This window comes from Xiphias gladius, unplaced genomic scaffold, assembly GCF_016859285.1.
Source record: "Xiphias gladius isolate SHS-SW01 ecotype Sanya breed wild unplaced genomic scaffold, ASM1685928v1 HiC_scaffold_196, whole genome shotgun sequence".
Lineage (NCBI taxonomy): Eukaryota > Metazoa > Chordata > Actinopteri > Istiophoriformes > Xiphiidae > Xiphias > Xiphias gladius.
Window position 1 is genome coordinate 1 of NW_024401862.1, and position 69,635 is coordinate 69,635.

Here is a 69,635-nt window from a genome sequence, read left to right on the forward strand (position 1 = left end):
TACTTGTTAATACTTCAGTAGTGTTGCTACTATAACTTATTATTCTCATTGGATTGCACTTCCAACAGAGCAGAGCTGTCTGGCATGTTGCTGTATCACAGAGTCAACCAACAGTTTTTTTTTTCTTGTTGTGGCAGGTGGAGATGTGAAGGATGGAGCACTTCCCTTTTCTGCTGCATCCAGCAGAGGCAGCTGTTCTCTCCCAGGCTTCTCTGACGACAGAAGATGTTTGCTCTGGACCAGATGAGAAGGATGGATGACCACAGGACAAACTGGGCGCGGTGGTCGCCTGTGTTTTTCTCTAGGCTAAGTGAGTAATCCCTCACTAAGAGTACAGAAGTACCACTAGGCCGCTCATATTCCTGGCCTTCTCCCGTTTGTGGTCCTGCTGCTGCTCCTAAGTAGCTGATGGTGGGACACCTGCAGGTACCGTTCAGCCCAGAAGCTTCGAGCAGAAAGTGGAACGACCTGAGAAGTGTACTCCATTTTCTGAGAGGCTGGAAGAGTGTGCCCCCTCAACTTCAGGCCTCAGCTCCTCCACAAAGAGGACCAGGGAAGAGAACTACACAGGGCAGGTAAGTAGCAAGAGGCCGAGGGTGAATTACGAGGAAAACCCTGAAGATGCAGTTCCTTCTACGTCAGGCCTCAGCTCCTTTTCAAAGCGGAAGCACGGAGGAGAAATACAGGGACTCAGCTCCTTCAACCTCAGGCCTTGGATTCTTCACAGGCAGGAGACCATGGCCTTTTGTCCCTCTTGGAACCCCAAGATGGGCTGATGACAGCGACTCTTATTAGAGTTTTTGACAACCCTGTTTGCTGCAAGTTTGGAAAACTGTAAAACTTTTCATTTTGTAGAGCTGGTGAAGCCCCAAGTAGCCTTTGCATCTTGCAAGGTTGGTAGTGCCCTAGGTAGCGTCTTGCACCAGGGCCCACTTGTATCTGGTAGCTGGATCATTTCTTTGAAACCCTGAGGCTCTTATTCCTGATGCATGCTCCCGTTTGGTCGTGCTGCTGCTCACTCAGCAGCTGATGGTCGGACACCTGAGGGACCTATTCAGTCCAAGAAGCTTCCAGAGCAGCAAGTGGAACAACCTGTAGGAGGTCTACTCTCAGTTTCTCAAAGGTTGGAAGAGTGTGCCCCCTCAACTTCAGGCCTCAGCTCCTCAACAAAGAGGGGCAGGGAAGAGAGTTACACAGAGCAGGTAAGTAGCAAGAGGCCGAGGGGGAATTATGAGGAAAACCCTGAAGAGTCAGTTCCTTCTACGTCAGGCTCCAGCTCCTTTACAAACGGAAGCACGGAAGAGAACTACAGGGACTCAGCTCCTTCAACTTCAGGCCTTGGATTCTTCACAGGCAGGAGAAAGTGGCCTTTTGTCCCTTTTGGAACCTCAAGATGGGCTGATGACAGCGACTCTGATTAGAGTTTTGACAACCCTGTTTGCTGCATGTTTGGAAAACTGTAAAAACTTTCATTTGGCAGAGCTGGTGAAGCCCCAAGTAGCCTTGGCGTCTTGCAGGTTGGTAGTGCCCTAGGTAGCGTCTTGCACCAGGGCCCACTGGATCATCTCTTTGAAAACTTGAGAGGGCTGGCTTTTGCACTTGTTTGGGTAAAGCTTGGGTAGCCTTCGACTCTTTGGCAGGGCTGTCAAAGCCCTTGGTATTTAATCTTTCAACAACTGTTTTGTCCTGTTTCCTCTGTTCTTAGATTTTAACTAAGCTCTAGATGCCCATACAGAAGTAAGTTAATAATTAACATTAACCAAAGTGTTCTGCAAATTTTAATTTCACTTATTCAATGGGTCAGAGATAATTTTTCTTACTCAGTTATACTTTTATGTGTTTTTTCTTTAGAAAGTGTGGATGCTTTACCAGACAAAGCTAAGTCCATGCTAAATGGCAACAGTAACAAATGTCGCCTGCAAGTCCATATGAGTTTCATTTATCAACCTTGTATCAAGTTGGAAATACTGTTCCATTTAAAGATGTGCTGGCCATTTGTTGTCATGATTTTCCACATTGCTCCCATTGACTTATTAAGTATTTCAGCTGTTTCGTTTGTTTTTCGTTACACTAATGCTCCTGTAGTTTTTCCACCAATTACGCATTGGGTACTTTTGGAGCTGTGTCAGGGATCTCATGTTACTTTAAAAACTACCATCACATCTAATGTGACCCACTCTTGTAGCAGTGCCTGTAAATGTAATTCAGATACTTCCGAATTTCAATCCCTGTCCACAAAGTGACATTATGAAATCTTCTTTACTCATTTATTCCTTTGTTTAGAGCTCCAGCCAGACATTTTGGCCAATTTAGTTCTCCTGTGGAATAACTCGAAATAATTAATTCGTATTTTATTATCCAAATCTCATTACACAGTTGAGTGATGAATAGTGTCATATTTACATGATGATGCTGTTTTTCTTTACTAGACTCTAGTGAAAGTTCTGGGACCACCATGGGAAAGGTTGAGAGGTCCAGGGGCCAAAGCCTGGGGTAGTGGTCCGGGATCATGCCCAAGTGTGCATGGTGGTGTCATCAAGTGAGCCCTGTCCAGAAACTGGTTTTATGATTTCAGAAACCAGTCGACTCAACCTCCAGCATTTTGTCCTGATCAGAGGCATTCCAGAAAAATGGCATTTACATGTATGATTATTCTGTTCAACAGCTGTTTTGTTTCCTTTTCCTGTCTTTCTGGCTTTGTGCACGTGGTGGAGGAGGCTGGGTGTATGAGTGACAATGTGGATGTACTTGAATAAGTGTGTGTGTGTGTGTGTGTTTAAGGGACTATGAGAACTTGTGAGGTGTAGAAGTAGCTGGGAAGCCATCCTGATAAATGGCTGGCATGTGTCTCTCTGTACTGACAAACGAGAGAGAACTGCCTCCCCAGTGAGTCTTGGCCAAATTAGCCCTATTTATTTTAAATATATATAAAATGTGTGCCTGTACAGTTCTTCGCAACTAGAGAGGAGCTCTGAGGAGTCTGTTTTTTGAAGTTTATTCAGGTAGTGACGTTCTTTTTAGTCTGAGTTTCTCATCCACCACGTACATGGTTGGTAAACTGTACAGAAAAAAACACCAGAAAGTCGGCCAATCAATTTCTGATCACTTTGTAGAGGAGAAAGGCCACTCTGAGACATGAAGGTTGTTGGGGGAAAAAAACCCACAATGAATGGAACATTTAGCTTTTTCCTCGTTGTTGCATTGCAAGCCTATAGGATAATAATCCTATAATCTATAGGATGATTTATGTAGTTGCCCTCATTGCATGATCAGCTTGTCAATCAAAGCAGGCTGGGTAACACAAAGGTTAGTTGTCTCTGCCCTCACTAAGACTGGCCAAGGCCCATCTCTGCTCTATACAAAGCCAACCTTTCTGCTATCAAGCCTGCGTCATATCTTAAGATACTGTAAGCACTGCTAGATGAGTACTATTGGATATTTTTAATATAAGATTAAAATCAAATCAAATAAAAACGGTTGTATTTCACTCCTTTTGAGAAGAATTTCAATATACTGTAATATTGAGGTTAAATGTCAATGTGAACTTCTCCTTTTTTAGTAAAATAAAAGTTACCAAAACTCTCACTTTGTGTCTGACTGTACTTTAGGATTTAAGATCTCCTAGATCAATAATATTGTCTTCTTAGAAACAGTGGATCAGTAACATAAGAACCAATAGCGACAGAAATGCTACACCGTAACATTTCCTATCAACATTTTGTAAGATCTCTGAGCTGATTATATGGTGCATGTGACCTTAAATGCCACCCAGACTATCCACTCCATACAGCACTTTTTCAGTTTTCCACATTGGCAGCGTATCATTTTCAGTCTTGCAGAACCCGACTTGCATTCATAGAATACACATAATTAAAAATCAAATTAGGAGCTAGAATAGTTTGAGGACATTGCGCCCCCTGGTGGTCAGTTTTAGGAATTGTTGAAGGTTACCTCCAGTGAAAGTGTAACTCTCCTGACTGGAAATTTGCTAACTCTCTGATAAGTTGAAATATTTAAGGCAGACTTACAGACCTGCTGAAATCTGTAAATGCATATTCTTAGCTTACACCACCCACAAAAACACCTTTTAATCCTGGAAACATTAGCTCAGTGTTTCAATGAGGTCCACACTTTGGATCTAAGGCCTAATACAGAACCTGATGATCAGGTTTGAAGCACTTACAACAAAACCTGAAGCCTAAACTATTTATTTCTTAGATGAGTGTGAGATCTACAGTGGATGGATGATGAGACGGCCTGTTTTTCAAGAGCACTCTTGACTTTCTCTCTCCAACAATAAATATTAACAATGACCTCACACAGAGGCTCGGGCTCAGAGGCCCCATGACCTTTTAGGCCCCCAGGCCCATGTCTTGAAGGCCCGATTGGTAATTAACCCATAGTTATTACGGCCTTGTATCTCTGATGAGAGATACAAGGTCTGGCCCAGTTCCCTCATTATCTGTACGACATAAAAAAGTTCATAAATTGATGGATTTCGCATGAATACACATTTGTATTAACCACATCTTTATCATTCTTAAAAAGTTCAATAGTTATCGTATTAGCTGCGCTGTGTGTTGGTCAGTTTGAAAGCCAATGACATGGCCACAGCAGTAAACCTTTGTTGAAATGTTTCCCTTTTATTTTGACAACTAGGTTGTCTGTTTGGGAAATATAGAAAGAATTTAAATGTGTTTCACGAACATACAAACATTTTATAGGCTCTCCAGGTGAGTTTCAGTTAAAATGATAACTATATCCTCTGTGAACTCATTCAAGATTTATGTGAACAGTATTCCAAATAGCATATATCATAGGATATACAGTAGAGCACAAGTTGTTGTAGTCAACATAACAGTAAGGGAAGTTTATAAGACTTTCTCTTTTTTTTACAAAAACTGTTCTGACTCATCAGTCAGAATTTAGGACCATTCCTAAAGGTCTGGGAGAAGTCGGAGGTAGTCCGGCAAGGACAGCGTCATCACTGACCTGTTAACAGTCTTTCAGCTGCTGCGGGTAAATGTGTCTCGTTGTGTCAGTGTTTGGGACAAATACGACAATAAAGAGCTTTTAAAAACTTTATTTTGATGGTGCGAGAGTTACTATGGATCCAGTGAGCTCAGCAACAAAACTGATAACACTGGAGAGGATGGTTTTGCACAACTCTGCACTACATGGACACTGTAAAAACACAACGTGATTGAGAACAAAAACACACAAGAAGATGTAGGTGCATGTGCACCACAGTAAACCGCACAAGAACGGCGGAAGTGCTCTCAAATGTGTGGGTTTTATCATTATGGACATATTAGGTGCTGAGGGAGACAGTCTATGGAAGAAATGGAAAATCATAACTACATATGAACATGGAGACACAAAAAATGGACAGTTAATACAATCTGTTGGTCTGCTTAACTCCCTAACTCTCTCTCTCAAACTTGGTGTCAGTTTCAAATCCAGCTTTGTTGTAATGGCGTAAGTATAACGGAAACACCTTGTATAACGTTTACAAGTCAGTAATGACCCAGAAAATAAGAAAAAAAAAAAGAGACAATTAATGGATTTCACTTTGCCACATAACAACCTTATTATAATGTATTAAAAAACACAGAGGTATGAAGGAAATTGAAAAATAAATTGGAAAAAATCAGAAAAATAATGTCTCTCTGCGTCTTCTCCTCGTACACGCACACGCGTGCGTGCGTCACTAAAAAAAAAACGTCACGGTGGGTATATAAGGGTGCCCATCATTCGGATTCTCCCCTTTTGCACCTGGACTTGGAAACGAATAGACCTGTTGCAAACCAAAGCTGTGGAAAGCAAACTTTTGGAGAATTTCATTCCTGGAAAGAAACTACCGGAAAGCGGATCCTGCTGAAAAACCAAACCTTTGGATCACTGGACTATTGTGGAAAACCGAGGAGTCTGAACATGTCCTCCAGTAGACCACGGATCCCGGAGGAGCCCCTTACTGGAGGGAGTTTCCCCCCAGCAGGTGCTGGACAACGATGCAGGTAAGATAACTTTTCTATTGATTCTATATTATTGAAATCATTTTACTTCTGACTGATTCGTTGATTCATCGCTTTAATATCCTTAAAAACTTTATCAGTGTGTAGATCAATGTCACTATGAATTTAAAGATTACCAGTTCACACCATGTCATTAGGGCCTGTTGGGAAAACACAGATTTGGTGAAACTAGACACTTCTTCGACGATTATTCAGTGTGAAATGATTATTTGATGGACGGACTTTCTTAAATTATCCCGGGAAAGTTGTAGAATTCATGAACAGTTAGTGTCGTGATTTGAAAACAGTTATTTTAGTTTGAGGGCATCAAATTGTCCAAATCAAAATTAATGGAAAAAGATGGCGACTGGGCCAAATTTCATATAATGCCAAAGTTTCTTATTATATCCGGAGCTGATAGCGAGTTGTGTAGTAATGTCATGTTCACAGTCGATCACATTGAATGAAGTAATTAACAGATATTACCCAAAATGCACAAAGATATATGAACTGTAATAATTTAAATAAGATATATTGATTTTCAATCAATGACTCAAAGTCTTACACTGTGATTGTAATATACTTTTAAATTCTTATATTTAAAATTTCCATGTCTGTGAAAAGTTTCTTCTAAGCTCAACACATCGGTAGTTCAAAGTTTTTCCATGTGACTAAGTAAACAGTGGTTATCATGAAGTCTCAGATGTATGCAGCATAAAATTATTCTCATTCTCTACAAAGTAATAACAGCAGAACTGTACAATATTTGATATTAATGTTAAAATGGGATCACCTCTTTAACAGTCGTAGTTAGTGTATTTTTGCTGCTTATTTAGTCCTTACTATCTAATTATATGAGAATTACTACAATTTGAAATCAGGTTTTTCAGCTGCTTTAACCTTTACGTCTCAGGTGCTGTAGACGACATCATTGGACATCCTACAGAAGATGGGTTCCCTGAACTAATCTTGGTTGTGGATGATGACGAAGACAACAATCTCCCAGTCAACATCTCATCTGGTGAGGAAGAGGAGTTTGAGGAAGATGATAGTGAAGTCGACGAGACCGATTCAGAAAGTGAAATTGGTGAGGTCTGGTCTGGCGACTTCAGCAATGATTCAGGGTACAGCACCATGACTGACTCTGAAGAGTACCTTGAAGACGACCTTGAAGACGACTTTAGACCTCTGTCCCCTCTCGTCCAGCAGTTCCCACCAGAAAGCTTTTGGCAGGACTGGAAGGATGCATCCTTCTTTTATTGCTGGCGCCCTCTTCTTGTTGTTCCCGTCCGTATTCCTGATGCTGCTCCCTGCCTGTGGTCCTGCTGCTGCTCCTGTCATCAGCCCATCAGCTCCCAAGATGGGCTAATGAAAGCGACTCTGATTAGGGGTTTTGACAACGCTGTTTGCTGGATGTTTGGGAAAACTGTAAAATTCCTTTCATTTGGCGGAGCTGGTGGAGCCCAAGTAGCCTTCGATCTGGCAGGTTGGTAGTGCCCTAGGTAGCGTCTTGCACCAGGGCCCACTTGTATCTTGTGGCTGGATCATCTCTTGAAAACTATTTGTATATATGTGGTAGCTAGATGTTCCATTTGTAATCTGGAGGGCTGGCAATTTAGAGTCATCAGTCAACCTAATCTAACCTGTGAGTTTTGTGGACACCTTGACTCGGACCCTGCAAGAAAACCCACACAAGGAGAACATGCAAGACCAAAACCTTCTTGCTATGAGATGAAAGTGTTAAGCGATGCTGCGTGAAATACTTCAGTGCCTCCCTGCAGGAGTATTAAAAGGAGGACCTTGTCCTGGTTAGACTTGCCAGGATTTGCAGTATCCCATCTAGCCCAGGTATGCTATCCTGGGGTTTAGTGGGGATGTTGTGTGAAGAGGAGCCCAGGATTGAAAAAATAGCAATCCTGTAGGTAATGTAGGAAATGCTCCACCATAGGAGTCACTGCTCCTGACATGATGTGGGGGAAAAGGTAAGTATGAGTGTCTGACTTGCAAAGGAAATTACCCTCTATAGCCTGTTATATAGAGACATAGACACTGTGTAAACTACCTAATAATTACTAACAACATTTACAAAAGTGTCCTGCAAATTTTTGTTTCACTTATTCAATGGCTCAGAGATTATTTCTCTTACTCACTCTTTTATACTTTTATGCAGTTTTTCTTTAGAAGGTGTAGATGCTTTACCAGACAAAGGTAAGTCCATGCTAAATGACATCAGTAACAAATGTTTCCTGCTTGTCTGTATATTACTTGTTAATACTTCAGTAGTGTTGCTACTATAACTTATTATTCTCTCATTGGATTGCACTTCCAACAGAGCAGAGCTGTCTGGCATGTTGCTGTATCACAGAGTCAACCAACAGTTTTTTTTTTCCTTGTTGTGGCAGGTGGAGATGTGAAGGATGGAGCACTTCCCCTTATCTGCTGCATCCAGCAGAGGCAGCTGTTCTCTCCCAGGCTTCTCTGACGACAGAGAAGACGTTTGCTCTGGACCAGATGAGAAGGATGGATGACCACAGGACAAACTGGAGCGCGGTGGTCGCCTGTTTTTCTCTAGGCTAAGTGAGTAATCCCCTCACTAAGAGTACAGAAGTACCACTAGGCCGCTCATATTCCTGACGCTTCTCCCGTTTGTGGTCCTGCTGCTGCTCCTAAGTAGCTGATGGTCGGACACCTGCAGGTACCCGTTAAGCCCCAGAAGCTTCCCGAGCAGAAAGTGGAACGACCTGAGGGAAGTGTACTCCCATTTTCTGAGAGGCTGGAAGAGTGTGCCCCCTCAACTTCACGCCTCAGCTCCTCCACAAAGAGGACCAGGGAAGAGAACTACACAGGGCAGGTAAGTAGCAAGAGGCCGAGGGTGAATTACGAGGAAAACCCTGAAGATGCAGTTCCTTCTACGTCAGGCCTCAGCTCCTTTTCAAACGGAAGCACGGAGGAGAAATACAGGGACTCAGCTCCTTCAACCTCAGGCCTTGGATTCTTCACAGGCAGGAGACCATGGCCTTTTGTCCCTCTTGGAACCCCAAGATGGGCTGATGACAGCGACTCTTATTAGAGTTTTTGACAACCCTGTTTGCTGCAAGTTTGGAAAACTGTAAAAACTTTTCATTTTGTAGAGCTGGTGAAGCCCCAAGTAGCCTTTGCATCTTGCAAGGTTGGTAGTGCCCTAGGTAGCGTCTTGCACCAGGGCCCACTTGTATCTGGTAGCTGGATCATTTCTTTGAAACCCTGAGGCCGCTCTTATTCCTGATGCATGCTCCTGCTTAGGTCGTGCTGCTGCTCCTCAGCAGCTGATGGTCGGACACCGCAGGGACCTATTCAGTCCAAGAAGCTTCCAGAGCAGCAAGTGGAACAACCTGTAGGAGGTCTACTCTCAGTTTCTCAAAGGTTGGAAGAGTGTGCCCCCTCAACTTCAGGCCTCAGCTCCTCAACAAAGAGGGGCAGGGAAGAGAGTTACACAGAGCAGGTAAGTAGCAAGAGGCCGAGGGGGAATTATGAGGAAAACCCTGAAGAGTCAGTTCCTTCTACGTCAGGCTCCAGCTCCTTACAAACGGAAGCACGGAAGAGAACTACAGGGACTCAGCTCCTTCAACTTCAGGCCTTGGATTCTTCACAGGCAGGAGAAAGTGGCCTTTTGTCCCTTTTGGAACCTCAAGATGGGCTGATGACAGCGACTCTGATTAGAGTTTTTGACAACCCTGTTTGCTGCATGTTTGGAAAACTGTAAAAACTTTTCATTTGGCAGAGCTGGTGAAGCCCCAAGTAGCCTTGGCGTCTTGCAAGGTTGGTAGTGCCCTAGGTAGCGTCTTGCACCAGGGCCCACTGGATCATCTCTTTGAAAACTTGAGAGGGCTGGCTTTTGCACTTGTTTGGGTAAAGCTTCGGTAGCCTTCGACTTTTGGCAGGGCTGTCAAAGCCCTTGGTATTTAATCTTTCAACAACTGTTTTGTCCTGTTTCCTCTGTTCTTAGATTTTTAACTAAGCTCTAGATGCCCATACAGAAGTAAGTTAATAATTAACATTAACCAAAGTGTTCTGCAAATTTTAATTTCACTTATTCAATGGGTCAGAGATAATTTTTCTTACTCAGTTATACTTTTATGTGTTTTTTCTTTAGAAAGTGTGGATGCTTTACCAGACAAAGCTAAGTCCATGCTAAATGGCAACAGTAACAAATGTCGCCTGCAAGTCCATATGAGTTTCATTTATCAACCTTGTATCAAGTTGGAAATACTGTTCCATTTAAAGATGTGTTTGCCATTTGTTGTCATGATTTTCCACATTGCTCCCATTGACTTATTAAGTATTTCAGCTGTTTCGTTTGTTTTTCGTTACACTAATGCTCCTGTAGTTTTTCCACCAATTACGCATTGGGTACTTTTGGAGCTGTGTCAGGGATCTCATGTTACTTTAAAAACTACCATCACATCTAATGTGACCCACTCTTGTAGCAGTGCCTGTAAATGTAATTCAGATACTTCCGAATTTCAATCCCTGTCCACAAAGTGACATTATGAAATCTTCTTTACTCATTTATTCCTTTGTTTAGAGCTCCAGCCAGACATTTTGGCCAATTTAGTTCTCCTGTGGAATAACTCGAAATAATTAATTCGTATTTTATTATCCAAATCTCATTACACAGTTGAGTGATGAATAGTGTCATATTTACATGATGATGCTGTTTTTTCTTTACTAGACTCTAGTGAAAGTTCTGGGACCACCATGGGAAAGGTTGAGAGGTCCAGGGGCCAAAGCCTGGGGTAGTGGTCCGGGATCATGCCCAAGTGTGCATGGTGGTGTCATCAAGTGAGCCCTTTCCAGAAACTGGTTTTATGATTTCAGAAACCAGTCGACTCAACCTCCAGCATTTTGTCCTGATCAGAGGCATTCCAGAAAAATGGCATTTACATGTATGATTATTCTGTTCAACAGCTGTTTTTGTTTCCTTTTCCTGTCTTTCTGGCTTTGTGCACGTGGTGGAGGAGGCTGGGTGTATGAGTGACAATGTGGATGTACTTGAATAAGTGTGTGTGTGTGTGTGTGTGTGTGTGTGTGTGTGTGTGTGTGTGTGTGTGTGTGTTTAAGGGACTATGAGAACTTGTGAGGTGTAGAAGTAGCTGGGAAGCCATCCTGATAAATGGCTGGCATGTGTCTCTCTGTACTGACAAACGAGAGAGAACTGCCCTCCCCAGTGAGTCTTGGCCAAATTAGCCCTATTTATTTTAAATATATATAAAATGTGTGCCTGTACAGTTCTTTCTAACTAGAGAGGAGCTCTGAGGAGTCTGTTTTTGAAGTTTATTCAGGTAGTGACGTTCTTTTTAGTCTGAGTTTTCATCCACCACGTACATGGTTGGTAAGCTGTACAGAAAAAACACCAGAAAGTCGGCCAATCAATTTCTGATCACTTTGTAGAGGAGAAAGGCCACTCTGAGACATGAAGGTTGTTGGGGAAAAAACCCACAATGAATGGAACATTTAGCTTTTTCCTCGTTATTGCATTGCAAGCCTATAGGATAATAATCCTATAATATATAGGATGATTTATGTAGTTGCCCTCATTGCATGATCAGCTTGTCAATCAAAGCAGGCTGGGTAACACAAAGGTTAGTTGTCTCTGCCCTCACTAAGACTGGCCAAGGCCCATCTCTGCTCTATACAAAGCCAACCTTTCTGCTATCAAGCCTGCGTCATATCTTAAGATACTGTAAGCACTGCTAGATGAGTACTATTGATATTTTTAATATAAGATTAAAATCAAATAAAAATAAAAAGGTTGTATTTTACTCCTTTTGAGAAGAATTTCAATATACTGTAATATTGAGGCTAAATGTCAATGTGAACTTCTCCTTTTTTTAGTAAAATAAAAGTTACCAAAAACTCTCACTTTGTGTCTGACTGTACTTTAGGATTTAAGATCTCCTAGATCAATAATATTGTCTTCTTAGAAACAGTGGATCAGTAACATAAGAACCAATAGCGACAGAAATGCTACACCGTAACATTTCCTATCAACATTTTGTAAGATCTCTGAGCTGATTATATGGTGCATGTGACCTTAAATGCCACCCAGACTATCCACTCCATACAGCACTTTTTTCAGTTTTAGGAATTGTTAAAGGTTACCTCCAGTGAAAGTGTAACTCTCCTGACTGGAAATTTGCTAACTCTCTGATATGTTGAAATATTTAAGGCAGACGTAGAGACCTGCTGAAATCTGTAAATGCATATTCTTAGCTTACACCACCCACAAAAACACCTTTTAATCCTGGAAACATTAGCTCAGTGTTTCAATGAGGTCCACACTTTGGATCTAAGGCCTAATACAGAACCTGATGATCAGGTTTGAAGCACTTACAACAAAACCTGAAGCCTAAACTATTTATTTCTTAGATGAGTGTGAGATCTGCAGTGGATGGATGATGAGACGGCCTGTTTTTCAAGAGCACTCTTGACTTTGTACTTTCTCTCTCCAACAATAAGTATTAACAACGACCTCACACAGAGGCTCGGCTCAGAGGCCCCATGACCTTTAGGGCCCCCAGGCCCGTGTCTTGAAGGCCCGATTGGTAATTAACCCATAGAAATCACGGCCTTGTATCTCTGATGAGAGATCCAAGGTCTGGCCCAGTTCCTCATTATCTGTACAACATAAAAAGTTCATAAATTGATGGATTTCGCATGAATACACATTTGTATTAACCACATCTTTATCATTCTTAAAAAGTTCAATAGTTATCGATTAGCTGCGCTGTGTGTTGGTCAGTTTGAAAGCCAATGACATGGCCACAGCAGTAAACCTTTGTTGAAATGTTTCCGTTTTATTTTGACAACTAGGTTGTCTGTTTGGGAAATGTAGAAACAATTTAAATGTGTTTCACGAACATACAAACATTTTATAGGCTCTCCAGGTGAGTTTCAGTTAAAATGATAACTATATCCTCTGTGAACTCATTCAAGATTTATGTGAACAGTATTCCAAATAGCATATATCATAGGATATACAGTAGAGCACAAGTTGTTGTAGTCAACATAACAGTAAGGGAAGTTTATAAGACTTTCTCTTTTTTTTACAAAAACTGTTCTGACTCATCAGTCAGAATTTAGGACCATTCCTAAAGGTCTGGGAGAAGTCGGAGGTAGTCCGGCAAGGACAGCGTCATCACTGACCTGTTAACAGTCTTTCAGCTGCTGCAGGTAAATGTGTCTCGTTGTGTCAGTGTTTGGGACAAATACGACAATAAGGAGCTTTTAAAAACTTTATTTTGATGGTGCGAGAGTTACTATGGGTCCAGTGAGCTCAGCAACAAAACTGATAACACTGGAGAGGATGGTTTTGCACAACTCTGCACTACATGGACACTGTAAAAACACAACGTGATTGAGAACAAAAACACACAAGAAGATGTAGGTGCATGTGCACCACAGTAAACTGCACGAGAACGGCGGAAGTGCTCTCAAATGTGTGGGTTTTATCATTATGGACATATTAGGTGCTGAGGGAGACAGTCTATGGAAGAAATGGAAAATCATAACTACATATGAACATGGAGACACAAAAAATGGACAGTTAATACAATCTGTTGGTCTGCTTAACTCTCCCCGAACGCTCTCTCTCAAACTTGGTGTCAGTTTCAAATCCAGCTTTGTTGTAATGGCGTAAGTATAACGGAAACACCTTGTATAACGTTTACAAGTCAGTAATGATCCAGAAAATAAGAAAAAAAAAAAGAGACAATTAATGGATTTCACTTTGCCACATAACAACCTTATTATAATGTATTAAAAACACAGAAGTATGAAGGAAATTGAAAAATAAATTGAAAAAATCAGAAAAATAACGTCTCTCTGCGTCTTTCTCCACGTACACGCACGCGCGTGCGTGCGTCACTAAAAAAAACGTCACGGTGGGTATATAAGGGTGCCCATCATTCGGATTCTCCTTTGCACCTGGACTTGGAAACGAATAGACCTGTTGCAAACCAAAGCTGTGGAAAGCAAACTTTGGAGAATTTCATTCCTGGAAACAAACTACCGGAAAGCGGATCCTGCTGAAAAACCAAACCTTTGGATCACTGGACTATTGTGGAAAACCGAGGAGTCTGAACATGTCCTCCAGTAGACCACGGATCCCGGAGGAGCACCTGCCGGAGGGAGTCGCCCCCCAGCAGGTGCTGGACAACGATGCAGGTAAGACAACTTTTCTATTTATTCTATATTATTGAAATCATTTTACTTCTGACTGATTCGTTGATTCATCGCGTTAATATCCTTACAAGCTTTATCAGTGTGTAAATCAATGTCACTATGAATTTAAAGATGAACAGTTCACATTATGTCATTAGGGCCTGTTGGGAAAACACAGATTTGGTGAAACTAGACACTTCTTCGACGATTATTCAGTGTGAAATGATTATTTGATGGACAGAATTTCTTAAATTATCCCGGGAAAGTTGTAGAAGTCATGAACAGTTAGTGTCGTGATTTGAAAACAGTTGTTTTGGTTTGAGGGCATCAAATTGTCCGAATTTTGCATCAAAATTATTGGAAAAAGATGGCGACTGGGCCAAATTTCATATAATGCCAAAAAAAAGTTTTTTATTGTGCACCATGGAGACGATGGAACGTTTAGGCCCTAACGTCAGAACGTCCGGACGTACAGGTGGAACCGCAGCGGGGCCTGTTGTTGTGTGTGGTTGGGACCCTGAGCTAGCTTGATTCTTGAAGCTTGACTTATTATATCCGGAGCTGATAGCGAGTTGTGTAGTAATTTCATGTTCACAGTCGATCACATTGAATGAAGTAATTAACAGATATTCCTCAAAATGCACCAAGATATCAATGTTGTTGAGAAGGAGATTAAATGGAAGATGTCTGTTTTTGGACCTTCTTCAGCCTCCACTGTCGTGTTCAGTCATCACAGAGTTTGTAGGTGACATTTTGTTACTTCGATAACACTGAAATGCTCTTAGCTCTTTAGTGTGACATTGTTTATTTACTTATTTTTGGAGGAGAAGTAAGCCATTTGTTGTTCGACCGGACGCGTGTGTGTGCCATGCGCGCAGCGTAGCGAGTTTCTCCTCCTCCTCTCCAGTCTCGTTGCCAGTTATGAATTATGAGTTGTTGACGGGCACCTCATGATTAAAAACTTTTTAAATTGAGACGATAATTGTTGTTGTTGTTCTGCAATGTATTATCTACTCAGGCTTCTGAAGAACTCTAAATGTAACCTTCCTTTTTTATTACATGATTTTATTTTATGGCTGTGAAGAATTGTGTTTTCAGAATTTGCTCTGATTTGAAATCTCATTAGATTCAACTCAGACTAAACCATTGTTACAATCTTTGCACCAGAGAAAAATACAATGTTTTTAACTTGTAAATATGAAATAATCATTACCACAGATGGGCTATTTATTAGCTACAATTTGAAATCAGGTTTTTCAGCTGCTTTAACCTTTTCCTCTCAGGTGGTGTAGACGACATCATTGGACGTCCTGCAGAAGATGGGTTCCCTGAACTGATCTTGGTTGTGGATGATGACGAAGACAACAATCTCCCAGTCAACATCTCATCTGGTGAGGAAGAGGAGTTTGAGGAAGACGATAGGGAAGTCGACGAGACCGACTCAGAAAGTGAAATTGGTGAGGTCTGGTCTGGCGACTTCAGCAATGATTCAGGGTACAGCACCATGACTTTCTCTGAAGAGTACCTTGAAGACGACCTTGAAGACGACTTTAGACCTCTGTCCCCTCTCGTCCAGCAGTTCCCACCAGAAAGCTTTTGGCAGGACTGGCGAAGGATGCATCCTTCTTTTATTGCTGGCGCACCTCTTCTTGTTGTTCCCGCTCGTATTCCTGATGCTGCTCCCGTTTGTGGTCCTGCCGCTGCTCCTCAGCAGCTGATGGTCGGGCACCCGCAGGTACCCGTTCAGCCCGAGAAGCTTCCCGAGCAGCAAGTGGAACGACCTGAGGGAAGTGTACTCCCATTTTCTGAGAGGCTGGAAGAGTGTGCCCCCTCAACTTCAGGCCTCAGCTCCTCCACAAAGAGGACCAGGGAAGAGAACTACACGGGGCAGGTAAGTAGCAAGAGGCCGAGGGTGAATTCCGAGGAAAACCCTGAAGACGCAGTTCCTTCTACGTCAGGCCTCAGCTCCTTTTCAAACGGAAGCACTCAAGAGAACTACAGGGACTCAGCTCCTTCAACCTCAGGCCTTGGATTCTTCACAGGCAGGAGACCATGGCCTTTTGTCCCTTTTGGAACCCCAAGATGGGCTGATGACAGCGACTCTGATTAGAGTTTTTGCTAACGCTGTTTGCTGGATGTTTGGGAAAACTGTAAAAACCTTTCATTTGGCGGAGCTGGTGGAGCCCCAAGTAGCATCCGGGCGCGTCTCTTCCCTGCTCCTCCGCAAAGAGGAGCAGGGAAGAGAGTTACACAGAGCAGGTAAGTAGCAAGAGGCCGAGGGTGAATTACGAGGAAAACCCTGAAGATGCAGTTCCTTCTACGTCAGGCCTCAGCTCCTTTACAAACGGAAGCAGGGAAGAGAAGTACAGGGACTCAGCTCCTTCAAATTCAGGCCTCTGATTCTTCACAGGCAGGAGACAATGCCCAAGTAGCCTTTATGCCTTGCAAGGTTGGTAGTGCCCTATGTAGCGTCTTGCACCAGGGCCCACTTGTATCTTGTGGCTGGATCATCTCTTGAAACCTATTTGTACATATGTGGTAGCTAGATGTTCCATTTGTAATCTGGAGGGCTGGCAATTTAGAGTCATCAGTCAACCTAATCTGACCTGTGAGTTTTGTTGACACCTTTGGACTCGGACCCTGCAAGAAAACCCACACAGGCCCAAGGAGAACATGCAAGACCAAAACCTTCTTGCTATGAGATGAAAGTGCTAAGCAATGCTGCGTGAAATACCTCAGTGCCTCCCTGCAGGAGTATTAAAAGGAGGACCTTGTCCTGGTCAGACTTGCCAGGATTTGCAGTATCCCATCTGGCCCAGGTATGCTATCCCGGGGTTTAGTGGGGACGTTGAGCGAAGAGGAGCCAAGGATTGAAAAAATAGCAATCCTGCAGGTAATGTAGGAAATGCTCCACCATAGGAGTCACTGCTCCTGACATGATGTGGGGGAAAAGGTAAGTATGAGTGTCTGACTTGCAAAGGAAATTACCCTCTATAGCCTGTTATATAGAGACATAGACACTGTGTAAACTACCTTCGATAAAATATACCTGTTTATCAATTTACTACGTAACATTATTTATTTAATCATTCAACAACTGTTTTATCCTGTGAACACTGTGTTTCTTGATTTTCAACTAAGCTCTAGGTGCCCATACAGAGGTAAGTTAATAATTACTAACAACATTTACAAAAGTGTCCTGCAAATTTTTGTTTCACTTATTCAATGGCTCAGAGATTATTTCTCTTACTAACTCTTTTATACTTTTATGTAGTTTTTCTTTAGAAGGTGTAGAGGCTTTACCAGACAAAGGTAAGTCCATGCTAAATGACATCAGTAACAAATGTTTCCTGCTTGTCTGTATATTACTTGTTAATACTTCATTAGGGTTGCTACTATAACTTATTATTCTCTCATTGGATTGCACTTCCAACAGAGCAGAGCTGTCTGGCATGTTGCTGTATCACAGAGTCAACCAAAATTTTTTTTTTTCTTGTGGCAGGTGGAGATGTGAAGGACGGAGCACTTCCCCTCATCTGCTGCATCCAGCAGAGGCAGCTGTTCTCTCCCAGGCTTCTCTGACGACAGAGAAGACGTTTGCTCCGGACCAGATGAGAAGGATGGATGACCACAGGACAAACTGGAAAGCGGTGGTCGCCTGTTTTTCACTAGGCTAAGTGAGTAATCCCCTCACTAAGACTACAGAAGTACCACTAGTGACATAAAGTGATGATTAGCTAAAGTTAACATTACATACTGTATGTGGATTAGATTTATTATGGGAACTTTCTTGAATATTATTGCGTTGTTTACAATGTAATTCCATTATTAGAGGCCACATTCAACGAAATAGCTACCTACAAAGCAGAGGTTGTATCACAGTGTCCAAAACAATTCATTACTTGTTTGACTACTTGACAGGGCAGGAGGACTGTTCTGTGTCTTCAGCACTCCTGGAGCAGCTGAGAGTGGACGTCCCAGCACTAGAGCAGAGTCCTGAACCACTCTCAGCAGCCTTTATCCTTCCAGGCACCAAATACGGTCTGAAGACCCCTCCTGCCCCGACAACACCCTCTTCAGTTACCAGTCGAGAGGATGAGGAGCGTCCCGAACGGACCTGCACAGAGGAGGTTGTCACCGTGTGCTTCTTCTGTGCCGGGCGGGTTTGGGAAGCTCCTCGCACACACAAATGCACAGGAAGCTTTCACCACCTCTTGGCTCTGAAATCAAGACAATCAAGAAAGAGACAGACAGTTCTAACTGATTGAGAAAACAATGAATTCTAAAAGATTAAAAGCATTTAGCTTTGTTACATTCAATACAACATGTTACTGTAGATGTATTTACACTTTTTATGTCCTGAGTACTACATTACTACATACTGTCTTGTAATAATTCTTAATATTGTAAACAAAATTATAATCTTTCATGTATAATTCAGAAATCTGACACAGTTTGACATGTAACATCCTTGTGAAATAAATATTGTAAATGTCATAATTGAATTTGTTTTGATTTTCATTTGACTAGAAGGTATTACTGTTACAAGTGTAACTTTGTACTGTGGGATTTTGGATACTTACTAAATATACAATAAGTATTATATGCAATACATATAATTTTACATGTTGATATAAAAAAATGTTGTAAAATGATCAGGGTGTTAACTTTGTCCATATCACGAATGTAAGTAGTTATCACTGTTAATAAGCCCTATTTTATGCATTTCTTCCCTACAATCCCATTTTTCAACTAGTTAAACTCAGTGAAGTTGGGTTAATATAAAGCATCTCAAATCCAGACGCAGGTATACTGAGACATTTTGTGATGACTAGTCACAGAGTAGAGTAGAAATATACTTCTTTTGCAGTATCATTGTTGATGAAGCCAAGGAAGCTAATCATCTACTGTTTTTCGTGACTCATACACAGAACACTAGATATACTACTGATGTTATGTTGTTTTTGAGAGCACAAGTCGCACCTTTTCTACAACTGGTAAATATCTGAAGTTTTTAAATTAATATAAATATAACTGTGTGTATACTGTTTGTTCAAACGCACAGCTATATGTACACTTAGTGGCCACCTTAAAAGGTGCACCTGTAAAATGTAGTGCAATCCAACACGACAGCTCAACCATAAATTCTGCCTTTACAAAGATGATAGTGTTCAGTTTTCACTGACACTGTTATTAATTTTACTATATATTTATTACTGAAGTTGCCACTGAGTGTATATTCACGTATTTGATTTTGGCAAGTATTTGAAACTGTTTTTTTTTTAAATAGCTGATGTCAGCACATTCAAACCAATTTTTTTATTGAGGCTTAGAGACCCACAGCTTCAGATTTCTCTCACATTAATTCGAAGTGGGAGGACTTCTAGTGGTAAGACATAGTGTTCACCCATGTTTTCGTTTTTACAGATGACTTTCTAAGCAGCACCTATCACTCAACCACATTAGTGACCACATTAGTCACCTCTAAACACTTTGCTGACACTTTACCAACGTGAATCTTCCAAAATGTCTGTCCTTTAGTGTCACTTACTTGAGTAACATTTCAAAACAGGCCAGTACAATTTAGGTCTGTCACACCTGAAAGTGTTTCACTGAAAAAAAGAAAAAGGAAATTCAAACCTATTTTGTGAGCCACATCTATTTAAAATGTATGAAGTCATGGTTTTTGCACCTTGGGTAAAGGTTTGTCTAATTTATTAGTTTATTTATTTATTTCAGTATTACTGATCAATATTTGTGTTGTTTGCTCAAATAATTAATAGTCTGAGCCACTAATTTGTCAAAGCAATTAAATGATCAATGATCATCTTGCCAAAAAGCTCAATTCTACTTGAAAACTGAAATGGTCCAGGGACTTGGAACTATATATGTGATTTTCTTTGGGTTATACATATAACTTATGACAATATCCCCAAATTTATGTTGTTCCTCCTGAGGTCAGTCCTAGGAGAGCAGTTTGGCTGCCGTTTATAGTGCAAAACAGAAAGACTTTTACTCTGTAAACTTTGTATGAAATGTGTATAACAAAGTTCACCACACAAGAAAAATCATTTCTGACTAGAATAAAGACACACGGTTAGGAACATAAGTATTTGGACAGTGACACAATATTTGTAATTTTGCCTCTGTACACCACCAAGATGGATGTGAAACAAAGCCACAAAGGGGGTTTCACAAAAATATTGCATTAAACGCTTAGGAATTACAGCCGTTTTTACACAGAGTCCCTTATTTTCAGAGGCTCAAAAGTAATTATTGACCAATAATTAGTTTCATGGCAAAGAGTGGCCTCTTCCCTTGTTATTTTATGACAAATGAGGCCGATAAAAGGTCTGGAGTTGATTCCAAGTGTTGAATTTGCATTTGGTAACTGTTCGTGGAGGAAGCCGTCATTAGGCTGAAATATGAAAACAAACCTATCAGACAGGTGGCAGAAACTTGAGGAGTGGCCAAATCAACAATTTGGTACATTATTAAAAGGAAGGATTGCACTGGTGAGCTCGGCAACACCGAAAGGCCCGGAAGACCACGAAGGCCATTAAAGTGGATGATCGCAGAATTCTTTCCTTGATGAAGAAAAACCCTTCACAACATCTAACCAAGTCAAGAACACTCTTGAGGAGGTAGGCGATGAAAGTTGTCCAATTTTTGTCCAATTACTTTTGAGCCTCTCAAAATGAAAGACTATGTCTAAAAAATTGCTGCAATTCCTAAACAGTTAATGCTATATTTTTGTCAAACCCCTTGAATTAAAGCTGCCGTGGTGTACAGGCAAAATTACGAAAATTGTGTCACCGTCCAAATACTTATGTTCCGAACTGTATTGACACACATTACACAGATTCAAGCTAGAATCAATACTGTAATTAAACAGCAATTAACAATTTTGGCGGTCATGGACACTGTAAACTTCAGGAAAAAGCGCTGAATGCCAAAGTTAACAAATAACAGCTTTAATGACAGCTGATATGGATTGGTTACTGACACATCACACCAATGTTCTGCAACAAGAACAGTGTTTATCTGAGTCTGATTTGAGGCGGTCGTGACTCAGTGTGAAAGTGATTTGTGTTCAACATTTTCATTTCATCATCATACCTCTGACACAGAAGGGGACCCACTCTGCTAAGTCTCTCTATTCTCCATATGAAGTTGGTTTGCTTTGCTCAAACTGTCCACAAGATAAAAGTGATGAGACATGAGAGGAACATTCAGACAGGTCTTTTTTAGTTCACTGTGGCATCACTGTGCACAAACAGGCACCTGTCCCTTTCACCAAATACATCCGTTCTGCTTTTGCAGCAATCGTCCATGTGCAGGCAAATATTCACAAAGTTAGGGTTCTCACTGCTTGAGTCTTTACAGGCTCACCCAGATGTGCATCGATTAAGTTCTTGTCCACAAAGCCACTCTTTAGTGGTTCACCGCAAATAATATTCAATTGCAGCAGAGAATGCAGCAAAGCCTCCACATCCCAGGACCCCAGCCTTCAGACCAGCTGCAAGACAAAAAGAATACATCAGAAATAAAGTACTTTTAATTTAAAACATCCGAGGAAATGTACCAGGTCACATACCACGAAATCCGATCGCTCCTCCAGTTACACAACCACCGTACACCGCGTTCTTCCAGTCAGATTTGCCTCGGTGCTGCAAACATGAAAAACAGACAAAAAAAAGAAATGATAATTGTTGTGCATTTGTGTGTGAGGTTTCTAGAGACCAAATAAAATGTAAGAGAAGAAAAAGGCCAGGAAACAGTGAGGGTTCTATTTGGCATGCTGCTATATATGAACTGTAATAATTTGGATGAAGAGTTGTTGTCTTGTTTTCCTGTTTTTCTTATGATATATATCTACCTTTGTTTTTCTTAAGCTATCTAGCTTTGTGCAATCATCATGTGGGAAAGTCAAAAACAGCAAACAGTCCTACACCAGAGGGAGCTATAAGACCATATGAGGCAAGTTAAAAAAGCAGAACAGAACTACCATGAGGTCCCTCAAACATAGTTGTAATGTAATGTAGTTACAGAGAATGCATGAAGCCTTGTTAGATTATCCCCCTGCACTTTCACGACAAAAGCAAATAGAAATTATTATTAATTATGAAAGATGAGTGAGTAAACACAACTGCAAACACCCCCGCACAGCTGGTGAGTTTCATTTATCAACCTTGTATCAAGTTGGAAATACTGTTCCATTTAAAGATGTGCTGGCCATTTGTTGTCATGATTTTCCACATTGCTCCCATTGACTTATTAAGTATTTCAGCTGTTTCGTTTGTTTTTCGTTACACTAATGCTCCTGTAGTTTTTCCACCAATTACGCATTTGGTACTTTTGGAGCTGTGTCAGGGATCTCATGTTACTTTAAAAACTACCATCACATCTAATGTGACCCACTCTTGTAGCAGTGCCTGTAAATGTAATTCAGATACTTCCGAATTTCAATCCCTGTCCACAAAGTGACATTATGAAATCTTCTTTACTCATTTATTCCTTTGTTTAGAGCTCCAGCCAGACATTTTGGCCAATTTAGTTCTCCTGTGGAATAACTCGAAATAATTAATTATGAGTTTCTTATCCAAATCTCATTACACAGTTGAGTGATGAATAGTGTCATATTTACATGATGATGCTGTTTTTCTTTACTAGACTCTAGTGAAAGTTCTGGGACCACCATGGGAAAGGTTGAGAGGTCCAGGGGCCAAAGCCTGGGGTAGTGGTCCGGGATCATGCCCAAGTGTGCATGGTGGTGTCATCAAGTGAGCCCTTTCCAGAAACTGGTTTTATGATTTCAGAAACCAGTCGACTCAACCTCCAGCATTTTGTCCTGATCAGAGGCATTCCAGAAAAATGGCATTTACATGTATGATTATTCTGTTCAACAGCTGTTTTTGTTTCCTTTTCCTGTCTTTCTGGCTTTGTGCACGTGGTGGAGGAGGCTGGGTGTATGAGTGACAATGTGGATGTACTTGAATAAGTGTGTGTGTGTGTGTGTGTTTAAGGGACTATGAGAACTTGTGAGGTGTAGAAGTAGCTGGGAAGCCATCCTGATAAATGGCTGGCATGTGTCTCTCTGTACTGACAAACGAGAGAGAACTGCCCTCCCCAGTGAGTCTTGGCCAAATTAGCCCTATTTATTTTAAATATATATAAAATGTGTGCCTGTACAGTTCTTCGCAACTAGAGAGGAGCTCTGAGGAGTCTGTTTTTTGAAGTTTATTCAGGTAGTGACGTTCTTTTTAGTCTGAGTTTCTCATCCACCACGTACATGGTTGGTAAACTATACAGAAAAAAACACCAGAAAGTCGGCCAATCAATTTCTGATCACTTTGTAGAGGAGAAAGGCCACTCTGAGACATGAAGGTTGTTGGGGAAAAAAAACCCACAATGAATGGAACATTTAGCTTTTTCCTCGTTGTTGCATTGCAAGCCTATAGGATAATAATCCTATAATCTATAGGATGATTTGTGTAGTTGCCCTCATTGCATGATCAGCTTGTCAATCAAAGCAGGCTGGGTAACACAAAGGTTAGTTGTCTCTGCCCTCACTAAGACTGGCCAAGGCCCATCTCTGCTCTATACAAAGCCAACCTTTCTGCTATCAAGCCTGCGTCATATCTTAAGATACTGTAAGCACTGCTAGATGAGTACTATTGGATATTTTTAATATAAGATTAAAATCAATAAAATAAAAAAAGGTTGTATTTTACTCCTTTTGAGAAGAATTTCAATATACTGTAATATTGAGGCTAAATGTCAATGTGAACTTCTCCCCCTTTTTTTAGTAAAATAAAAGTTACCAAAAACTCTCACTTTGTGTCTGACTGTACTTTAGGATTTAAGATCTCCTAGATCAATAATATTGTCTTCTTAGAAACAGTGGATCAGTAACATAAGAACCAATAGCGACAGAAATGCTACACCGTAACATTTCCTATCAACATTTTGTAAGATCTCTGAGCTGATTATATGGTGCATGTGACCTTAAATGCCACCCAGACTATCCACTCCATACAGCACTTTTTCAGTTTTCCACATTGGCAGCGTATCATTTTCAGTCTTGCAGAACCCGACTTGCATTCATATTTCAGCTTTGTGACTGCCTTCAATTTATTTTTAGAATACACATAATTATTCACGTAATCTTCAAAATCAAATTAGGAGCTAGAATAGTTTTTCCAAGCCTGAAAGATTCAAGTGCATATTTACGGTTTGAGGACTTTACGCATTGCGCCCCCTGGTGGTCAGTTTTAGGAATTGTTGAAGGTTACCTCCAGTGAAAGTGTAACTCTCCTGACTGGAAATTTGCTAACTCTCTGATAAGTTGAAATATTTAAGGCAGACTTACAGACCTGCTGAAATCTGTAAATGCATATTCTTAGCTTACACCACCCACAAAAACACCTTTTAATCCTGGAAACATTAGCTCAGTGTTTCAATGAGGTCCACACTTTGGATCTAAGGCCTAATACAGAACCTGATGATCAGGTTTGAAGCACTTACAACAAAACCTGAAGCCTAAACTATTTATTTCTTAGATGAGTGTGAGATCTACAGTGGATGGATGATGAGACGGCCTGTTTTTCAAGAGCACTCTTGACTTTCTCTCTCCAACAATAAATATTAACAATGACCTCACACAGAGGCTCGGGCTCAGAGGCCCCATGACCTTTTAGGCCCCCAGGCCCATGTCTTGAAGGCCCGATTGGTAATTAACCCATAGTTATTACGGCCTTGTATCTCTGATGAGAGATACAAGGTCTGGCCCAGTTCCCTCATTATCTGTACGACATAAAAAAGTTCATAAATTGATGGATTTCGCATGAATACACATTTGTATTAACCACATCTTTATCATTCTTAAAAAGTTCAATAGTTATCGTATTAGCTGCGCTGTGTGTTGGTCAGTTTGAAAGCCAATGACATGGCCACAGCAGTAAACCTTGTTGAAATGTTTCCCTTTTATTTTGACAACTAGGTTGTCTGTTTGGGAAATATAGAAAGAATTTAAATGTGTTTCACGAACATACAAACATTTTATAGGCTCTCCAGGTGAGTTTCAGTTAAAATGATAACTATATCCTCTGTGAACTCATTCAAGATTTATGTGAACAGTATTCCAAATAGCATATATCATAGGATATACAGTAGAGCACAAGTTGTTGTAGTCAACATAACAGTAAGGGAAGTTTATAAGACTTTCTTTTTTTACAAAAACTGTTCTGACTCATCAGTCAGAATTTAGGACCATTCCTAAAGGTCTGGGAGAAGTCGGAGGTAGTCCGGCAAGGACAGCGTCATCACTGACCTGTTAACAGTCTTTCAGCTGCTGCGGGTAAATGTGTCTCGTTGTGTCAGTGTTTGGGACAAATACGACAATAAAGAGCTTTTAAAAACTTTATTTTGATGGTGCGAGAGTTACTATGGATCCAGTGAGCTCAGCAACAAAACTGATAACACTGGAGAGGATGGTTTTGCACAACTCTGCACTACATGGACACTGTAAAAACACAACGTGATTGAGAACAAAAACACACAAGAAGATGTAGGTGCATGTGCACCACAGTAAACCGCACAAGAACGGCGGAAGTGCTCTCAAATGTGTGGGTTTTATCATTATGGACATATTAGGTGCTGAGGGAGACAGTCTATGGAAGAAATGGAAAATCATAACTACATATGAACATGGAGACACAAAAAATGGACAGTTAATACAATCTGTTGGTCTGCTTAACTCTCCCCGAACGCTCTCTCTCAAACTTGGTGTCAGTTTCAAATCCAGCTTTGTTGTAATGGCGTAAGTATAACGGAAACACCTTGTATAACGTTTACAAGTCAGTAATGACCCAGAAAATAAGAAAAAAAAAAAGAGACAATTAATGGATTTCACTTTGCCACATAACAACCTTATTATAATGTATTAAAAAACACAGAGGTATGAAGGAAATTGAAAAATAAATTGGAAAAAATCAGAAAAATAATGTCTCTCTGCGTCTTCTCAGACACGCACACGCGTGCGTGCGTCACTAAAAAAAAAACGTCACGGTGGGTATATAAGGGTGCCCATCATTCGGATTCTCCCCTTTTGCACCTGGACTTGGAAACGAATAGACCTGTTGCAAACCAAAGCTGTGGAAAGCAAACTTTTGGAGAATTTCATTCCTGGAAAGAAACTACCGGAAAGCGGATCCTGCTGAAAACCAAACCTTTGGATCACTGGACTATTGTGGAAAACCGAGGAGTCTGAACATGTCCTCCAGTAGACCACGGATCCCGGAGGAGCCCTTACTGAGGGAGTTTCAGCAGGTGCTGGACAACGATGCAGGTAAGATAACTTTTCTATTGATTCTATATTATTGAAATCATTTTACTTCTGACTGATTCGTTGATTCATCGCTTTAATATCCTTAAAAACTTTATCAGTGTGTAGATCAATGTCACTATGAATTTAAAGATTACCAGTTCACACCATGTCATTAGGGCCTGTTGGGAAAACACAGATTTGGTGAAACTAGACACTTCTTCGACGATTATTCAGTGTGAAATGATTATTTGATGGACGGACTTTCTTAAATTATCCCGTGAAAGTTGTAGAATTCATGAACAGTTAGTGTCGTGATTTGAAAACAGTTATTTTAGTTTGAGGGCATCAAATTGTCCAAATCAAAATTAATGGAAAAAGATGGCGACTGGGCCAAATTTCATATAATGCCAAAGTTTCTTATTATATCCGAGCTGATAGCGAGTTGTGTAGTAATGTCATGTTCACAGTCGATCACATTGAATGAAGTAATTAACAGATATTCCCCAAAATGCACAAAGATATATGAACTGTAATAATTTAAATAAGATATATTGATTTTCAATCAATGACTCAAAGTCTTACACTGTGATTGCGAATATACTTTTAAATTCTTATATTTAAAATTTCCATGTCTGTGAAAAGTTTCTTCTAAGCTCAACACATCGGTAGTTCAAAGTTTTTCCATGTGACTAAGTAAACAGTGGTTATCATGAAGTCTCAGATGTATGCAGCATAAAATTATTCTCATTCTCTACAAAGTAATAACAGCAGAACTGTACAATATTTGATATTAATGTTAAAATGGGATCACCTCTTTAACAGTCGTAGTTAGTGTATTTTTGCTGCTTATTTAGTCCTTACTATCTAATTATATGAGAATTACTACAATTTGAAATCAGGTTTTTCAGCTGCTTTAACCTTTACGTCTCAGGTGCTGTAGACGACATCATTGGACATCCTACAGAAGATGGGTTCCCTGAACTAATCTTGGTTGTGGATGATGACGAAGACAACAATCTCCCAGTCAACATCTCATCTGGTGAGGAAGAGGAGTTTGAGGAAGATGATAGTGAAGTCGATTTAGACCGATTCAGAAAGTGAAATTGGTGAGGTCTGGTCTGGCGACTTCAGCAATGATTCAGGGTACAGCACCATGACTGACTCTGAAGAGTACCTTGAAGACGACCTTGAAGACGACTTTAGACCTCTGTCCCCTCTCGTCCAGCAGTTCCCACCAGAAAGCTTTTGGCAGGACTGGCGAAGGATGCATCCTTCTTTTATTGCTGGCGCTCCTCTTCTTGTTGTTCCCGTCCGTATTCCTGATGCTGCTCCCGTCTGTGGTCCTGCTGCTGCTCCTGTCATCAGCCCATCAGCTCCCAAGATGGGCTGATGACAGCGACTCTGATTAGGGGTTTTGACAACGCTGTTTGCTGGATGTTTGGGAAAACTGTAAAATTCCTTTCATTTGGCGGAGCTGGTGGAGCCCAAGTAGCCTTCGCATCTGGCAAGGTTGGTAGTGCCCTAGGTAGCGTCTTGCACCAGGGCCCACTTGTATCTTGTGGCTGGATCATCTCTTGAAAACTATTTGTATATATGTGGTAGCTAGATGTTCCATTTGTAATCTGGAGGGCTGGCAATTTAGAGTCATCAGTCAACCTAATCTAACCTGTGAGTTTTGTGGACACCTTTGGACTCGGACCCTGCAAGAAAACCCACACAAGGAGAACATGCAAGACCAAAACCTTCTTGCTATGAGATGAAAGTGTTAAGCGATGCTGCGTGAAATACTTCAGTGCCTCCCTGCAGGAGTATTAAAAGGAGGACCTTGTCCTGGTTAGACTTGCCAGGATTTGCAGTATCCCATCTAGCCCAGGTATGCTATCCTGGGGTTTAGTGGGGATGTTGTGTGAAGAGGAGCCCAGGATTGAAAAAATAGCAATCCTGTAGGTAATGTAGGAAATGCTCCACCATAGGAGTCACTGCTCCTGACATGATGTGGGGGAAAAGGTAAGTATGAGTGTCTGACTTGCAAAGGAAATTACCCTCTATAGCCTGTTATATAGAGACATAGACACTGTGTAAACTACCTAATAATTACTAACAACATTTACAAAAGTGTCCTGCAAATTTTTGTTTCACTTATTCAATGGCTCAGAGATTATTTCTCTTACTCACTCTTTTATACTTTTATGCAGTTTTTCTTTAGAAGGTGTAGATGCTTTACCAGACAAAGGTAAGTCCATGCTAAATGACATCAGTAACAAATGTTTCCTGCTTGTCTGTATATTACTTGTTAATACTTCAGTAGTGTTGCTACTATAACTTATTATTCTCTCATTGGATTGCACTTCCAACAGAGCAGAGCTGTCTGGCATGTTGCTGTATCACAGAGTCAACCAACAGTTTTTTTTTTTCCTTGTTGTGGCAGGTGGAGATGTGAAGGATGGAGCACTTCCCCTTATCTGCTGCATCCAGCAGAGGCAGCTGTTCTCTCCCAGGCTTCTCTGACGACAGAGAAGACGTTTGCTCTGGACCAGATGAGAAGGATGGATGACCACAGGACAAACTGGAGCGCGGTGGTCGCCTGTTTTTCTCTAGGCTAAGTGAGTAATCCCCTCACTAAGAGTACAGAAGTACCACTAGGCCGCTCATATTCCTGACGCTTCTCCCGTTTGTGGTCCTGCTGCTGCTCCTAAGTAGCTGATGGTCGGACACCTGCAGGTACCCGTTCAGCCCCAGAAGCTTCCCGAGCAGAAAGTGGAACGACCTGAGGGAAGTGTACTCCCATTTTCTGAGAGGCTGGAAGAGTGTGCCCCCTCAACTTCACGCCTCAGCTCCTCCACAAAGAGGACCAGGGAAGAGAACTACACAGGGCAGGTAAGTAGCAAGAGGCCGAGGGTGAATTACGAGGAAAACCCTGAAGATGCAGTTCCTTCTACGTCAGGCCTCAGCTCCTTTTCAAACGGAAGCACGGAGGAGAAATACAGGGACTCAGCTCCTTCAACCTCAGGCCTTGGATTCTTCACAGGCAGGAGACCATGGCCTTTTGTCCCTCTTGGAACCCCAAGATGGGCTGATGACAGCGACTCTTATTAGAGTTTTTGACAACCCTGTTTGCTGCAAGTTTGGAAAACTGTAAAAACTTTTCATTTTGTAGAGCTGGTGAAGCCCCAAGTAGCCTTTGCATCTTGCAAGGTTGGTAGTGCCCTAGGTAGCGTCTTGCACCAGGGCCCACTTGTATCTGGTAGCTGGATCATTTCTTTGAAACCCTGAGGCCGCTCTTATTCCTGATGCATGCTCCTGCTTAGGTCGTGCTGCTGCTCCTCAGCAGCTGATGGTCGGACACCCGAGGGACCTATTCAGTCCAAGAAGCTTCCAGAGCAGCAAGTGGAACAACCTGTAGGAGGTCTACTCTCAGTTTCTCAAAGGTTGGAAGAGTGTGCCCCCTCAACTTCAGGCCTCAGCTCCTCAACAAAGAGGGGCAGGGAAGAGAGTTACACAGAGCAGGTAAGTAGCAAGAGGCCGAGGGGGAATTATGAGGAAAACCCTGAAGAGTCAGTTCCTTCTTCTACGTCAGGCTCCAGCTCCTTTACAAACGGAAGCACGGAAGAGAACTACAGGGACTCAGCTCCTTCAACTTCAGGCCTTGGATTCTTCACAGGCAGGAGAAAGTGGCCTTTTGTCCCTTTTGGAACCTCAAGATGGGCTGATGACAGCGACTCTGATTAGAGTTTTTGACAACCCTGTTTGCTGCATGTTTGGAAAACTGTAAAAACTTTTCATTTGGCAGAGCTGGTGAAGCCCCAAGTAGCCTTGGCGTCTTGCAAGGTTGGTAGTGCCCTAGGTAGCGTCTTGCACCAGGGCCCACTGGATCATCTCTTTGAAAACTTGAGAGGGCTGGCTTTTGCACTTGTTTGGGTAAAGCTTCGGGTAGCCTTCGACTCTTTGGCAGGGCTGTCAAAGCCCTTGGTATTTAATCTTTCAACAACTGTTTTGTCCTGTTTCCTCTGTTCTTAGATTTTTAACTAAGCTCTAGATGCCCATACAGAAGTAAGTTAATAATTAACATTAACCAAAGTGTTCTGCAAATTTTAATTTCACTTATTCAATGGGTCAGAGATAATTTTTCTTACTCAGTTATACTTTTATGTGTTTTTTCTTTAGAAAGTGTGGATGCTTTACCAGACAAAGCTAAGTCCATGCTAAATGGCAACAGTAACAAATGTCGCCTGCAAGTCCATATGAGTTTCATTTATCAACCTTGTATCAAGTTGGAAATACTGTTCCATTTAAAGATGTGTTTGCCATTTGTTGTCATGATTTTCCACATTGCTCCCATTGACTTATTAAGTATTTCAGCTGTTTCGTTTGTTTTTCGTTACACTAATGCTCCTGTAGTTTTTCCACCAATTACGCATTGGGTACTTTTGGAGCTGTGTCAGGGATCTCATGTTACTTTAAAACTACCATCACATCTAATGTGACCCACTCTTGTAGCAGTGCCTGTAAATGTAATTCAGATACTTCCGAATTTCAATCCCTGTCCACAAAGTGACATTATGAAATCTTCTTTACTCATTTATTCCTTTGTTTAGAGCTCCAGCCAGACATTTTGGCCAATTTAGTTCTCCTGTGGAATAACTCGAAATAATTAATTCGTATTTTATTATCCAAATCTCATTACACAGTTGAGTGATGAATAGTGTCATATTTACATGATGATGCTGTTTTTCTTTACTAGACTCTAGTGAAAGTTCTGGGACCACCATGGGAAAGGTTGAGAGGTCCAGGGGCCAAAGCCTGGGGTAGTGGTCCGGGATCATGCCCAAGTGTGCATGGTGGTGTCATCAAGTGAGCCCTTTCCAGAAACTGGTTTTATGATTTCAGAAACCAGTCGACTCAACCTCCAGCATTTTGTCCTGATCAGAGGCATTCCAGAAAAATGGCATTTACATGTATGATTATTCTGTTCAACAGCTGTTTTTGTTTCCTTTTCCTGTCTTTCTGGCTTTGTGCACGTGGTGGAGGAGGCTGGGTGTATGAGTGACAATGTGGATGTACTTGAATAAGTGTGTGTGTGTGTGTGTGTGTGTGTGTGTGTGTGTGTGTGTGTGTGTGTGTGTTTAAGGGACTATGAGAACTTGTGAGGTGTAGAAGTAGCTGGGAAGCCATCCTGATAAATGGCTGGCATGTGTCTCTCTGTACTGACAAACGAGAGAGAACTGCCCTCCCCAGTGAGTCTTGGCCAAATTAGCCCTATTTATTTTAAATATATATAAAATGTGTGCCTGTACAGTTCTTCGCAACTAGAGAGGAGCTCTGAGGAGTCTGTTTTTTGAAGTTTATTCAGGTAGTGACGTTCTTTTTAGTCTGAGTTTCTCATCCACCACGTACATGGTTGGTAAGCTGTACAGAAAAAAACACCAGAAAGTCGGCCAATCAATTTCTGATCACTTTGTAGAGGAGAAAGGCCACTCTGAGACATGAAGGTTGTTGGGGAAAAAAAACCCACAATGAATGGAACATTTAGCTTTTTTCTCGTTATTGCATTGCAAGCCTATAGGATAATAATCCTATAATATATAGGATGATTTATGTAGTTGCCCTCATTGCATGATCAGCTTGTCAATCAAAGCAGGCTGGGTAACACAAAGGTTAGTTGTCTCTGCCCTCACTAAGACTGGCCAAGGCCCATCTCTGCTCTATACAAAGCCAACCTTTCTGCTATCAAGCCTGCCATATCTTAAGATACTGTAAGCACTGCTAGATGAGTACTATTGGATATTTTTAATATAAGATTAAAATCAAATAAAAATAAAAAGGTTGTATTTTACTCCTTTTGAGAAGAATTTCAATATACTGTAATATTGAGGCTAAATGTCAATGTGAACTTCTCCCCCTTTTTTTAGTAAAATAAAAGTTACCAAAAACTCTCACTTTGTGTCTGACTGTACTTTAGGATTTAAGATCTCCTAGATCAATAATATTGTCTTCTTAGAAACAGTGGATCAGTAACATAAGAACCAATAGCGACAGAAATGCTACACCGTAACATTTCCTATCAACATTTTGTAAGATCTCTGAGCTGATTATATGGTGCATGTGACCTTAAATGCCACCCAGACTATCCACTCCATACAGCACTTTTTCAGTTTTAGGAATTGTTAAAGGTTACCTCCAGTGAAAGTGTAACTCTCCTGACTGGAAATTTGCTAACTCTCTGATATGTTGAAATATTTAAGGCAGACGTAGAGACCTGCTGAAATCTGTAAATGCATATTCTTAGCTTACACCACCCACAAAAACACCTTTTAATCCTGGAAACATTAGCTCAGTGTTTCAATGAGGTCCACACTTTGGATCTAAGGCCTAATACAGAACCTGATGATCAGGTTTGAAGCACTTACAACAAAACCTGAAGCCTAAACTATTTATTTCTTAGATGAGTGTGAGATCTGCAGTGGATGGATGATGAGACGGCCTGTTTTTCAAGAGCACTCTTGACTTTGTACTTTCTCTCTCCAACAATAAGTATTAACAACGACCTCACACAGAGGCTCGGGCTCAGAGGCCCCATGACCTTTTAGGCCCCCAGGCCCGTGTCTTGAAGGCCCGATTGGTAATTAACCCATAGAAATCACGGCCTTGTATCTCTGATGAGAGATCCAAGGTCTGGCCCAGTTCCCTCATTATCTGTACAACATAAAAAAGTTCATAAATTGATGGATTTCGCATGAATACACATTTGTATTAACCACATCTTTATCATTCTTAAAAAGTTCAATAGTTATCGTATTAGCTGCGCTGTGTGTTGGTCAGTTTGAAAGCCAATGACATGGCCACAGCAGTAAACCTTTGTTGAAATGTTTCCCTTTTATTTTGACAACTAGGTTGTCTGTTTGGGAAATGTAGAAACAATTTAAATGTGTTTCACGAACATACAAACATTTTATAGGCTCTCCAGGTGAGTTTCAGTTAAAATGATAACTATATCCTCTGTGAACTCATTCAAGATTTATGTGAACAGTATTCCAAATAGCATATATCATAGGATATACAGTAGAGCACAAGTTGTTGTAGTCAACATAACAGTAAGGGAAGTTTATAAGACTTCTTCCTCTTTTTTTACAAAAACTGTTCTGACTCATCAGTCAGAATTTAGGACCATTCCTAAAGGTCTGGGAGAAGTCGGAGGTAGTCCGGCAAGGACAGCGTCATCACTGACCTGTTAACAGTCTTTCAGCTGCTGCAGGTAAATGTGTCTCGTTGTGTCAGTGTTTGGGACAAATACGACAATAAGGAGCTTTAAAAACTTTATTTTGATGGTGCGAGAGTTACTATGGGTCCAGTGAGCTCAGCAACAAAACTGATAACACTGGAGAGGATGGTTTTGCACAACTCTGCACTACATGGACACTGTAAAAACACAACGTGATTGAGAACAAAACACACAAGAAGATGTAGGTGCATGTGCACCACAGTAAACTGCACGAGAACGGCGGAAGTGCTCTCAAATGTGTGGGTTTTATCATTATGGACATATTAGGTGCTGAGGGAGACAGTCTATGGAAGAAATGGAAAATCATAACTACATATGAACATGGAGACACAAAAAATGGACAGTTAATACAATCTGTTGGTCTGCTTAACTCTCCCCGAACGCTCTCTCTCAAACTTGGTGTCAGTTTCAAATCCAGCTTTGTTGTAATGGCGTAAGTATAACGGAAACACCTTGTATAACGTTTACAAGTCAGTAATGATCCAGAAAATAAGAAAAAAAAAAAGAGACAATTAATGGATTTCACTTTGCCACATAACAACCTTATTATAATGTATTAAAAACACAGAAGTATGAAGGAAATTGAAAAATAAATTGGAAAAAATCAGAAAAATAACGTCTCTGCGTCTTCTCCACGTACACGCACGCGCGTGCGTGCGTCACTAAAAAAAACGTCACGGTGGGTATATAAGGGTGCCCATCATTCGGATTCTCCCCTTTTGCACCTGGACTTGGAAACGAATAGACCTGTTGCAAACCAAAGCTGTGGAAAGCAAACTTTTGGAGAATTTCATTCCTGGAAACAAACTACCGGAAAGCGGATCCTGCTGAAAAACCAAACCTTTGGATCACTGGACTATTGTGGAAAACCGAGGAGTCTGAACATGTCCTCCAGTAGACCACGGATCCCGGAGGAGCACCTGCCGGAGGGAGTCGCCCCCCAGCAGGTGCTGGACAACGATGCAGGTAAGACAACTTTTCTATTTATTCTATATTATTGAAATCATTTTACTTCTGACTGATTCGTTGATTCATCGCGTTAATATCCTTACAAGCTTTATCAGTGTGTAAATCAATGTCACTATGAATTTAAAGATGAACAGTTCACATTATGTCATTAGGGCCTGTTGGGAAAACACAGATTTGGTGAAACTAGACACTTCTTCGACGATTATTCAGTGTGAAATGATTATTTGATGGACAGAATTTCTTAAATTATCCCGGTAAGTTGTAGAATACATGAAGAGTTTGTGTCGTGATTTGAAAACAGTTGTTTGTTTTTGAGGGCATCAAATTGTCCGAATTTTGCTTCAAAATTATTGGAAAAAAGATGGCGACTGGGCCAAATTTCATATAATGCCAAAAAAAAGTTTTTTATTGTGCACCATGGAGACGATGGAACGTTTAGGCCCTAACGTCAGAACGTCCGGACGTACAGGTGGAACCGCAGCGGGGCCTGTTGTTGTGTGTGGTTGGGACCCTGAGCTAGCTTGATTCTTGAAGCTTGACTTATTATATCCGGAGCTGATAGCGAGTTGTGTAGTAATTTCATGTTCACAGTCGATCACATTGAATGAAGTAATTAACAGATATTCCTCAAAATGCACCAAGATATCAATGTTGTTGAGAAGGAGATTAAATGGAAGATGTCTGTTTTTGGACCTTCTTCAGCCTCCACTGTCGTGTTCAGTCATCACAGAGTTTGTAGGTGACATTTTGTTACTTCGATAACACTGAAATGCTCTTAGCTCTTTAGTGTGACATTGTTTATTTACTTATTTTTGGAGGAGAAGTAAGCCATTTGTTGTTCGACCGGACGCGTGTGTGTGCCATGCGCGCAGCGTAGCGAGTTTCTCCTCTCCTCCTCTCCAGTCTCGTTGCCAGTTATGAATTATGAGTTGTTGACGGGCACCTCATGATTAAAAACTTTTTAAATTGAGACGATAATTGTTGTTGTTGTTCTGCAATGTATTATCTACTCAGGCTTCTGAAGAACTCTAAATGTAACCTTCCTTTTTTATTACATGATTTTATTTTATGGCTGTGAAGAATTGTGTTTTCAGAATTTGCTCTGATTTGAAATCTCATTAGATTCAACTCAGACTAAACCATTGTTACAATCTTTGCACCAGAGAAAAATACAATGTTTTTAACTTGTAAATATGAAATAATCATTACCACAGATGGGCTATTTATTAGCTACAATTTGAAATCAGGTTTTTCAGCTGCTTTAACCTTTTCCTCTCAGGTGGTGTAGACGACATCATTGGACGTCCTGCAGAAGATGGGTTCCCTGAACTGATCTTGGTTGTGGATGATGACGAAGACAACAATCTCCCAGTCAACATCTCATCTGGTGAGGAAGAGGAGTTTGAGGAAGACGATAGGGAAGTCGACGAGACCGACTCAGAAAGTGAAATTGGTGAGGTCTGGTCTGGCGACTTCAGCAATGATTCAGGGTACAGCACCATGACTTTCTCTGAAGAGTACCTTGAAGACGACCTTGAAGACGACTTTAGACCTCTGTCCCCTCTCGTCCAGCAGTTCCCACCAGAAAGCTTTTGGCAGGACTGGAAGGATGCATCCTTCTTTATTGCTGGCGCACCTCTTCTTGTTGTTCCCGCTCGTATTCCTGATGCTGCTCCCGTTTGTGGTCCTGCCGCTGCTCCTCAGCAGCTGATGGTCGGGCACCCGCAGGTACCCGTTCAGCCCGAGAAGCTTCCCGAGCAGCAAGTGGAACGACCTGAGGGAAGTGTACTCCCATTTTCTGAGAGGCTGGAAGAGTGTGCCCCCTCAACTTCAGGCCTCAGCTCCTCCACAAAGAGGACCAGGGAAGAGAACTACACGGGGCAGGTAAGTAGCAAGAGGCCGAGGGTGAATTCCGAGGAAAACCCTGAAGACGCAGTTCCTTCTACGTCAGGCCTCAGCTCCTTTTCAAACGGAAGCACTCAAGAGAACTACAGGGACTCAGCTCCTTCAACCTCAGGCCTTGGATTCTTCACAGGCAGGAGACCATGGCCTTTTGTCCCTTTTGGAACCCCAAGATGGGCTGATGACAGCGACTCTGATTAGAGTTTTTGCTAACGCTGTTTGCTGGATGTTTGGGAAAACTGTAAAAACCTTTCATTTGGCGGAGCTGGTGGAGCCCCAAGTAGCATTCGCGTCTGTAACTCTCTTCCCTGCTCCTCCGCAAAGAGGAGCAGGGAAGAGAGTTACACAGAGCAGGTAAGTAGCAAGAGGCCGAGGGTGAATTACGAGGAAAACCCTGAAGATGCAGTTCCTTCTACGTCAGGCCTCAGCTCCTTTACAAACGGAAGCAGGGAAGAGAAGTACAGGGACTCAGCTCCTTCAAATTCAGGCCTCTGATTCTTCACAGGCAGGAGACAATGCCCAAGTAGCCTTTATGCCTTGCAAGGTTGGTAGTGCCCTAGGTAGCGTCTTGCACCAGGGCCCACTTGTATCTTGTGGCTGGATCATCTCTTGAAACCTATTTGTACATATGTGGTAGCTAGATGTTCCATTTGTAATCTGGAGGGCTGGCAATTTAGAGTCATCAGTCAACCTAATCTGACCTGTGAGTTTTGTTGACACCTTTGGACTCGGACCCTGCAAGAAAACCCACACAGGCCCAAGGAGAACATGCAAGACCAAAACCTTCTTGCTATGAGATGAAAGTGCTAAGCAATGCTGCGTGAAATACCTCAGTGCCTCCCTGCAGGAGTATTAAAAGGAGGACCTTGTCCTGGTCAGACTTGCCAGGATTTGCAGTATCCCATCTGGCCCAGGTATGCTATCCCGGGGTTTAGTGGGGACGTTGTGCGAAGAGGAGCCAAGGATTGAAAAAATAGCAATCCTGCAGGTAATGTAGGAAATGCTCCACCATAGGAGTCACTGCTCCTGACATGATGTGGGGGAAAAGGTAAGTATGAGTGTCTGACTTGCAAAGGAAATTACCCTCTATAGCCTGTTATATAGAGACATAGACACTGTGTAAACTACCTTCGATAAAATATACCTGTTTATCAATTTACTACGTAACATTATTTATTTAATCATTCAACAACTGTTTTATCCTGTGAACACTGTGTTTCTTGATTTTCAACTAAGCTCTAGGTGCCCATACAGAGGTAAGTTAATAATTACTAACAACATTTACAAAAGTGTCCTGCAAATTTTTGTTTCACTTATTCAATGGCTCAGAGATTATTTCTCTTACTAACTCTTTTATACTTTTATGTAGTTTTTCTTTAGAAGGTGTAGAGGCTTTACCAGACAAAGGTAAGTCCATGCTAAATGACATCAGTAACAAATGTTTCCTGCTTGTCTGTATATTACTTGTTAATACTTCATTAGGGTTGCTACTATAACTTATTATTCTCTCATTGGATTGCACTTCCAACAGAGCAGAGCTGTCTGGCATGTTGCTGTATCACAGAGTCAACCAAAATTTTTTTTTTCTTGTGGCAGGTGGAGATGTGAAGGACGGAGCACTTCCCCTCATCTGCTGCATCCAGCAGAGGCAGCTGTTCTCTCCCAGGCTTCTCTGACGACAGAGAAGACGTTTGCTCCGGACCAGATGAGAAGGATGGATGACCACAGGACAAACTGGAAAGCGGTGGTCGCCTGTTTTTCACTAGGCTAAGTGAGTAATCCCCTCACTAAGACTACAGAAGTACCACTAGTGACATAAAGTGATGATTAGCTAAAGTTAACATTACATACTGTATGTGGATTAGATTTATTATGGGAACTTTCTTGAATATTATTATTGCGTTGTTTACAATGTAATTCCATTATTAGAGGCCACATTCAACGAAATAGCTACCTACAAAGCAGAGGTTGTATCACAGTGTCCAAAACAATTCATTACTTGTTTGACTACTTGACAGGGCAGGACTCGTTCTGTGTCTTCAGCACTCCTGGAGCAGCTGAGAGTGGACGTCCCAGCACTAGAGCAGAGTCCTGAACCACTCTCAGCAGCCTTTATCCTTCCAGGCACCAAATACGGTCTGAAGACCCCTCCTGCCCCGACAACACCCTCTTCAGTTACCAGTCGAGAGGATGAGGAGCGCCCAACGGACCTGCACAGAGGAGGTTGTCACTGCAGTGCTTCTGTGCCAAGGGTTTGGGAAGCTCCTCGCACACACAAATGCACAGGAAGCTTTCACCACCTCTTGGCTCTGAAATCAAGACAATCAAGAAAGAGACAGACAGTTCTAACTGATTGAGAAAACAATGAATTCTAAAAGATTAAAAGCATTTAGCTTTGTTACATTCAATACAACATGTTACTGTAGATGTATTTACACTTTTTATGTCCTGAGTACTACATTACTACATACTGTCTTGTAATAATTCTTAATATTGTAAACAAAATTATAATCTTTCATGTATAATTCAGAAATCTGACACAGTTTGACATGTAACATCCTTGTGAAATAAATATTGTAAATGTCATAATTGAATTTGTTTTGATTTTCATTTGACTAGAAGGTATTACTGTTACAAGTGTAACTTTGTACTGTGGGATTTTGGATACTTACTAAATATACAATAAGTATTATATGCAATACATATAATTTTACATGTTGATATAAAAAAATGTTGTAAAATGATCAGGGTGTTAACTTTGTCCATATCACGAATGTAAGTAGTTATCACTGTTAATAAGCCCTATTTTATGCATTTCTTCCCTACAATCCCATTGTTCAACTAGTTAAACTCAGTGAAGTTGGGTTAATATAAAGCATCTCAAATCCAGACGCAGGTATACTGAGACATTTTGTGATGACTAGTCACAGAGTAGAGTAGAAATATACTTCTTTTGCAGTATCATTGTTGATGAAGCCAAGGAAGCTAATCATCTACTGTTTTTCGTGACTCATACACAGAACACTAGATATACTACTGATGTTATGTTGTTTTTGAGAGCACAAGTCGCACCTTTTCTACAACTGGTAAATATCTGAAGTTTTTAAATTAATATAAATATAACTGTGTGTATACTGTTTGTTCAAACGCACAGCTATATGTACACTTAGTGGCCACCTTAAAAGGTGCACCTGTAAAATGTAGTGCAATCCAACACGACAGCTCAACCATAAATTCTGCCTTATTAAAGATGATAGTGTTCAGTTTTCACTGACACTGTTATTAATTTTACTATATATTTATTACTGAAGTTGCCACTGAGTGTATATTCACGTATTTGATTTTGGCAAGTATTTGAAACTGTTTTTTTTTTAAATAGCTGATGTCAGCACATTCAAACCAATTTTTTTATTGAGGCTTAGAGACCCACAGCTTCAGATTTCTCTCACATTAATTCGAAGTGGGAGGACTTCTAGTGGTAAGACATAGTGTTCACCCATGTTTTCGTTTTTACAGATGACTTTCTAAGCAGCACCTATCACTCAACCACATTAGTGACCACATTAGTCACCTCTAAACACTTTGCTGACACTTTACCAACGTGAATCTTCCAAAATGTCTGTCCTTTAGTGTCACTTACTTGAGTAACATTTCAAAACAGGCCAGTACAATTTAGGTCTGTCACACCTGAAAGTGTTTCACTGAAAAAAAAGAAAAAGGAAATTCAAACCTATTTTGTGAGCCACATCTATTTAAAATGTATGAAGTCATGGTTTTTGCACCTTGGGTAAAGGTTTGTCTAATTTATTAGTTTATTTATTTATTTCAGTATTACTGATCAATATTTGTGTTGTTTGCTCAAATAATTAATAGTCTGAGCCACTAATTTGTCAAAGCAATTAAATGATCAATGATCATCTTGCCAAAAGCTCAATTCTACTTGAAAACTGAAATGGTCCAGGACTTGGAACTATATATGTGATTTTCTTTTGGGTTATACATATAACTTATGACAAGATCCCCAAATTTATGTTGTTCCTCCTGAGGTCAGTCCTAGGAGAGCAGTTTGGCTGCCGTTTATAGTGCAAAACAGAAAGACTTTTACTCTGTAAACTTTGTATGAAATGTGTATAACAAAGTTCACCACACAAGAAAAATCATTTCTGACTAGAATAAAGACACACGGTTAGGAACATAAGTATTTGGACAGTGACACAATATTTGTAATTTTGCCTCTGTACACCACCAAGATGGATTTGAAACAAAGCCACAAAGGGGGTTTCACAAAAATATTGCATTAACCGTTTAGGAATTACAGCCATTTTTATACAGAGTCCCTTATTTTCAGAGGCTCAAAAGTAAATGGACAATTGACCGATAATTAGTTTCATGGCAAAGAGTGGCCTCTTCCCTCGTTATTTTATGACAAATGAGGCCGATAAAAGGTCTGGAGTTGATTCCAAGTGTTGAATTTGCATTTGGTAACTGTTCGTGGAGGAAGCCGTCATTAGGCTGAAATATGAAAACAAACCTATCAGACAGGTGGCAGAAACTTGAGGAGTGGCCAAATCAACAATTTGGTACATTATTAAAAGGAAGGATTGCACTGGTGAGCTCGGCAACACCGAAAGGCCCGGAAGACCACGAAGGCCATTAAAGTGGATGATCGCAGAATTCTTTCCTTGATGAAGAAAAACCCTTCACAACATCTAACCAAGTCAAGAACACTCTTGAGGAGGTAGGCGTATGAAAGTTGTCCAATTTTTGTCCAATTACTTTTGAGCCTCTCAAAATGAAAGACTATGTCTAAAAAATTGCTGCAATTCCTAAACAGTTAATGCTATATTTTTGTCAAACCCCTTGAATTAAAGCTGCCGTGGTGTACAGGCAAAATTACGAAAATTGTGTCACCGTCCAAATACTTATGTTCCGAACTGTATTGACACACATTACACAGATTCAAGCTAGAATCAATACTGTAATTAAACAGCAATTAACAATTTTGGCGGTCATGGACACTCGTAAACTTCAGGAAAAAGCGCTGAATGCCAAAGTTAACAAATAACAGCTTTAATGACAGCTGATATGGATTGGTTACTGACACATCACACCAATGTTCTGCAACAAGAACAGTGTTTATCTGAGTCTGATTTGAGGCGGTCGTGACTCAGTGTGAAAGTGATTTGTGTTCAACATTTTCATTTCATCATCATACCTCTGACACAGAAGGGGACCCACTCTGCTAAGTCTCTCTATTCTCCATATGAAGTTGGTTTGCTTTGCTCAAACTGTCCACAAGATAAAAGTGATGAGACATGAGAGGAACATTCAGACAGGTCTTTTTTAGTTCACTGTGGCATCACTGTGCACAAACAGGCACCTGTCGCTTTCACCAAATACATCCGTTCTGCTTTTGCAGCAATCGTCCATGTGCAGGCAAATATTCACAAAGTTAGGGTTCTCACTGCTTGAGTCTTTACAGGCTCACCCAGATGTGCATCGATTAAGTTCTTGTCCACAAAGCCACTCTTTAGTGGTTCACCGCAAATAATATTCAATTGCAGCAGAGAATGCAGCAAAGCCTCCACATCCCAGGACCCCAGCCTTCAGACCAGCTGCAAGACAAAAAGAATACATCAGAAATAAAGTACTTTTAATTTAAAACATCCGAGGAAATGTACCAGGTCACATACCACGAAATCCGATCGCTCCTCCAGTTACACAACCACCGTACACCGCGTTCTTCCAGTCAGATTTGCCTCGGTGCTGCAAACATGAAAAACAGACAAAAAAGAAATGATAATTGTTGTGCATTTGTGTGTGAGGTTTCTAGAGACCAAATAAAATGTAAGAGAAGAAAAAGGCCAGGAAACAGTGAGGGTTCTATTTGGCATGCTGCTATATATGAACTGTAATCATTTGGATGAAGAGTTGTTGTCTTGTTTTCTTGTTTTTCTTATGATATCTAGCTTTGTGCAATCATCATGTGGGAAAGTCAAAAACAGCAAACAGTCCTACACCAGAGGGAGCTATAAGACCATATGAGGCAAGTTAAAAAAGCAGAACAGAACTACCATGAGGTCCCTCAAACATAGTTGTAATGTAATGTAATTACAGAGAATGCATGAAGCCTTGTTAGATTATCCCCCTGCACTTTCACGACAAAAGCAAATAGAAATTATTATTAATTATGAAAGATGAGTGAGTAAACACAACTGCAAACACCCCCGCACAGCTGGTGAGTTTCATTTATCAACCTTGTATCAAGTTGGAAATACTGTTCCATTTAAAGATGTGCTGGCCATTTGTTGTCATGATTTTCCACATTGCTCCCATTGACTTATTAAGTATTTCAGCTGTTTCGTTTGTTTTTCGTTACACTAATGCTCCTGTAGTTTTTCCACCAATTACGCATTTGGTACTTTTGGAGCTGTGTCAGGGATCTCATGTTACTTTAAAAACTACCATCACATCTAATGTGACCCACTCTTGTAGCAGTGCCTGTAAATGTAATTCAGACACTTCCGAATTTCAATCCCTGTCCACAAAGTGACATTATGAAATCTTCTTTACTCATTTATTCCTTTGTTTAGAGCTCCAGCCAGACATTTTGGCCAATTTAGTTCTCCTGTGGAATAACTCTCGAAATAATTAATTCGTATTTTATTATCCAAATCTCATTACACAGTTGAGTGATGAATAGTGTCATATTTACATGATGATGCTGTTTTTCTTTACTAGACTCTAGTGAAAGTTCTGGGACCACCATGGGAAAGGTTGAGAGGTCCAGGGGCCAAAGCCTGGGGTAGTGGTCCGGGATCATGCCCAAGTGTGCATGGTGGTGTCATCAAGTGAGCCCTTTCCAGAAACTGGTTTTATGATTTCAGAAACCAGTCGACTCAACCTCCAGCATTTTGTCCTGATCAGAGGCATTCCAGAAAAATGGCATTTACATGTATGATTATTCTGTTCAACAGCTGTTTTTGTTTCCTTTTCCTGTCTTTCTGGCTTTGTGCACGTGGTGGAGGAGGCTGGGTGTATGAGTGACAATGTGGATGTACTTGAATAAGTGTGTGTGTGTGTGTGTGTTTAAGGGACTATGAGAACTTGTGAGGTGTAGAAGTAGCTGGGAAGCCATCCTGATAAATGGCTGGCATGTGTCTCTCTGTACTGACAAACGAGAGAGAACTGCCCTCCCCAGTGAGTCTTGGCCAAATTAGCCCTATTTATTTTAAATATATATAAAATGTGTGCCTGTACAGTTCTTCGCAACTAGAGAGGAGCTCTGAGGAGTCTGTTTTTTGAAGTTTATTCAGGTAGTGACGTTCTTTTTAGTCTGAGTTTCATCCACCACGTACATGGTTGGTAAGCTGTACAGAAAAAAACACCAGAAAGTCGGCCAATCAATTTCTGATCACTTTGTAGAGTAGAAAGGCCACTCTGAGACATGAGGGTTGTTGGGGGGGAAAAAACCACAATGAATGGAACATTTAGCTTTTTCCTCGTTGTTGCATTGCAAGCCTATAGGATAATAATCCTATAATCTATAGGATGATTTGTGTAGTTGCCCTCATTGCATGATCAGCTTGTCAATCAAAGCAGGCTGGGTAACACAAAGGTTAGTTGTCTCTGCCCTCACTAAGACTGGCCAAGGCCCATCTCTGCTCTATACAAAGCCAACCTTTCTGCTATCAAGCCTGCGTCATATCTTAAGATACTGTAAGCACTGCTAGATGAGTACTATTGGATATTTTTAATATAAGATTAAAATCAATTCAAATAAAAACGGTTGTATTTTACTCTTTTTGAGAAGAATTTCAATATACTGTAATATTGAGGCTAAATGTCAATGTGAACTTCTCCCCCTTTTTTTAGTAAAATAAAAGTTACCAAAAACTCTCACTTTGTGTCTGACTGTACTTTAGGATTTAAGATCTCCTAGATCAATAATATTGTCTTCTTAGAAACAGTGGATCAGTAACATAAGAACCAATAGCGACAGAAATGCTACACCGTAACATTTCCTATCAACATTTTGTAAGATCTCTGAGCTGATTATATGGTGCATGTGACCTTAAATGCCACCCAGACTATCCACTCCATACAGCACTTTTTCAGTTTTCCACATTGGCAGCGTATCATTTTCAGTCTTGCAGAACCCGACTTGCATTCATATTTCAGCTTTGTGACTGCCTTCAATTTATTTTTAGAATACACATAATTATTCACGTAATCTTCAAAATCAAATTAGGAGCTAGAATAGTTTTTCCAAGCCTGAAAGATTCAAGTGCATATTTACGGTTTGAGGACTTTACGCATTGCGCCCCCTGGTGGTCAGTTTTAGGAATTGTTGAAGGTTACCTCCAGTGAAAGTGTAACTCTCCTGACTGGAAATTTGCTAACTCTCTGATAAGTTGAAATATTTAAGGCAGACTTACAGACCTGCTGAAATCTGTAAATGCATATTCTTAGCTTACACCACCCACAAAAACACCTTTTAATCCTGGAAACATTAGCTCAGTGTTTCAATGAGGTCCACACTTTGGATCTAAGGCCTAATACAGAACCTGATGATCAGGTTTGAAGCACTTACAACAAAACCTGAAGCCTAAACTATTTATTTCTTAGATGAGTGTGAGATCTACAGTGGATGGATGATGAGACGGCCTGTTTTTCAAGAGCACTCTTGACTTTCTCTCTCCAACAATAAATATTAACAATGACCTCACACAGAGGCTCGGGCTCAGAGGCCCCATGACCTTTTAGGCCCCCAGGCCCATGTCTTGAAGGCCCGATTGGTAATTAACCCATAGTTATTACGGCCTTGTATCTCTGATGAGAGATACAAGGTCTGGCCCAGTTCCTCATTATCTGTACGACATAAAAAGTTCATAAATTGATGGATTTCGCATGAATACACATTTGTATTAACCACATCTTTATCATTCTTAAAAGTTCAATAGTTATCGTATTAGCTGCGCTGTGTGTTGGTCAGTTTGAAAGCCAATGACATGGCCACAGCAGTAAACCTTTGTTGAAATGTTTCTTTTATTTTGACAACTAGGTTGTCTGTTTGGGAAATATAGAAAGAATTTAAATGTGTTTCACGAACATACAAACATTTTATAGGCTCTCCAGGTGAGTTTCAGTTAAAATGATAACTATATCCTCTGTGAACTCATTCAAGATTTATGTGAACAGTATTCCAAATAGCATATATCATAGGATATACAGTAGAGCACAAGTTGTTGTAGTCAACATAACAGTAAGGGAAGTTTATAAGACTTTCTTTTTTTTACAAAAACTGTTCTGACTCATCAGTCAGAATTTAGGACCATTCCTAAAGGTCTGGGAGAAGTCGGAGGTAGTCCGGCAAGGACAGCGCCATCACTGACCTGTTAACAGTCTTTCAGCTGCTGCAGGTAAATGTGTCTCTCGTTGTGTCAGTGTTTGGGACAAATACGACAATAAAGAGCTTTAAAAACTTTATTTTGATGGTGCGAGAGTTACTATGGATCCAGTGAGCTCAGCAACAAAACTGATAACACTGGAGAGGATGGTTTTGCACAACTCTGCACTACATGGACACTGTAAAAACACAACGTGATTGAGAACAAAACACACAAGAAGATGTAGGTGCATGTGCACTACAGTAAACCGCACAAGAACGGCGGAAGTGCTCTCAAATGTGTGGGTTTTATCATTATGGACATATTAGGTGCTGAGGGAGACAGTCTATGGAAGAAATGGAAAATCATAACTACATATGAACATGGAGACACACAAAATGGACAGTTAATACAATCTGTTGGTCTGCTTAACTCTCCCGAACGCTCTCTCAAACTTGGTGTCAGTTTCAAATCCAGCTTTGTTGTATTGGCGTAAGTATAACGGAAACACCTTGTATAACGTTTACAAGTCAGTAATGACCCAGAAAATAAGAGAAAAAAAAAGAGACAATTAATGGATTTCACTTTGCCACATAACAACCTTATTATAATGTATTAAAAACACAGAGGTATGAAGGAAATTGAAAAATAAATTGGAAAAAATCAGAAAAATAATGTCTCTTCTCGTCTTTCTCGTACACGCACACGCGTGCGTGCGTCACTAAAAAAAAAACGTCACGGTGGGTATATAAGGGTGCCCATCATTCGGATTCTCCCCTTTTGCACCTGGACTTGGAAACGAATAGACCTGTTGCAAACCAAAGCTGTGGAAAGCAAACTTTTGGAGAATTTCATTCCTGGAAAGAAACTACCGGAAAGCGGATCCTGCTGAAAACCAAACCTTTGGATCACTGGACTATTGTGGAAAACCGAGGAGTCTGAACATGTCCTCCAGTAGACCACGGATCCCGGAGGAGCCCCTTACTGGAGGGAGTTTCCCCCCAGCAGGTGCTGGACAACGATGCAGGTAAGATAACTTTTCTATTGATTCTATATTATTGAAATCATTTTACTTCTGACTGATTCGTTGATTCATCGCGCTTAATATCCTTAAAAACTTTATCAGTGTGTAGATCAATGTCACTATGAATTTAAAGATTACCAGTTCACACCATGTCATTAGGGCCTGTTGGGAAAACACAGATTTGGTGAAACTAGACACTTCTTCGACGATTATTCAGTGTGAAATGATTATTTGATGGACGGACTTTCTTAAATTATCCCGGGAAAGTTGTAGAATTCATGAACAGTTAGTGTCGTGATTTGAAAACAGTTATTTTAGTTTGAGGGCATCAAATTGTCCAAATCAAAATTATTGGAAAAAGATGGCGACTGGGCCAAATTTCATATAATGCCAAAGTTTCTTATTATATCCGGAGCTGATAGCGAGTTGTGTAGTAATGTCATGTTCACAGTCGATCACATTGAATGAAGTAATTAACAGATATTCCCAAAATGCACAAAGATATATGAACTGTAATAATTTAAATAAGATATATTGATTTTCAATCAATGACTCAAAGTCTTACACTGTGATTGCGAATATACTTTTAAATTCTTATATTTAAAAATTTCCATGTCTGTGAAAAGTTTCTTCTAAGCTCAACACATCGGTAGTTCAAAGTTTTTCCATGTGACTAAGTAAACAGTGGTTATCATGAAGTCTCAGATGTATGCAGCATAAAATTATTCTCATTCTCTACAAAGTAATAACAGCAGAACTGTACAATATTTGATATTAATGTTAAAATGGGATCACCTCTTTAACAGTCGTAGTTAGTGTATTTTTGCTGCTTATTTAGTCCTTACTATCTAATTATATGAGAATTACTACAATTTGAAATCAGGTTTTTCAGCTGCTTTAACCTTTACGCCTCAGGTGCTGTAGACGACATCATTGGACATCCTACAGAAGATGGGTTCCTGAACTAATCTTGGTTGTGGATGATGACGAAGACAACAATCTCCCAGTCAACATCTCATCTGGTGAGGAAGAGGAGTTTGAGGAAGATGATAGTGAAGTCGATTTGAGACCGATTCAGAAAGTGAAATTGGTGAGGTCTGGTCTGGCGACTTCAGCAATGATTCAGGGTACAGCACCATGACTGACTCTGAAGAGTACCTTGAAGACGACCTTGAAGACGACTTTAGACCTCTGTCCCCTCTCGTCCAGCAGTTCCCACCAGAAAGCTTTTGGCAGGACTGGCGAAGGATGCATCCTTCTTTTATTGCTGGCGCCTCTTCTTGTTGTTCCCGTCCGTATTCCTGATGCTGCTCCCCTGCCTGTGGTCCTGCTGCTGCTCCTGTCATCAGCCCATCAGCTCCCAAGATGGGCTGATGACAGCGACTCTGATTAGGGGTTTTGACAACGCTGTTTGCTGGATGTTTGGGAAAACTGTAAAATTCCTTTCATTTGGCGGAGCTGGTGGAGCCCAAGTAGCCTTCGATCTGGCAAGGTTGGTAGTGCCCTAGGTAGCGCCTTGCACCAGGGCCCACTTGTATCTTGTGGCTGGATCATCTCTTGAAAACTATTTGTATATATGTGGTAGCTAGATGTTCCATTTGTAATCTGGAGGGCTGGCAATTTAGAGTCATCAGTCAACCTAATCTAACCTGTGAGTTTTGTGGACACCTTTGGACTCGGACCCTGCAAGAAAACCCACACAAGGAGAACATGCAAGACCAAAACCTTCTTGCTATGAGATGAAAGTGTTAAGCGATGCTGCGTGAAATACTTCAGTGCCTCCCTGCAGGAGTATTAAAAGGAGGACCTTGTCCTGGTTAGACTTGCCAGGATTTGCAGTATCCCATCTAGCCCAGGTATGCTATCCTGGGGTTTAGTGGGGATGTTGTGTGAAGAGGAGCCCAGGATTGAAAAAATAGCAATCCTGTAGGTAATGTAGGAAATGCTCCACCATAGGAGTCACTGCTCCTGACATGATGTGGGGAAAAGGTAAGTATGAGTGTCTGACTTGCAAAGGAAATTACCCTCTATAGCCTGTTATATAGAGACATAGACACTGTGTAAACTACCTAATAATTACTAACAACATTTACAAAAGTGTCCTGCAAATTTTTGTTTCACTTATTCAATGGCTCAGAGATTATTTCTCTTACTCACTCTTTTATACTTTTATGCAGTTTTTCTTTAGAAGGTGTAGATGCTTTACCAGACAAAGGTAAGTCCATGCTAAATGACATCAGTAACAAATGTTTCCTGCTTGTCTGTATATTACTTGTTAATACTTCAGTAGTGTTGCTACTATAACTTATTATTCTCTCATTGGATTGCACTTCCAACAGAGCAGAGCTGTCTGGCATGTTGCTGTATCACAGAGTCAACCAACAGTTTTTTTTTTCCTTGTTGTGGCAGGTGGAGATGTGAAGGATGGAGCACTTCCCCTTTTCTGCTGCATCCAGCAGAGGCAGCTGTTCTCTCCCAGGCTTCTCTGACGACAGAGAAGATGTTTGCTCTGGACCAGATGAGAAGGATGGATGACCACAGGACAAACTGGAGCGCGGTGGTCGCCTGTTTTTCTCTAGGCTAAGTGAGTAATCCCCTCACTAAGAGTACAGAAGTACCACTAGGCCGCTCATATTCCTGACGCTTCTCCCGTTTGTGGTCCTGCTGCTGCTCCTAAGTAGCTGATGGTCGGACACCTGCAGGTACCCGTTCAGCCCCAGAAGCTTCCCGAGCAGAAAGTGGAACGACCTGAGGGAAGTGTACTCCCATTTTCTGAGAGGCTGGAAGAGTGTGCCCCCTCAACTTCACGCCTCAGCTCCTCCACAAAGAGGACCAGGGAAGAGAACTACACAGGGCAGGTAAGTAGCAAGAGGCCGAGGGTGAATTACGAGGAAAACCCTGAAGATGCAGTTCCTTCTACGTCAGGCCTCAGCTCCTTTTCAAACGGAAGCACGGAGGAGAAATACAGGGACTCAGCTCCTTCAACCTCAGGCCTTGGATTCTTCACAGGCAGGAGACCATGGCCTTTTGTCCCTCTTGGAACCCCAAGATGGGCTGATGACAGCGACTCTTATTAGAGTTTTTGACAACCCTGTTTGCTGCAAGTTTGGAAAACTGTAAAAACTTTTCATTTTGTAGAGCTGGTGAAGCCCCAAGTAGCCTTTGCATCTTGCAAGGTTGGTAGTGCCCTAGGTAGCGTCTTGCACCAGGGCCCACTTGTATCTGGTAGCTGGATCATTTCTTTGAAACCCTGAGGCCGCTCTTATTCCTGATGCATGCTCCTGCTTAGGGTCGTGCTGCTGCTCCTCAGCAGCTGATGGTCGGACACCCGCAGGGACCTATTCAGTCCAAGAAGCTTCCAGAGCAGCAAGTGGAACAACCTGTAGGAGGTCTACTCTCAGTTTCTCAAAGGTTGGAAGAGTGTGCCCCCTCAACTTCAGGCCTCAGCTCCTCAACAAAGAGGGGCAGGGAAGAGAGTTACACAGAGCAGGTAAGTAGCAAGAGGCCGAGGGGGAATTATGAGGAAAACCCTGAAGAGTCAGTTCCTTCTACGTCAGGCTCCAGCTCCTTTACAAACGGAAGCACGGAAGAGAACTACAGGGACTCAGCTCCTTCAACTTCAGGCCTTGGATTCTTCACAGGCAGGAGAAAGTGGCCTTTTGTCCCTTTTGAACCTCAAGATGGGCTGATGACAGCGACTCTGATTAGAGTTTTTGACAACCCTGTTTGCTGCATGTTTGGAAAACTGTAAAAACTTTTCATTTGGCAGAGCTGGTGAAGCCCCAAGTAGCCTTGGCGTCTTGCAAGGTTGGTAGTGCCCTAGGTAGCGTCTTGCACCAGGGCCCACTGGATCATCTCTTTGAAAACTTGAGAGGGCTGGCTTTTGCACTTGTTTGGGTAAAGCTTCGGGTAGCCTTCGACTCTTTGGCAGGGCTGTCAAAGCCCTTGGTATTTAATCTTTCAACAACTGTTTTGTCCTGTTTCCTCTGTTCTTAGATTTTTAACTAAGCTCTAGATGCCCATACAGAAGTAAGTTAATAATTAACATTAACCAAAGTGTTCTGCAAATTTTAATTTCACTTATTCAATGGGTCAGAGATAATTTTTCTTACTCAGTTATACTTTTATGTGTTTTTTCTTTAGAAAGTGTGGATGCTTTACCAGACAAAGCTAAGTCCATGCTAAATGGCAACAGTAACAAATGTCGCCTGCAAGTCCATATGAGTTTCATTTATCAACCTTGTATCAAGTTGGAAATACTGTTCCATTTAAAGATGTGCTGGCCATTTGTTGTCATGATTTTCCACATTGCTCCCATTGACTTATTAAGTATTTCAGCTGTTTCGTTTGTTTTTCGTTACACTAATGCTCCTGTAGTTTTTCCACCAATTACGCATTGGGTACTTTTGGAGCTGTGTCAGGGATCTCATGTTACTTTAAAAACTACCATCACATCTAATGTGACCCACTCTTGTAGCAGTGCCTGTAAATGTAATTCAGATACTTCCGAATTTCAATCCCTGTCCACAAAGTGACATTATGAAATCTTCTTTACTCATTTATTCCTTTGTTTAGAGCTCCAGCCAGACATTTTGGCCAATTTAGTTCTCCTGTGGAATAACTCGAAATAATTAATTCGTATTTTATTATCCAAATCTCATTACACAGTTGAGTGATGAATAGTGTCATATTTACATGATGATGCTGTTTTTCTTTACTAGACTCTAGTGAAAGTTCTGGGACCACCATGGGAAAGGTTGAGAGGTCCAGGGGCCAAAGCCTGGGGTAGTGGTCCGGGATCATGCCCAAGTGTGCATGGTGGTGTCATCAAGTGAGCCCTTTCCAGAAACTGGTTTTATGATTTCAGAAACCAGTCGACTCAACCTCCAGCATTTTGTCCTGATCAGAGGCATTCCAGAAAAATGGCATTTACATGTATGATTATTCTGTTCAACAGCTGTTTTTGTTTCTTTTCCTGTCTTTCTGGCTTTGTGCACGTGGTGGAGGAGGCTGGGTGTATGAGTGACAATGTGGATGTACTTGAATAAGTGTGTGTGTGTGTGTGTGTTTAAGGGACTATGAGAACTTGTGAGGTGTAGAAGTAGCTGGGAAGCCATCCTGATAAATGGCTGGCATGTGTCTCTCTGTACTGACAAACGAGAGAGAACTGCCCTCCCCAGTGAGTCTTGGCCAAATTAGCCCTATTTATTTTAAATATATATAAAATGTGTGCCTGTACAGTTCTTCGCAACTAGAGAGGAGCTCTGAGGAGTCTGTTTTTTGAAGTTTATTCAGGTAGTGACGTTCTTTTTAGTCTGAGTTTCTCATCCACCACGTACATGGTTGGTAAACTGTACAGAAAAAAACACCAGAAAGTCGGCCAATCAATTTCTGATCACTTTGTAGAGGAGAAAGGCCACTCTGAGACATGAAGGTTGTTGGGGGAAAAAAACCCACAATGAATGGAACATTTAGCTTTTTCCTCGTTGTTGCATTGCAAGCCTATAGGATAATAATCCTATAATCTATAGGATGATTTGTGTAGTTGCCCTCATTGCATGATCAGCTTGTCAATCAAAGCAGGCTGGGTAACACAAAGGTTAGTTGTCTCTGCCCTCACTAAGACTGGCCAAGGCCCATCTCTGCTCTATACAAAGCCAACCTTTCTGCTATCAAGCCTGCGTCATATCTTAAGATACTGTAAGCACTGCTCGATGAGTACTATTGGATATTTTTAATATAAGATTAAAATCAATTCAAATAAAAACGGTTGTATTTTACTCTTTTTGAGAAGAATTTCAATATACTGTAATATTGAGGCTAAATGTCAATGTGAACTTCTCCCCCACATTTTTTTAGTAAAATAAAAGTTACCAAAAACTCTCACTTTGTGTCTGACTGTACTTTAGGATTTAAGATCTCCTAGATCAATAATATTGTCTTCTTAGAAACAGTGGATCAGTAACATAAGAACCAATAGCGACAGAAATGCTACAACCGTAACATTTCCTATCAACATTTTGTAAGATCTCTGAGCTGATTATATGGTGCATGTGACCTTAAATGCCACCCAGACTATCCACTCCATACAGCACTTTTTCAGTTTTCCACATTGGCAGCGTATCATTTTCAGTCTTGCAGAACCCGACTTGCATTCATATTTCAGCTTTGGGACTTCCTTCAATTTATTTTTAGAACACACATAATTATTCACGAAATCTTCAAAATCAAATTAGGAGCTAGAATAGTTTTCCAAGCCTGAAAGATTCAAGTGCATATTTACGGTTTGAGGACTTTACGCATTGCGCCCCCTGGTGGTCAGTTTTAGGAATTGTTGAAGGTTACCTCCAGTGAAAGTGTAACTCTCCTGACTGGAAATTTGCTAACTCTCTGATAAGTTGAAATATTTAAGGCAGACTTACAGACCTGCTGAAATCTGTAAATGCATATTCTTAGCTTACACCACCCACAAAAACACCTTTTAATCCTGGAAACATTAGCTCAGTGTTTCAATGAGGTCCACACTTTGGATCTAAGGCCTAATACAGAACCTGATGATCAGGTTTGAAGCACTTACAACAAAACCTGAAGCCTAAACTATTTATTTCTTAGATGAGTGTGAGATCTACAGTGGATGGATGATGAGACGGCCTGTTTTTCAAGAGCACTCTTGACTTTCTCTCTCTCCAACAATAAATATTAACAATGACCTCACACAGAGGCTCGGGCTCAGAGGCCCCATGACCTTTTAGGCCCCCAGGCCCATGTCTTGAAGGCCCGATTGGTAATTAACCCATAGTTATTACGGCCTTGTATCTCTGATGAGAGATACAAGGTCTGGCCCAGTTCCCTCATTATCTGTAATGCATATAAAAAGTTCATAAATTGATGGATTTCGCATGAATACACATTTGTATTAACCACATCTTTATCATTCTAAAAAGTTCAATAGTTATCGTATTAGCTGCGCTGTGTGTTGGTCAGTTTGAAAGCCAATGACATGGCCACAGCAGTAAACCTTGTTGAAATGTTTCTTTTATTTTGACAACTAGGTTGTCTGTTTGGGAAATATAGAAAGAATTTAAATGTGTTTCACGAACATACAAACATTTTATAGGCTCTCCAGGTGAGTTTCAGTTAAAATGATAACTATATCCTCTGTGAACTCATTCAAGATTTATGTGAACAGTATTCCAAATAGCATATATCATAGGATATACAGTAGAGCACAAGTTGTTGTAGTCAACATAACAGTAAGGGAAGTTTATAAGACTTTCTTTTTTTTTACAAAAACTGTTCTGACTCATCAGTCAGAATTTAGGACCATTCCTAAAGGTCTGGGAGAAGTCGGAGGTAGTCCGCAAGGACAGCGCCATCACTGACCTGTTAACAGTCTTTCAGCTGCTGCGGGTAAATGTGTCTCGTTGTGTCAGTGTTTGGGACAAATACGACAATAAAGAGCTTTTTAAAACTTTATTTTGATGGTGCGAGAGTTACTATGGATCCAGTGAGCTCAGCAACAAAACTGATAACACTGGAGAGGATGGTTTTGCACAACTCTGCACTACATGGACACTGTAAAAACACAACGTGATTGAGAACAAAAACACACAAGAAGATGTAGGTGCATGTGCACCACAGTAAACCGCACAAGAACGGCGGAAGTGCTCTCAAATGTGGGTTTTATCATTATGGACATATTAGGTGCTGAGGGAGACAGTCTATGGAAGAAATGGAAAATCATAACTACATATGAACATGGAGACACAAAAATGGACAGTTAATACAATCTGTTGGTCTGCTTAACTCTCCCTAACGCTCTCTCTCAAACTTGGTGTCAGTTTCAAATCCAGCTTTGTCGTAATGGCGTAAGTATAACGGAAACACCTTGTATAACGTTTACAAGTCAGTAATGACCCAGAAAATAAGAAAAAAAAAGAGACAATTAATGGATTTCACTTTGCCACATAACAACCTTATTATAATGTATTAAAAAACACAGAGGTATGAAGGAAATTTAAAAATAAATTGGAAAAAATCAGAAAAATAATGTCTCTCTGCGTCTTCCTCGTACACGCACACGCTGCAAGCGTGTCACTAAAAAAAAACGTCACGGTGGGTATATAAGGGTGCCCATCATTCGGATTCTCCCTTTGCACCTGGACTTGGAAACGAATAGACCTGTTGCAAACCAAAGCTGTGGAAAGCAAACTTTGGAGAATTTCATTCCTGGAAAGAAACTACCGAAAGCGGATCCTGCTGAAAAACCAAACCTTTGGATCACTGGACTATTGTGGAAAACCGAGGAGTCTGAACATGTCCTCCAGTAGACCACGGATCTCGGAGGAGCCCCTTACTGGAGGGAGTTTCAGCAGGTGCTGGACAACGATGCAGGTAAGATAACTTTTCTATTGATTCTATATTATTGAAATCATTTTACTTCTGACTGATTCGTTGATTCATCGCTTTAATATCCTTAAAACTTTATCAGTGTGTAGATCAATGTCACTATGAATTTAAAGATTACCAGTTCACACCATGTCATTAGGGCCTGTTGGGAAAACACAGATTTGGTGAAACTAGACACTTCTTCGACGATTATTCAGTGTGAAATGATTATTTGATGGACGGACTTTCTTAAATTATCCCGGAAAGTTGTAGAATTCATGAACAGTTAGTGTCGTGATTTGAAAACAGTTATTTTAGTTTGAGGGCATCAAATTGTCCAAATCAAAATTAATGGAAAAAGATGGCGACTGGGCCAAATTTCATATAATGCCAAAGTTTCTTATTATATCCGGAGCTGATAGCGAAGTTGTGTAGTAATGTCATGTTCACAGTCGATCACATTGAATGAAGTAATTAACAGATATTCCCCAAAATGCACAAAGATATATGAACTGTAATAATTTAAATAAGATATATTGATTTTCAATCAATGACTCAAAGTCTTACACTGTGATTGCGAATATACTTTTAAATTCTTATATTTAAAAATTTCCATGTCTGTGAAAAGTTTCTTCTAAGCTCAACACATCGGTAGTTCAAAGTTTTTCCATGTGACTAAGTAAACAGTGGTTATCATGAAGTCTCAGATGTATGCAGCATAAAATTATTCTCATTCTCTACAAAGTAATAACAGCAGAACTGTACAATATTTGATATTAATGTTAAAATGGGATCACCTCTTTAACAGTCGTAGTTAGTGTATTTTTGCTGCTTATTTAGTCCTTACTATCTAATTATATGAGAATTACTACAATTTGAAATCAGGTTTTTCAGCTGCTTTAACCTTTACGTCTCAGGTGCTGTAGACGACATCATTGGACATCCTACAGAAGATGGGTTCCCTGAACTAATCTTGGTTGTGGATGATGACGAAGACAACAATCTCCCAGTCAACATCTCATCTGGTGAGGAAGAGGAGTTTGAGGAAGATGATAGTGAAGTCGACGAGACCGATTCAGAAAGTGAAATTGGTGAGGTCTGGTCTGGCGACTTCAGCAATGATTCAGGGTACAGCACCATGACTGACTCTGAAGAGTACCTTGAAGACGACCTTGAAGACGACTTTAGACCTCTGTCCCCTCTCGTCCAGCAGTTCCCACCAGAAAGCTTTTGGCAGGACTGGCGAAGGATGCATCCTTCTTTTATTGCTGGCGCCTCTCTTCTTGTTGTTCCCGTCCGTATTCCTGATGCTGCTCCCTGCCTGTGGTCCTGCGGCGGCTCCTGCCATCCGCCCATCAGCCCCAATGATGGGCTGATGACAGCGACTCTGATTAGGGGTTTTGACAACGCTGTTTGCTGGATGTTTGGGAAAACTGTAAAATTCCTTTCATTTGGCGGAGCTGGTGGAGCCCAAGTAGCCTTCGGATCTGGCAAGGTTGGTAGTGCCCTAGGTAGCGTCTTGCACCAGGGCCCACTTGTATCTTGTGGCTGGATCATCTCTTGAAAACTATTTGTATATATGTGGTAGCTAGATGTTCCATTTGTAATCTGGAGGGCTGGCAATTTAGAGTCATCAGTCAACCTAATCTAACCTGTGAGTTTTGTGGACACCTTGACTCGGACCCTGCAAGAAAACCCACACAAGGAGAACATGCAAGACCAAAACCTTCTTGCTATGAGATGAAAGTGTTAAGCGATGCTGCGTGAAATACTTCAGTGCCTCCCTGCAGGAGTATTAAAAGGAGGACCTTGTCCTGGTTAGACTTGCCAGGATTTGCAGTATCCCATCTAGCCCAGGTATGCTATCCTGGGGTTTAGTGGGGATGTTGTGTGAAGAGGAGCCCAGGATTGAAAAAATAGCAATCCTGTAGGTAATGTAGGAAATGCTCCACCATAGGAGTCACTGCTCCTGACATGATGTGGGGAAAAGGTAAGTATGAGTGTCTGACTTGCAAAGGAAATTACCCTCTATAGCCTGTTATATAGAGACATAGACACTGTGTAAACTACCTAATAATTACTAACAACATTTACAAAAGTGTCCTGCAAATTTTTGTTTCACTTATTCAATGGCTCAGAGATTATTTCTCTTACTCACTCTTTTATACTTTTATGCAGTTTTTCTTTAGAAGGTGTAGATGCTTTACCAGACAAAGGTAAGTCCATGCTAAATGACATCAGTAACAAATGTTTCCTGCTTGTCTGTATATTACTTGTTAATACTTCAGTAGTGTTGCTACTATAACTTATTATTCTCTCATTGGATTGCACTTCCAACAGAGCAGAGCTGTCTGGCATGTTGCTGTATCACAGAGTCAACCAACAGTTTTTTTTTCCTTGTTGTGGCAGGTGGAGATGTGAAGGATGGAGCACTTCCCCTTTTCTGCTGCATCCAGCAGAGGCAGCTGTTCTTCTCCCAGGCTTCTCTGACGACAGAGAAGACGTTTGCTCTGGACCAGATGAGAAGGATGGATGACCACAGGACAAACTGGAGCGGTGGTCGCCTGTTTTTCTCTAGGCTAAGTGAGTAATCCCTCACTAAGAGTACAGAAGTACCACTAGGCCGCCATATTCCTGACGCTTCTCCCGTTTGTGGTCCTGCTGCTGCTCCTAAGTAGCTGATGGTCGGACACCTGCAGGTACCCGTTAAGCCCCAGAAGCTTCCCGAGCAGAAAGTGGAACGACCTGAGGGAAGTGTACTCCCATTTTCTGAGAGGCTGGAAGAGTGTGCCCCCTCAACTTCACGCCTCAGCTCCTCCACAAAGAGGACCAGGGAAGAGAACTACACAGGGCAGGTAAGTAGCAAGAGGCCGAGGGTGAATTACGAGGAAAACCCTGAAGATGCAGTTCCTTCTACGTCAGGCCTCAGCTCCTTTTCAAACGGAAGCACGGAGGAGAAATACAGGGACTCAGCTCCTTCAACCTCAGGCCTTGGATTCTTCACAGGCAGGAGACCATGGCCTTTTGTCCCTCTTGGAACCCCAAGATGGGCTGATGACAGCGACTCTTATTAGAGTTTTTGACAACCCTGTTTGCTGCAAGTTTGGAAAACTGTAAAAACTTTTCATTTTGTAGAGCTGGTGAAGCCCCAAGTAGCCTTTGCATCTTGCAAGGTTGGTAGTGCCCTAGGTAGCGTCTTGCACCAGGGCCCACTTGTATCTGGTAGCTGGATCATTTCTTTGAAACCCTGAGGCCGCTCTTATTCCTGATGCATGCTCCCGTTTGTGGTCGTGCTGCTGCTCCTCAGCAGCTGATGGTCGGACACCCGCAGGGACCTATTCAGTCCAAGAAGCTTCCAGAGCAGCAAGTGGAACAACCTGTAGGAGGTCTACTCTCAGTTTCTCAAAGGTTGGAAGAGTGTGCCCCCTCAACTTCAGGCCTCAGCTCCTCAACAAAGAGGGGCAGGGAAGAGAGTTACACAGAGCAGGTAAGTAGCAAGAGGCCGAGGGGGAATTATGAGGAAAACCCTGAAGAGTCAGTTCCTTCTACGTCAGGCTCCAGCTCCTTTACAAACGGAAGCACGGAAGAGAACTACAGGGACTCAGCTCCTTCAACTTCAGGCCTTGGATTCTTCACAGGCAGGAGAAAGTGGCCTTTTGTCCCTTTTGGAACCTCAAGATGGGCTGATGACAGCGACTCTGATTAGAGTTTTTGACAACCCTGTTTGCTGCATGTTTGGAAAACTGTAAAAACTTTTCATTTGGCAGAGCTGGTGAAGCCCCAAGTAGCCTTGGCGTCTTGCAAGGTTGGTAGTGCCCTAGGTAGCGTCTTGCACCAGGGCCCACTGGATCATCTCTTTGAAAACTTGAGAGGGCTGGCTTTTGCACTTGTTTGGGTAAAGCTTCGGGTAGCCTTCGACTCTTTGGCAGGGCTGTCAAAGCCCTTGGTATTTAATCTTTCAACAACTGTTTTGTCCTGTTTCCTCTGTTCTTAGATTTTTAACTAAGCTCTAGATGCCCATACAGAAGTAAGTTAATAATTAACATTAACCAAAGTGTTCTGCAAATTTTAATTTCACTTATTCAATGGGTCAGAGATAATTTTTCTTACTCAGTTATACTTTTATGTGTTTTTTCTTTAGAAAGTGTGGATGCTTTACCAGACAAAGCTAAGTCCATGCTAAATGGCAACAGTAACAAATGTCGCCTGCAAGTCCATATGAGTTTCATTTATCAACCTTGTATCAAGTTGGAAATACTGTTCCATTTAAAGATGTGCTGGCCATTTGTTGTCATGATTTTCCACATTGCTCCCATTGACTTATTAAGTATTTCAGCTGTTTCGTTTGTTTTTCGTTACACTAATGCTCCTGTAGTTTTTCCACCAATTACGCATTGGGTACTTTTGGAGCTGTGTCAGGGATCTCATGTTACTTTAAAAACTACCATCACATCTAATGTGACCCACTCTTGTAGCAGTGCCTGTAAATGTAATTCAGATACTTCCGAATTTCAATCCCTGTCCACAAAGTGACATTATGAAATCTTCTTTACTCATTTATTCCTTTGTTTAGAGCTCCAGCCAGACATTTTGGCCAATTTAGTTCTCCTGTGGAATAACTCGAAATAATTAATTCGTATTTTATTATCCAAATCTCATTACACAGTTGAGTGATGAATAGTGTCATATTTACATGATGATGCTGTTTTTCTTTACTAGACTCTAGTGAAAGTTCTGGGACCACCATGGGAAAGGTTGAGAGGTCCAGGGGCCAAAGCCTGGGGTAGTGGTCCGGGATCATGCCCAAGTGTGCATGGTGGTGTCATCAAGTGAGCCCTTTCCAGAAACTGGTTTTATGATTTCAGAAACCAGTCGACTCAACCTCCAGCATTTTGTCCTGATCAGAGGCATTCCAGAAAAATGGCATTTACATGTATGATTATTCTGTTCAACAGCTGTTTTTGTTTCCTTTTCCTGTCTTTCTGGCTTTGTGCACGTGGTGGAGGAGGCTGGGTGTATGAGTGACAATGTGGATGTACTTGAATAAGTGTGTGTGTGTGTGTGTGTGTGTGTGTGTGTGTGTGTGTGTGTGTGTGTGTGTGTTTAAGGGACTATGAGAACTTGTGAGGTGTAGAAGTAGCTGGGAAGCCATCCTGATAAATGGCTGGCATGTGTCTCTCTGTACTGACAAACGAGAGAGAACTGCCCTCCCCAGTGAGTCTTGGCCAAATTAGCCCTATTTATTTTAAATATATATAAAATGTGTGCCTGTACAGTTCTTCGCAACTAGAGAGGAGCTCTGAGGAGTCTGTTTTTTGAAGTTTATTCAGGTAGTGACGTTTCTTTTAGTCTGAGTTTTCATCCACCACGTACATGGTTGGTAAGCTGTACAGAAAAACACCAGAAAGTCGGCCAATCAATTTCTGATCACTTTGTAGAGGAGAAAGGCCACTCTGAGACATGAAGGTTGTTGGGGAAAAAAACCCACAATGAATGGAACATTTAGCTTTTTTCGTTATTGCATTGCAAGCCTATAGGATAATAATCCTATAATATATAGGATGATTTATGTAGTTGCCCTCATTGCATGATCAGCTTGTCAATCAAAGCAGGCTGGGTAACACAAAGGTTAGTTGTCTCTGCCCTCACTAAGACTGGCCAAGGCCCATCTCTGCTCTATACAAAGCCAACCTTTCTGCTATCAAGCCTGCGTCATATCTTAAGATACTGTAAGCACTGCTAGATGAGTACTATTGGATATTTTTAATATAAGATTAAAATCAAATAAAAATAAAAAAGGTTGTATTTTACTCCTTTTGAGAAGAATTTCAATATACTGTAATATTGAGGCTAAATGTCAATGTGAACTTCTCCCCCTTTTTTTAGTAAAATAAAAGTTACCAAAAACTCTCACTTTGTGTCTGACTGTACTTTAGGATTTAAGATCTCCTAGATCAATAATATTGTCTTCTTAGAAACAGTGGATCAGTAACATAAGAACCAATAGCGACAGAAATGCTACACCGTAACATTTCCTATCAACATTTTGTAAGATCTCTGAGCTGATTATATGGTGCATGTGACCTTAAATGCCACCCAGACTATCCACTCCATACAGCACTTTTTCAGTTTTAGGAATTGTTAAAGGTTACCTCCAGTGAAAGTGTAACTCTCCTGACTGGAAATTTGCTAACTCTCTGATATGTTGAAATATTTAAGGCAGACGTAGAGACCTGCTGAAATCTGTAAATGCATATTCTTAGCTTACACCACCCACAAAAACACCTTTTAATCCTGGAAACATTAGCTCAGTGTTTCAATGAGGTCCACACTTTGGATCTAAGGCCTAATACAGAACCTGATGATCAGGTTTGAAGCACTTACAACAAAACCTGAAGCCTAAACTATTTATTTCTTAGATGAGTGTGAGATCTGCAGTGGATGGATGATGAGACGGCCTGTTTTTCAAGAGCACTCTTGACTTTGTACTTTCTCTCTCCAACAATAAGTATTAACAACGACCTCACACAGAGGCTCGGGCTCAGAGGCCCCATGACCTTTTAGGCCCCCAGGCCCGTGTCTTGAAGGCCCGATTGGTAATTAACCCATAGAAATCACGGCCTTGTATCTCTGATGAGAGATCCAAGGTCTGGCCCAGTTCCCTCATTATCTGTACAACATAAAAAAGTTCATAAATTGATGGATTTCGCATGAATACACATTTGTATTAACCACATCTTTATCATTCTTAAAAAGTTCAATAGTTATCGTATTAGCTGCGCTGTGTGTTGGTCAGTTTGAAAGCCAATGACATGGCCACAGCAGTAAACCTTTGTTGAAATGTTTCCCTTTTATTTTGACAACTAGGTTGTCTGTTTGGGAAATGTAGAAACAATTTAAATGTGTTTCACGAACATACAAACATTTTATAGGCTCTCCAGGTGAGTTTCAGTTAAAATGATAACTATATCCTCTGTGAACTCATTCAAGATTTATGTGAACAGTATTCCAAATAGCATATATCATAGGATATACAGTAGAGCACAAGTTGTTGTAGTCAACATAACAGTAAGGGAAGTTTATAAGACTTTCTCTTTCTCTTTTTTTACAAAAACTGTTCTGACTCATCAGTCAGAATTTAGGACCATTCCTAAAGGTCTGGGAGAAGTCGGAGGTAGTCCGGCAAGGACAGCGTCATCACTGACCTGTTAACAGTCTTTCAGCTGCTGCAGGTAAATGTGTCTCGTTGTGTCAGTGTTTGGGACAAATACGACAATAAGGAGCTTTAAAAACTTTATTTTGATGGTGCGAGAGTTACTATGGGTCCAGTGAGCTCAGCAACAAAACTGATAACACTGGAGAGGATGGTTTTGCACAACTCTGCACTACATGGACACTGTAAAAACACAACGTGATTGAGAACAAAAACACACAAGAAGATGTAGGTGCATGTGCACCACAGTAAACCGCACGAGAACGGCGGAAGTGCTCTCAAATGTGTGGGTTTTATCATTATGGACATATTAGGTGCTGAGGGAGACAGTCTATGGAAGAAATGGAAAATCATAACTACATATGAACATGGAGACACAAAAAATGGACAGTTAATACAATCTGTTGGTCTGCTTAACTCTCCCCGAACGCTCTCTCTCAAACTTGGTGTCAGTTTCAAATCCAGCTTTGTTGTAATGGCGTAAGTATAACGGAAACACCTTGTATAACGTTTACAAGTCAGTAATGACCCAGAAAATAAGAGAAAAAAAAAGAGACAATTAATGGATTTCACTTTGCCACATAACAACCTTATTATAATGTATTAAAAAAACACAGAAATATAAAGGAAATTGAAAAATTAATTGAAAAAAATCAGAAAAATAACGTCTCTCTGCGTCTTCTCCACGTACACGCACGCGCGTGCGTGCGTCACTAAAAAAAAACGTCACGGTGGGTATATAAGGGTGCCCATCATTCGGATTCTCCCCTTTTGCACCTGGACTTGGAAACGAATAGACCTGTTGCAAACCAAAGCTGTGGAAAGCAAACTTTTGGAGAATTTCATTCCTGGAAACAAACTACCGGAAAGCGGATCCTGCTGAAAAACCAAACCTTTGGATCACTGGACTATTGGAAAACCGAGGAGTCTGAACATGTCCTCCAGTAGACCACGGATCCCGGAGGAGCACCTGCCGGAGGGAGTCGCCCCCCAGCAGGTGCTGGACAACGATGCAGGTAAGACAACTTTTCTATTTATTCTATATTATTGAAATCATTTTACTTCTGACTGATTCGTTGATTCATCGCGTTAATATCCTTACAAGCTTTATCAGTGTGTAAATCAATGTCACTATGAATTTAAAGATGAACAGTTCACATTATGTCATTAGGGCCTGTTGGGAAAACACAGATTTGGTGAAACTAGACACTTCTTCGACGATTATTCAGTGTGAAATGATTATTTGATGGACAGAATTTCTTAAATTATCCGGGAAAGTTGTAGAATTCATGAACAGTTAGTGTCGTGATTTGAAAACAGTTGTTTTGGTTTGAGGGCATCAAATTGTCCGAATTTTGCATCAAAATTATTGGAAAAAGATGGCGACTGGGCCAAATTTCATATAATGACAAAAAAGTTTTTATTGTGCACCATGGAGACGATGGAACGTTTAGGCCCTAACGTCAGAACGTCCGGACGTACAGGTGGAACCGCAGCGGGGCCTGTTGTTGTGTGTGGTTGGGACCCTGAGCTAGCTTGATTCTTGAAGCTTGACTTATTATATCCGGAGCTGATAGCGAGTTGTGTAGTAATTTCATGTTCACAGTCGATCACATTGAATGAAGTAATTAACAGATATTCCTCAAAATGCACCAAGATATCAATGTTGTTGAGAAGGAGATTAAATGGAAGATGTCTGTTTTTGGACCTTCTTCAGCCTCCACTGTCGTGTTCAGTCATCACAGAGTTTGTAGGTGACATTTTGTTACTTCGATAACACTGAAATGCTCTTAGCTCTTTAGTGTGACATTGTTTATTTACTTATTTTTGGAGGAGAAGTAAGCCATTTGTTGTTCGACCGGACGCGTGTGTGTGCCATGCGCGCAGCGTAGCGAGTTTCTCCTCTCCTCCTCTCCAGTCTCGTTGCCAGTTATGAATTATGAGTTGTTGACGGGCACCTCATGATTAAAAACTTTTTAAATTGAGACGATAATTGTTGTTGTTGTTCTGCAATGTATTATCTACTCAGGCTTCTGAAGAACTCTAAATGTAACCTTCCTTTTTTATTACATGATTTTATTTTATGGCTGTGAAGAATTGTGTTTTCAGAATTTGCTCTGATTTGAAATCTCATTAGATTCAACTCAGACTAAACCATTGTTACAATCTTTGCACCAGAGAAAAATACAATGTTTTTAACTTGTAAATATGAAATAATCATTACCACAGATGGGCTATTTATTAGCTACAATTTGAAATCAGGTTTTTCAGCTGCTTTAACCTTTTCCTCTCAGGTGGTGTAGACGACATCATTGGACGTCCTGCAGAAGATGGGTTCCCTGAACTGATCTTGGTTGTGGATGATGACGAAGACAACAATCTCCCAGTCAACATCTCATCTGGTGAGGAAGAGGAGTTTGAGGAAGACGATAGGGAAGTCGACGAGACCGACTCAGAAAGTGAAATTGGTGAGGTCTGGTCTGGCGACTTCAGCAATGATTCAGGGTACAGCACCATGACTTTCTCTGAAGAGTACCTTGAAGACGACCTTGAAGACGACTTTAGACCTCTGTCCCCTCTCGTCCAGCAGTTCCCACCAGAAAGCTTTTGGCAGGACTGGCGAAGGATGCATCCTTCTTTTATTGCTGGCGCACCTCTTCTTGTTGTTCCCGTTGGTATTCCTGATGCTGCTCCCGTTTGTGGTCCTGCCGCTGCTCCTCAGCAGCTGATGGTCGGGCACCCGCAGGTACCCGTTCAGCCCGAGAAGCTTCCCGAGCAGCAAGTGGAACGACCTGAGGGAGTGTACTCCCATTTTCTGAGAGGCTGGAAGAGTGTGCCCCTCAACTTCAGGCCTCAGCTCCTCCACAAAGAGGACCAGGAAGAGAACTACACGGGCAGGTAAGTAGCAAGAGGCCGAGGGTGAATTCGAGGAAAACCCTGAAGGCAGTTCCTTCTACGTCAGGCCTCAGCTCCTTTTCAAACGGAAGCACTCAAGAGAACTACAGGGACTCAGCTCCTTCAACCTCAGGCCTTGGATTCTTCACAGGCAGGAGACCATGGCCTCTTTGTCCCTTTGGAACCCCAAGATGGGCTGATGACAGCTAGTCTGATTAGAGTTTTTGCTAACGCTGTTTGCTGGATGTTTGGGAAAACTGTAAAACCTTTCATTTGGCGGAGCTGGTGGAGCCCCAAGTAGCGTCGCGTCTGTAACTCTCTTCCCTGCTCCTCCGCAAAGAGGAGCAGGGAAGAGAGTTACACAGAGCAGGTAAGTAGCAAGAGGCCGAGGGTGAATTACGAGGAAAACCCTGAAGATGCAGTTCCTTCTACGTCAGGCCTCAGCTCCTTTACAAACGGAAGCAGGGAAGAGAAGTACAGGGACTCAGCTCCTTCAAATTCAGGCCTCTGATTCTTCACAGGCAGGAGACAATGCCCAAGTAGCCTTTGCGTCTTGCAAGGTTGGTAGTGCCCTAGGTAGCGTCTTGCACCAGGGCCCACTTGTATCTTGTGGCTGGATCATCTCTTGAAACCTATTTGTACATATGTGGTAGCTAGATGTTCCATTTGTAATCTGGAGGGCTGGCAATTTAGAGTCATCAGTCAACCTAATCTGACCTGTGAGTTTTGTTGACACCTTTGGACTCGGACCCTGCAAGAAAACCCACACAGGCCCAAGGAGAACATGCAAGACCAAAACCTTCTTGCTATGAGATGAAAGTGCTAAGCAATGCTGCGTGAAATACCTCAGTGCCTCCCTGCAGGAGTATTAAAAGGAGGACCTTGTCCTGGTCAGACTTGCCAGGATTTGCAGTATCCCATCTGGCCCAGGTATGCTATCCCGGGGTTTAGTGGGGACGTTGTGCGAAGAGGAGCCAAGGATTGAAAAATAGCAATCCTGCAGGTAATGTAGGAAATGCTCCACCATAGGAGTCACTGCTCCTGACATGATGTGGGGAAAAGGTAAGTATGAGTGTCTGACTTGCAAAAGGAAATGACCCTCTATAGCCTGTTATATAGAGACATAGACACTGTGTAAACTACCTTCGATAAAATATACCTGTTTATCAATTTACTACGTAACATTATTTATTTAATCATTCAACAACTGTTTTATCCTGTGAACACTGTGTTTCTTGATTTTCAACTAAGCTCTAGGTGCCCATACAGAGGTAAGTTAATAATTACTAACAACATTTACAAAAGTGTCCTGCAAATTTTTGTTTCACTTATTCAATGGCTCAGAGATTATTTCTCTTACTCACTCTTTTATACTTTTATGTAGTTTTTCTTTAGAAGGTGTAGATGCTTTACCAGACAAAGGTAAGTCCATGCTAAATGACATCAGTAACAAATGTTTCCTGCTTGTCTGTATATTACTTGTTAATACTTCATTAGTGTTGCTACCATAACTTATTATTCTCTCATTGGATTGCACTTCCAACAGAGCAGAGCTGTCTGGCATGTTGCTGTATCACAGAGTCAACCAAAATTTTTTTTTTCTTGTGGCAGGTGGAGATGTGAAGGACGGAGCACTTCCCCTCATCTGCTGCATCCAGCAGAGGCAGCTGTTCTCTCCCAGGCTTCTCTGACGACAGAGAAGACGTTTGCTCCGGACCAGATGAGAAGGATGGATGACCACAGGACAAACTGGAAAGCGGTGGTCGCCTGTTTTTCACTAGGCTAAGTGAGTAATCCCCTCACTAAGACTACAGAAGTACCACTAGTGACATAAAGTGATGATTAGCTAAAGTTAACATTACATACTGTATGTGGATTAGATTTATTATGGGAACTTTCTTGAATATTATTGCGTTGTTTACAATGTAATTCCATTATTAGAGGCCACATTCAACGAAATAGCTACCTACAAAGCAGAGGTTGTATCACAGTGTCCAAAACAATTCATTACTTGTTTGACTACTTGACAGGGCAGGACTCGTTCTGTGTCTTCAGCACTCCTGGAGCAGCTGAGAGTGGACGTCCCAGCACTAGAGCAGAGTCCTGAACCACTCTCAGCAGCCTTTATCCTTCCAGGCACCAAATACGGTCTGAAGACCCCTCCTGCCCCGACAACACCCTCTTCAGTTACCAGTCGAGAGGATGAGGAGCGTCCCGAACGGACCTGCACAGAGGAGGTTGTCACCGTGTGCTTCTTCTGTGCCGGCGGGTTTGGGAAGCTCCTCGCACACACAAATGCACAGGAAGCTTTCACCACCTCTTGGCTCTGAAATCAAGACAATCAAGAAAGAGACAGACAGTTCTAACTGATTGAGAAAACAATGAATTCTAAAAGATTAAAAGCATTTAGCTTTGTTACATTCAATACAACATGTTACTGTAGATGTATTTACACTTTTTATGTCCTGAGTACTACATTACTACATACTGTCTTGTAATAATTCTTAATATTGTAAACAAAATTATAATCTTTCATGTATAATTCAGAAATCTGACACAGTTTGACATGTAACATCCTTGTGAAATAAATATTGTAAATGTCATAATTGAATTTGTTTTGATTTTCATTTGACTAGAAGGTATTACTGTTACAAGTGTAACTTTGTACTGTGGGATTTTGGATACTTACTAAATATACAATAAGTATTATATGCAATACATATAATTTTACATGTTGATATAAAAAAATGTTGTAAAAATGATCAGGGTGTTAACTTTGTCCATATCACGAATGTAAGTAGTTATCACTGTTAATAAGCCCTATTTTATGCATTTCTTCCCTACAATCCCATTTTTCAACTAGTTAAACTCAGTGAAGTTGGGTTAATATAAAGCATCTCAAATCCAGACGCAGGTATACTGAGACATTTTGTGATGACTAGTCACAGAGTAGAGTAGAAATATACTTCTTTTGCAGTATCATTGTTGATGAAGCCAAGGAAGCTAATCATCTACTGTTTTTCGTGACTCATACACAGAACACTAGATATACTACTGATGTTATGTTGTTTTTGAGAGCACAAGTCGCACCTTTTCTACAACTGGTAAATATCTGAAGTTTTTAAATTAATATAAATATAACTGTGTGTATACTGTTTGTTCAAACGCTTTAGCTATATGTACTTAGTGGCCACCTTAAAAGGTGCACCTGTAAAATGTAGTGCAATCCAACACGACAGCTCAACCATAAATTCTGCCTTTACAAAGATGATAGTGTTCAGTTTTCACTGACACTGTTATTAATTTTACTATATATTTATTACTGAAGTTGCCACTGAGTGTATATTCACGTATTTGATTTTGGCAAGTATTTGAAACTGTTTTTTTGAAATAGCTGATGTCAGCACATTCAAACCAATTTTTTTATTGAGGCTTAGAGACCCACAGCTTCAGATTTCTCTCACATTAATTCGGAAGTGGGAGGACTTCTAGTGGTAAGACATAGTGTTCACCCATGTTTTCGTTTTTACAGATGACTTTCTAAGCAGCACCTATCACTCAACCACATTAGTGACCACATTAGTCACCTCTAAACACTTTGCTGACACTTTACCAACGTGAATCTTCCAAAATGTCTGTCCTTTAGTGTCACTTACTTGAGTAACATTTCAAAACAGGCCAGTACAATTTAGGTCTGTCACACCTGAAAGTGTTTCACTGAAAAAAAAGAAAAAGGAAATTCAAACCTATTTTGTGAGCCACATCTATTTAAAATGTATGAAGTCATGGTTTTTGCACCTTGGGTAAAGGTTTGTCTAATTTATTAGTTTATTTATTTATTTCAGTATTACTGATCAATATTTGTGTTGTTTGCTCAAATAATTAATAGTCTGAGCCACTAATTTGTCAAAGCAATTAAATGATCAATGATCATCTTGCCAAAAAGCTCAATTCTACTTGAAAACTGAAATGGTCCAGGGACTTGGAACTATATATGTGATTTTCTTTGGGTTATACATATAACTTGAGCAA

At 41.0% G+C, this 69,635-nt stretch overlaps 3 protein-coding genes and 2 long non-coding RNA genes across 5 annotated transcripts; 4 read left to right on the forward strand and 1 right to left on the reverse strand.

Annotated features, from left to right (window-relative positions):
- Positions 1-14,055: 14,055 nt before the first annotated feature.
- On the forward strand, positions 14,056-16,347 carry LOC120787551. The gene is made up of 2 exons (XM_040123269.1): positions 14,056-14,219; positions 15,500-16,347. Exons 1-2 carry the CDS (start codon positions 14,138-14,140, stop codon positions 16,324-16,326), a joined length of 909 nt encoding a protein of 302 aa, XP_039979203.1. The 5' UTR covers positions 14,056-14,137; the 3' UTR covers positions 16,327-16,347.
- Positions 16,348-34,553: 18,206 nt separating this feature from the next.
- Positions 34,554-37,221, forward strand: LOC120787549. Its single transcript, XM_040123266.1, has 3 exons — positions 34,554-34,789; positions 36,072-36,606; positions 37,200-37,221. Exons 1-3 carry the CDS (start codon positions 34,708-34,710, stop codon positions 37,219-37,221), a joined length of 639 nt encoding a protein of 212 aa, XP_039979200.1. The 5' UTR covers positions 34,554-34,707.
- A 33-nt stretch (positions 37,222-37,254) lies between these two features.
- LOC120787553 lies at positions 37,255-38,878 on the forward strand. The gene is made up of 3 exons (XR_005706955.1): positions 37,255-38,101; positions 38,291-38,465; positions 38,713-38,878. It is a non-coding gene; the product is annotated as an uncharacterized LOC120787553 (long non-coding RNA).
- A 2,870-nt stretch (positions 38,879-41,748) lies between these two features.
- On the reverse strand, positions 41,749-42,423 carry LOC120787552. Its single transcript, XR_005706954.1, has 2 exons — positions 42,388-42,423; positions 41,749-42,309 (listed from the first exon to the last, which is right to left on the reverse strand). It is a non-coding gene; the product is annotated as an uncharacterized LOC120787552 (long non-coding RNA).
- Positions 42,424-63,642: 21,219 nt separating this feature from the next.
- On the forward strand, positions 63,643-65,803 carry LOC120787550. The gene is made up of 4 exons (XM_040123268.1): positions 63,643-63,724; positions 65,003-65,454; positions 65,566-65,606; positions 65,755-65,803. Exons 1-4 carry the CDS (start codon positions 63,643-63,645, stop codon positions 65,801-65,803), a joined length of 624 nt encoding a protein of 207 aa, XP_039979202.1.
- The last annotated feature ends 3,832 nt before the right edge of the window (positions 65,804-69,635 follow it).

Bases quoted from the DNA above. Each gene is read 5' to 3' on its own strand.
- LOC120787551 (XM_040123269.1), top strand. From the start codon at position 14,138: ATGTCCTCCAGTAGACCACGGATCCCGGAGGAGCACCTGCCGGAGGGA. The intron at 14,220-15,499 runs GTAAGACAACTT...TTTTCCTCTCAG, and splicing joins GGTGCTGGACAACGATGCAG to GTGGTGTAGACGACATCATT.
- LOC120787550 (XM_040123268.1), top strand. From the start codon at position 63,643: ATGTCCTCCAGTAGACCACGGATCCCGGAGGAGCACCTGCCGGAGGGA. The intron at 65,455-65,565 runs GTACCCGTTCAG...TTCAGGCCTCAG, and splicing joins TGATGGTCGGGCACCCGCAG to CTCCTCCACAAAGAGGACCA. The intron at 65,607-65,754 runs GTAAGTAGCAAG...GATTCTTCACAG, and splicing joins GAAGAGAACTACACGGGCAG to GCAGGAGACCATGGCCTCTT.
- LOC120787549 (XM_040123266.1), top strand. From the start codon at position 34,708: ATGTCCTCCAGTAGACCACGGATCCCGGAGGAGCACCTGCCGGAGGGA. The intron at 34,790-36,071 runs GTAAGACAACTT...TTTTCCTCTCAG, and splicing joins GGTGCTGGACAACGATGCAG to GTGGTGTAGACGACATCATT. The intron at 36,607-37,199 runs GTGTGCCCCCTC...GATTCTTCACAG, and splicing joins TTTTCTGAGAGGCTGGAAGA to GCAGGAGACAATGCCCAAGT.